This window comes from Nerophis lumbriciformis, linkage group LG31 (genome assembly GCF_033978685.3).
Source record: "Nerophis lumbriciformis linkage group LG31, RoL_Nlum_v2.1, whole genome shotgun sequence".
In the NCBI taxonomy this organism is placed as follows: Eukaryota; Metazoa; Chordata; class Actinopteri; order Syngnathiformes; family Syngnathidae; genus Nerophis; species Nerophis lumbriciformis.
This window is the reverse complement of record NC_084578.2, coordinates 29,396,979-29,469,067: the sequence shown is the minus strand read 5'-3', so window position 1 is coordinate 29,469,067 and position 72,089 is coordinate 29,396,979. Positions and strand designations below refer to the sequence as shown.

General features: G+C 38.5%; 1 protein-coding gene across 2 annotated transcripts; it reads left to right on the top strand.

The window, feature by feature from the left end:
* The first annotated feature begins 25,313 nt into the window (after positions 1 to 25,313).
* arglu1a (arginine and glutamate rich 1a) lies at positions 25,314 to 56,116 on the top strand. 2 transcript variants are annotated; one of them, XM_061926293.2, is made up of 5 exons: positions 25,314 to 25,862; positions 31,103 to 31,150; positions 33,613 to 33,838; positions 40,166 to 40,249; positions 55,106 to 56,116. In XM_061926293.2, the coding sequence occupies exons 1-5, from the start codon at positions 25,534 to 25,536 to the stop codon at positions 55,268 to 55,270; spliced, it is 852 nt and encodes a 283-aa protein (XP_061782277.1). In that variant the 5' UTR covers positions 25,314 to 25,533; the 3' UTR covers positions 55,271 to 56,116. The 2 variants fall into 2 exon arrangements, with proteins under 2 accessions (XP_061782277.1, XP_061782278.1); XM_061926294.2 differs by lacking the exon at positions 31,103 to 31,150 and having other exon boundaries at positions 25,315 to 25,862.
* Positions 56,117 to 72,089: the final 15,973 nt, after the last annotated feature.

The following is a 72,089-nucleotide window of genomic DNA, read 5'->3' as shown; positions in this document are numbered from 1 at the left end:
TGACACCAATGCCTACCTTGGTATTGACACTATTTATATTTTATATTTCGGGCTGGAGGACTAGAGTCTGTCCCTGTGGTGGGTACAGAAGCCTTCATGCGCGTTGTGTTGATATCATTGTAGTACATCACACACCTCTGACCCTTCTGTCCCCTTTAACTACTCTGCTGTTTTTAATCAGTTTGAGCAAGTGACTCTGCGGCAGTTACAAGAGTTAACTCATCATATGAAGCCCTCAGGTTCCCCCCATGATGCTGTCCCTCCTACCTTTTTTAATGAAGTGTTTTCTTGCATAGGGCAGCCTGTTCTTAATATTTTAAATAGCAGTCTGTTTTCTGGAGTAGTTCCTACCAGTTTTAAACACGCCGTGGTTCAACCGCTTTTAAAGAAACCTGGTCTGGACAGTTCAGTTTTAGCCCATTTTAGACCTATTTCTAAGCTGCCTTTCCTCTCAAAGATTTTGGAGAAGATTGTTTTTACCCAGTTAAACACTTTTTTAGAGGACTGTGATATTTTAGAAGTCTTTCAGTCTGGGTTTAAACCCCTCCATAGTACCGAGTCAGCTTTATTAAGGGTTTTTAATGACATCCTTCGAGCAACAGATTTAGGTGATCATGTAATTTTAGTTTTACTGGATCTAACAGCAGCATTTGATACGGTGGACCATAATATTTTAATTAGACGCCTGCAGCATCAAGTGGGCATCTGTGGTACTGCTTTGAGTTGGCTGAAGTCCTATTTGACTAACAGGACCTTCTCTGTGAATGTTGCTGGATCTGAATCCTCCGTTGCTCCCTTGACATGTGGGGTCCCACAAGGCTCAGTTTTGGGACCACTTCTCTTTTCTATTTATTTACTTCCCCTGGGCTCAATCCTAAGAAAGCATGATATTTCTTTTCATTGTTATGCCGATGACACACAAATGTATTTTCCATTAAAGAGAAATCATGCCTCTTCAATACAGCCATTACTTGCCTGTCTTGAGGATATCAAGGCCTGGATGGCCCTACACTTCTTAAATTTTAATGAAAAGAAGACAGAAGTAATAGTGTTTGGACCTAGTGGTACCTGTGAGCTCCCCCCTGTTGACTTTGGCCCTTTGGCTTTGCACGTTAAGCCCATGGTCACCAACCTGGGCTTTCGTATTGACTGTGATTTTAAATTGGACCGTCAGATTGGCACAGTGGTGAAAGCCAGCTTTTTTATTTACGTCAGCTGGCCAAGGTTAAAAACCTTCTTTCTAGGCAACAGTTAGAGACAGTAATCCATGCCTTTATCACATCTCGGCTGGATTACTGTAACTCTTTATATTTTGGAATTAGTCAGTCCTCCCTCTCACGTCTGCAGCTGGTCCAAAATGCAGCTGCCCGACTTTTAACTAACACAAGAAAAAGAGAGCACATTACTCCTGTTTTAGCCTCCCTCCACTGGCTGCCTGTGTCTTTTACAGTCCATTTTAAAATTATCTTACTCGTTTTTAAATCCTTACGTGGTCTTGCCCCACCTTACCTCTCTGAGCTGCTCCATCTGTATGCCCCCACCCGGTCCCTCAGGTCAGCTGATCAGCTGATCCTGGAGGTACCCAAAACAAAGCGCAAGCTCAGAGGGGACAGAGCTTTCTCTGTTGCGGGTCCCAAACTCTGGAACGATCTCCCTCTCCATGTGAGACAGGCCCCTTCTTTGGCTATTTTCAAGACCCTTCTTAAAACCCATTTTTATTCACTGGCTTTTAACCCAGCATGAGACTTTGAACTGTTTTTAGCTTTTAACTTTTTGAACTGTTTTTAACTTTTAAACTGTTTTTATCTAACAAACTGTTCTTAGGGTAATTTATATTTGCTTTTTAATTGTGTATTTTTATTTCTGTTTTAAATGTTATTTTTTAGTCTGTCCTTTGCCTCTATTTCTTTGTGGTGTACAGCCCTTTGTTTTTCAACTGTGCTTGTTTTTAAAGGGCTTTATAAATAAAGTTGGTATGGTATGGTATGGTAAAGATCAAAACGGCTCAGTTCCTGGTTTTGGTCAATCTTTTGGTGTGTCGTCTGTAACAGATTTTTAAAAAATCTCCTCAGATTTAAAAAACATTTTTGTGTAGCAGTCTTAACACAGTTGCAATATGTGTTTAAGGTGAATAAGAACACTTTTTGAGAAGGAAAAATAATAAAGTAAATAAATAAATATTGGACTGAAGTGAGTGATTACTAACCTGACTTTCGCCAGATCCTTGTAGTTCGCTGAGCCCCACACAAGGATCTGGGACTTCTCAATAGGAGATCTTTACAGAAAAATCATTGTATGTTATTGGATAAACCACTTGTCCGTTATCTTGAATGACGTGCTACTTCAACTGCTCACATCCAAATCAAGCCGTGACGCTGATGAGAGCGACGCTGGGAAATCCAAAACAAAACAGCCGACATATCGGATAACGACAGAGCGAAAAGTTGATAAATGCCTTCAAAACCGTTCTCTGTTCATCTTTTAAATAATTAATATTCGACAGACTCGACAAAACAGTTGCAATAGCAGAATCAATGTCAGCACACGACTCCTCGCTGCGTGCCGTCATTGTTGTTTGAATCAAACAGTCGCTTCGGCGCTACATCACATCTATGAAATCCCGCCTGGCGATCCTGATTGGTTCATTATTTTTTGCTATCTTGAAGGAGTTTGCATTGCCCTCGATCCCAGATCCTTGTGTGGAGCTCAGCAAACTACAAGGATCTGGCGAGAGTCAGGTTAACTGATTACTACCATTTGTTTTAATTATATCTGACATGTAAAGTCAATGCAAATGCAAAATGAGTGTCATTGAGTGGTTATATAGGTTTTTTTGGATTATCCATACTAAAATCAGAGATGTTATTTTTGTAAACCATATACTGCAGCTCATACTGTAAATTGTTTGTATTCACAATCAATGTTCCCTCTAAGGTGCGCGCCTGTGCAATTGCGCACTGCTCAAGCGTCCTCTGCGCACGGCAAATCTATGCCACGCACAAAATCAAATAAAAAAATAAGCGCATAACAATTTTCGACACGACACGGACACGACAGAGAAAACTGTTTTCGTCATCATTGTTCAAATATTGTAACGTCTGTCGAGACGCTTTGAGGACATGAATTCCATCGATCACTTTACTGAGCAAAACTCTTTATTGTCGGCCATAAACACATCACCAAAACATTAGTAAAAAAAAAATATATCTAGCAAAACTGGTCATTTTCTGCAGTACAAACCAGACCAAAAGCAACTTTGTTATATCAACAGCAGCCGCTCGCTCTTTATCACTTGCGCCAACACATGCACATATGGCACTTAGCCAGTGATGCGTTTACAGCCACACAAAAAGTCGGACAACTCCAACACCACACATAAAGTGTCATTCCAGGTCATTACACTATGATTTACCAATCAAATGTGTGCTTATTCTAGTGTCATTTATTAGGAATCTTCCATCCATCCATTTTCTACCGCTTATTCCCTTTGGGGTCGCGGGGGGCGCTGGAGCCTATCTCAGCTACAATCGGGCGGAAGGCGGGGTACACCCTGGACGAGTCGCCACCTCATCGCAGGGCCAACACAGACAGACAGACAACATTCACACTCACATTCACACACTAGGGCCAATTTTAGTGTTGCCAATCAACCTATCCCCAGGTGCATGTCTTTGGAGGTGGGAGGAAGCCGGAGTACCCGGAGGGAACCCACGCAGTCACGGGGAGGACATGCAAACTCCACACAGAAAGATCCCGAGCCCGGGATTGAACCCAAGACTACTCAGGACCTTCGTATTGTGAGGCAGATGCACTAACCCCTCTGTCACCGTGCTGCCCTCTTATTAGGAATCTTAATTTATAAATATAAATCATGAAATGCAGTAGTATATATAATAGTATATTAAATAAATACTATTAAAAATATATTTTTTACAAACAAGAAGTTGCAGGAATGTACACATGATCCCCTGCTTACATCTCATTGTGCAACATGTGCATGTTTGATGGGAACTAAATGCAATGTCTGAAAGGGGTACAAATGATTTCCAAAGCAGGACCTCCACCCAGACAAACAATACAAGTACACAGTTCATGAAAAACAATATTTTTTGTTATTGTCATTGTAAGTGGGCCTAAACACTTATATTAGAAAATAACCTCATGAAAATGACTGCTGTCATTTGATTATAATAATAAAAGAATGTTGTCTGTCTATCTGTGTTGGCCCTGTGATGAGGTGGGGACTTGTCCAGGGTGTACCCCGCCTTCCGCCCGAATGCGGCTGAGATAGGCTCAGGCACCCCCCGCGACCCTGAAAGGGACAAGCGGTAGAAAATGGATGAATAGATGGAGATTGAACTTGTTATTTAGTCAGGTTTGGGACAGGTGTGCTGCTGGTGTAGCCACAGTGTGCACGTCTGATGTTGCTCACATGGGCTCCACTGAATGCTCAGGGAGTTTATGCGTTTGCTCACACACATGAAAAATTAGAGGGAACATTGTTCACAATAATTAAATACCCTCATTGAATCAAATCTACTTTTTAATCTAAAAAAAATAAAAATACTAAAATAGATTATGTATCTGAAATCAATGTAAATATCTACAGTGTTTTATTTTTATTTTTTTAACAAAATGTTTTCTTCTTACCAGTTCACTTTATTTTTTAGTAATAATTGAAGTATTGTCCTCTTGAGAACCATTGTCCTCCCCAGTGGACAATTTTGCATCAGTTTTGAGGACGCTGGATATAGCACATATTTTAGTTGTATTTACAATAAGTACCAATCTAAATAATACTTGTTTATTAATTTAAACAAATCCAAATAGTAGTAAATATCTTGAATTCATTTTTTTTTTATGTTATTGACTGACAATATGTTAACAATGTAACAGTCTTTTGAAATGATACTGTATTTAACTTACCATGGCCTCAAAATTAAAGGGGAACATTATCACCAGACCTATGTAAGCGTCAATATATACCATGATGTTGCAGAAAAAAGACCTTTTTTTTTAAACCAATTTCCGAACTCTAAATGGGTGAATTTTGGCGAATTAAACGCCTTTCTAATATTCACGTTGTGACGTCACATCGGGAAGCAATCCGCCATTTTCTCAAACACCGAGTCAAATCAGCTCTGTAATTTTCCGTTTTTTCGACTGTTTTCCGTACCTTGGAGACATCATGCCTCGTCGGTGTGTTGTCTGAGGGTGTAACAACACGAACAGGGACGGATTCAAGTTGCACCAGTGGCCCAAAGATGTGAAAGTGGCAAGAAATTGGACGTTTGTTCCGCACACTTTACCGACGAAAGCATTGCTACGACAGAGATGGCAAGAATGTGTGGATATCCTGCGACACTCAAAGCAGATGCATTTCCAACGATAAAGTCAAAGAAATCTGCCGCCAGACCCCCATTGAATCTGTCGGAGTGTGTGAGCAATTCAGGGACAAAGGACCTCGGTAGCACGGCAAGCAATGGCGGCAGTTTGTTCCCGAAGACGAGCGAGCTAAAGCCCCTGGATGTCTTGGCTCACACCGTCCCTTAAACTGGACAGATCAGCTTTCAGGAAAAGAGCGCGGATGAGGGTATGTCTACAGAATATATTAATTGATGAAAATTGGGCTGTCTGCACTCTCAAAGTGCATGTTGTTACCAAATGTATTTCATATGCTGTAAACCTAGTTCATAGTTGTTAGTTTCCTTTAATGCCAAACAAACACATACCAATCGTTGGTTAGAAGGCGATCGCCGAATTCGTCCTCGCTTTCTCCCGTGTCGCTGGCTGTCGTGTCGTTTTCGTCGGTTTCGCTTGCATATGGTTCAAACCGATATGGCTCAATAGCTTCAGTTTCTTCTTCAATTTCGTTTTCGCTACCTGCCTCCACACTACAACCATCCGTTTCAATACATGCCTAATCTGTTGAATCGCTTAAACCGCTGAAATCCGAGTCTGAATCCGAGCTAATGTCGCTATAGCTTGCTGTTCTTTCCGCCATGTTTGTTTGTGTTGGCTTCACTATGTGACGTCACAGGAAAATGGACGGGTGTTTATAAAGATGGTTAAAATCAGGCACTTTGAAGCTTTTTTTAGGGATATTGCGTGATGGGTAAAATTATTAAAAAAACTTCGAAAAATATAATAAGCCACAGGGAACTGATTTTTAATGGTTTTAACCATTCTGAAATTTTGATAATGTTCCCCTTTAAAGATGTTATCGGCCGATAAATGCTTTAAAAATGTAATATAGGAAATTATCGGTATCGTGTTTTTTTTTTATCGGTATCGTTTTTTTTTGTTTTTTTTTAATTAAATCAACATAAAAAACACAAGATACACTTACAATTAGTGCACCAACCCAAAAAACCTCCCTCCCCCATTTACACTCATTCACACAAAAGGCTTGTTTCTTTCTGTTATTAATATTCTGGTTCCTACATTATATATCAATATATATCAATACAGTCTGCAAGGGATACAGTCCGTAAGCACACATGATTGTGCGTGCTGCTGGTCCACTAACAGCACTAACCTTTAACAGTTAATTTGACTCATTTTCATTAATTACTAGTTTCTATGTAACTGTTTTTATATTGTTTTACTTTCTTTTTTATTCAAGAAAATGTTTTTAATTTATTTATCTTATTTTATTTTATTAATTTTTTTAAAAAAAGTACCTTATCTTCACCATACCTGGTTGTCCAAATTAGGCATAATAATGTGTTAATTCCACAACTGTATATATCAGTATCGGTTGATATCGGTATCGGTATTGGTAATTAAAGAGTTGGACAATATCGGAATATCGGATATCGGCAAAAAGCCATTATCGGACATCCCTACTCAAAATACTTTCCCTCTATACTGTAAATCTTCATCTATGCTTACAGAAAACTACACAGAAAACTACATCTGACAGCTTGCTTCAGGTTTATCAGAAGGGACAAGAACAAACTCAAGGTTTGTTCATAAATTGGCCGGCGAGCAGGTTAGGTTCACAGCATACTTGCCAACCTTGAGACCTCCGATTTATATATATATATATATAAATAAAATAAATACTTGAATTTCAGTGTTCATTTATTTACACATATACACACAGATAACACTCATCTACTTATTGTTGAGTTAAGGGTTGAATTGTCCATCCTTGTTCTATTCTCTGTCACTATTTTTCTAACCATGCTGAACACCCTCTCTGATGATGCATTCTGCTTCGTCTCCTTGTTGTGTGCGCAGTTGTGCACTGCACTCTCTAAAAGCTGTAGATGTTAATGTCACATATGCATGTACAGTAGATGGCAGTATTGTCCTGTTTAAGAGTGTCACAACATTGCTGTTTACGGCAGACGAAAACATGACTGCTGTTGTTGTGTGTTGTTACCGTGCTGCGAGGACGTTAATGAAACTGCCTAACAATAAACCCACATAAGAAACCAAGAACTAGCCCTCGATCATTCTACAGTTATAACGTGATTGAGCAGGCATGCTGTTTGTATTGTGGGAAAGCGGACGTGAAAACAGGCTGTCGACACGTCACTCAGGTCTGCCTGAATTTCGGGAGATTTTCGGGAGAAAATTTGTCCCGGGAGGTTTTCGGGAGAGGCGCTGAATTTCGGGAGTCTCCCGGAAAATCCGGGAGGGTTGGCAAGTATGGTTCACAGGGTCAATTGAATTTGACTTACCTCTTTTTCTGAAACCTCAAATTTCCCTCTTAAGGTTTCACATACTCAAAGTTTTCACTTAATCTGCTGTTAGGATGTTATAGCAAATATACTTAAGAACTTTCAGTTTTGGTTGACCTTGTCGGCGCCAGTGCACCAAAGTGGTAGTGTTTTGCCTGAAGAGACCCGACTTCCCATGAGCACCAGCACAATGCGTCGTAAATCGTTAAAAATGTCTGTCATCGACACACAAACTGACATGATGATACCACAGTTATTCAGTATTACTGATCTTTCCTCAGTAGGCACCTACATATTTTACTCAAAACTTTATATTTGCGATGTGCAGTCATCACATTGTTTTTCTTTAGACCAGGGGTGCTCAATACGTCGATCGCGATCTACCAGTCGATCGCAAAGGTAGTATTGGTAGATCGCATTACATTATTTAAAAAAAAAAAAAAAAAAAAAAATTTTTTTTTTTTTTTTTTTTTTTTTTTTTGTGTGTCCTGTCCAGCTTCTCAGGCAAATCATATAGTTGATGTAGATGCCCATTTCGGCTGTTCAGATTTACTTTACAAAAGAGAAGTGTAGGATACTTCTCTTGTTGCATTATTTGTATTTAACTTTATTAAATGTATTTATATTATCATTTAGTGCAGCCGGGCCGGAGCGGGAGGGGATAGAAAGAGAAAAAAAAAGAAGACAGAGGGGGAAATTGTGGGGACAAGAGGGGGATTAGACAGAGAGACAAAAACAACAACAGCAAACAACAACAACAACAACAATAGAGCAACATCAACAAATAGGACATGTACAAATATGATGGTAAAAGTAATAGCAAATAAGCAGTTAGCGAAAAATAAAAAATAATACAGAAATGACAATGAGCATTATTACACTACAAATGGATCAATACAAATACCAATAGAAATAGCGCTATTGATAATGAACAATACCAATAATTTACCTTTATTATCAACAATGCAGTTGTTTAAATGCAACAATACATATACGTAATGATAACTTGAGATACGAAAGAATGCAGAAAAATGGAAGGGGAGAAAGAGAAGCAACCTACATTAACCTTGTAGATTGTTATAGTCACAATAGGTTAAGCTTTATCAGTGTGCCGTGTGTTACACCCAGTTTACCCTAGGGCAGGGGTGCTCATTACGTCGATCGCGAGCTACCGGTCGATCTCGGAGGGTGTGTCAGTCGATCACCAGCCAGGCATTAAAAAAATAGTCCTAAAAATGAGCGATCATAAATCTTCACAATGACGTCATTTTCGTCACTTGATTGACATTCACGGCACCCGAGGGTCTTCTGAGATGACGCTGGCTGCTGCCAGCTCATTAAAATTACCGACTGGAAGGCGAGAAACACTTTATTTCAACAGACTCTGGCACCGTACCTGTCGTCAAAACTCCAAAGACCGACTGCACAGTTGCACAGTTGCGCTAACAAAATAGGAGTCTCAGAAAGCTGGCGTGCACAAGCTAGCAAGCTACGGAGTTTGCCGACAATGTATTTCTTGTAAAGTGTATACAAAGGAGTACGGAAGCTGGACAAATAAGATGCCAAAAACCAACCACTTTCATGTGGTATTGGACAGAAAGGAGGACTTTTTTTCTCCTCCATTCGAAAATGCGGACCTTATCAGCACCACTGTCTGATTCCAATCAATGCAAGTCATCAGAATCAGGTAATACACCAACTTATATTCTTGTCTTCATGAAAGAAAGGAATCTATATGTGTTAAACATGCTTGTATTATCTTTAACCACCTTTAACTTGTTAACAATATTAACTATATGTATTAAACATTCTTGTATTATCATTAAACACCTTTAATTTTTTAACAATATTAACTATGTGTTAAACATGCTTGTATTATCATTAAACACCTTTAACTTGTTAACAAAAACATATATTTCATAAATAAGTAAATATAAATTATATATATGAATGAGGTAGATCCCCACGACTTGATCAATTGAAAAGTAGCTCGCCTGCAGAAAAAGTGTGAGCACCCCTGCTTTAGACAGTACTTTTGAGTTTGTTGCAGAACTGCAAACCATCACTCTGGTGGCTTTTTATTGCTACCACGCCAATTTTCGATAGCTAACATTAGCATTATCATTTTGATTCAAGCAGGAACAAAGCCAAGGCAGCATGGGTCGAAAATCCCTCCTTGTCTTTGAGCTCACGCCAGCTTTTCAAAGCCGGGCCAATGTTGATCATTGACTGTCCTTTTATCAAGGGAACCTCCCTTTTTCTTATTTTTTTGTCTCCTCAGAAAAAATCTTTTAGTTTATTTGGTTGTTCTGCAGCTTTTGCCATGATAGCACTAATTGCACGTGGGCGTTTGCATCAACTTATGTCTTTGTAACGAATGGGGAAAGGGGAAGCTACCTATGTTGTAAAGCAGTCTGCACATTTGTAGTTTTTTGTGTGGATACAGACCGCTCAGGCCATGACAGAGGTGTCATTCAACTAGTTGTAAGTCGATGTATCAACCCAAAAATTATGAAAATACTTTATGAAGGTTGAAAAGTTACTTAGTGCTGCTTTAAAATCACTTAAATTCATACATTTGTCTTGCTGGTCTATATATTGTTTTGGAGACATTGATGTGTGTTTTGGTATGTCTAATCCAGGGGTGTCAAACTCATTTTAGATCGGGGGCCACATGGGGAAAAATCTACTCCCAAGTGGGCCGGACTGGTAAAATCACGACACGATAACTTAAAAATAAAGACAACTTCAGATTGTATTCTTTGTTTAAAAATAGAACAAGCACACACAGGGTTTTTTTTTTACACTTACATGTTGCGGTTAATAGTATCCTATCTTTATTTGCCGTTATTTATATTTTCTGAATAAATTATGTGATAATGTTCATCATTCAACTCATTAGTGTTAATTTTCAATCTATCAAGATACAAAAATAATATCAACATCAAATTACAGTATGTTATTTATGTAGTTTTCTCATTTTCCTTGACTGGTGCAATAACATCATGTGTTTTTTTGTTTTTTTTTACATATGTAGCATAATCTACAAAGATACAAATAATTGCTATTGCGACATCTAGTGGACACATTTAGAACAGCAGTTTCTTTTTCATTCAAAAATTTCGGCTCATTTTTATACTTAGTTAAAAGTACCAATGATTGTCACACACACACTAGGTATGGTGAAATTTGTCCTCTGCATTTGACCCATCCCCTTGCTCACCCCCTGGGAGGTGAGGGGAGCAGTGGGGAGCAGTGGGCAGCAGCGGCACCGCGCCCGGGAATCATTTTTGGTGATTTAACCCCCAATTGCAACCCTTGATGCTGAGTGCCAAGCAGGGAGGTAATGGGTCCCATTTTTATAGTCTTTGGTATGACTCGGCCGGGGTTTGAACTCAAAACCTACCGATCTCAGGGCGGACACTCAATCAAACTCATCTTGCGGGCCGGATAAAATCTGTTTGTGGGCCTGATCCGGCCCGCGGGCCGTACATTTGACACTCCTTGTCAAATCCTTTGAAAAAATATTTTTTTCCGAATATGTAACCTCAGACTGTCTTAAGAATGGTACAAAGGTCCAATTCTTAAAAAGGAGGAACCATCCTCAGATATTAACATATAAATTAAAATAATACTTTTAATTAGCTAAATATTCTTTTGACAAAAAATTTCCTTCAGTCATAGCTTCATCACTTCTTTTTCCTTGGACTGGCCCCCACCCTCGTGAACACTCTTTGACCTTGCACTCATTGACCCATTGGACTTATGGGCTCTTTTGCTAGAGTGAATAATTCTCACTTTTGCAGATGCTTGCTTCCAGGCCCCGCTCATGATGTTCACACACATAATCAACAATGCTTTTGAGGGAGTGTGACCAGCGCTGTAACATCTACCAGCAACCTGTTTTAATAAATGCTTGTAAATCTTACAGAAGACAGTTTGACTATTCAACTAAAGAACATAGGTAGAGTTTAACACTGCTTTCTAGTCGCTTGCTTATCTGCATGACAAGATTTTCCCACTCTGGAAGCTGTTCCCGTTTCAGAGGTGAAAACATTCTCATTCCCAGTAGATAAGGTGATCTGATCTGTTCTCAAGCACAGCCTGACTTTACTAGCACTACTAACTTTATCACTCATGCATCCTACACATTACAGACTTGAGTTGAGTTGAGTTGAGTTGAGTTTGAGTTTGTTTCAAACATGCATGCATACAACATGATACATCATATTTTCCAGTTTCTCTAGTCAACATGTTCGAAAAGGAGTAGGAAGAAGCATAGTTTATTTAATCTTTTGATTGATTTGATTGAGACTTTTAATAGTGGGTTGCACAGTGAAGTACATATTCTGTACAATTGACCACTAAATGGTAACACCCGAATAAGTTTTTCAACTTGTTTAAGTCGGGGTCCACTATTGATTCATGATACAGATATATACTATCATATATACTATCATCATAATACAGTCATCACACAAGATAATCATCAGGGTGTATACATTGAATTATTTACATTATTTACAATTCGGGGTGTGGGGGGGGGGTTTGGTTGTTATCATCAGTCATCAACAATTGAGAACAGAGAAATGGATATTGAAACAGTGCAGGTCTGACTTGGTAGGATATGTACAGCAAGTAGTGGACATAGAGAGAGAGATCAGAAGGCATAAGAAAAATATCTGCATTTGATTGTTTACATTTGATTATTAACAACAATCCGGGGAGGGTGTTAGTTTAGGGTTGAAGTTGCCTGGAGGTGTACTTTTATTGCGGTTTTGAAGGAGGATAGAGATGCCCTTTCTTTTATACCTGTTGGGAGCGCATTCTACATTGATGTGGCATAGAAAGAGAATGAGTTAAGACCTTTGTTAGATCGGAATCTGGGTTTAACGTGGTTAGTGGAGCTCCCCCTGGTGTTGTGGTAATGGCGGTCATTTACGTTAAAGAAGTAGTTTGACATGTACTTCGGTATCAGGGAGGTGTAGCGGATTTTATAGACTAGACTCAGTGCAAGTTGTTTTACTCTGTCCTCCACTCTGAGCCAGCCCACTTTGGAGAAGTGGGTAGGAGTGAGGTGTGATCTGGGATGGAGGTCTAGAAGTAATCTGACTAGCTTGTTCTGGGATGTTTGGAGTCTAGATTTGAGGGTTTTGGAGGTGCTAGGGTATCAGGAGGTGCATGCGTAATCGAAAAAAAGGGTTGAACGAGAGTTCCCGCCAGAACCCTCATGGTGCTTTTGTTGACCAGAGAGGAGATTCTATAGAGAAATCTCGTTCGTTGGTTGACCTTTTTGATTACCTTGGTTGCCATTTTATCGTGGTTAACGGTGTCAAAGGCCTTCTGAAGGTCCAGCATGACCATGCCGCAGTATTTGCCCGCGTCCACCTCATGTTTGATGTGGTCAGTCAGATAGAGAAGGCATGTGTCAGTGGAGTGGTTAGTTCTGAAGCCGGATTGGAATTTGTACATGAGTTTATTGGTGGCAAGGTAACCATCGACCTGTTCATAAACTATTTTTTCCATTACTTTCGAAATGGAACTGAGAATGGAAACAGGTCGGTAGTTGCCAGGTTCCAATTTGCTTCCTTTTTTAAAGAGGGGAGTTACTCTTGCTATCTTAAAATCTTTTGGTAATTGGCCTTGTGAAATTGAGAGGTTTATTATGTACGTGATGATTGGGGTAATGATGGAGGCAGAGTCCCTGAGGAATCTGGAGGGGATATTGTCAAGGCCGGTGGCCTTGTTTGGGTGGAGCGCGCTCAATTTTTTAAGCACCTCATCAGCTGTGACCATTTCTAATTTGAAATCATTGTTGGATACTCCTAGCTTTCTGTAGAAGGCTTTAATGTGTTCTACACCAAAGCGACCAGAGTGGTGGGACAGCTTGTTGACAAGAGTTGTGGCTATGCTGGTGAAAAATGCGTTAAGTCTGCTTGCTACCTCCCTTTTGTCTGTAATGAGGGAGTCACCCTCCTTGATGTTGATGGTGGTGAGTCTGGTTTTAAGTTTTTGGCTGCAACCGGGAAGCTGGTTGTTGAGAATTTTCCAGCGCTCACGTGGCTTATTAGTGTTTTCCTCTATTTTGTCCTTAATGTAATTTCTTTTAAGGATTTAGTCAGGTTAGTTGACTTATTTCTCAATTTATTGCATTGCTTTTTGAGAGTTGAAAGGAGTGATTTGAGGTTGTTATTATTGGGTTGTTTATCTACTTCTGTTTTACACTTTTGGTGTGCGGAGTATCCTACCCCTTTTCCTTTACATAGCAGTTGCTAAAACTTTTGTTCACTTCCTGTTTTCCATAAGTAAAAACAATAAAAATACATAAATAATAATTGGTGAAGTAAGTTATATTTGATATGGTGAGATAAGTAATATTATCTTGAAAATTAATGGATGGATGAGATAAATTCAGAATGTTTATCACGGTTCTTCTTCTTTGTTCTTTGTAAACACTTTAAGTTTGAAGAGTTTCTTGAAGTGGATCATATTAGTACATTGTTTGATTTCTTTGCTTAATCCATTCCATAATTTAATTCCACACACTGATATACTGAAGGTCTTAAGTGTTGTACGTGCGTACAAATGTTTTCAATTACATTTTTCTCTGAGATTATATTTCTCCTCTTTTGTTGAGAAGAATTGTTGTATATTCTTGGGTATCAGATTATAGTTTGCTTTGTGTATAATTTTAGCTGTTTGCAAATTCACTATGTCGTGGAATTTCAGTATCTTTAATTCCATAAATGAAGGGTTTGTATGTTCTCTATATCCAACATTATGTATTATTCTAACTGATCTTTTTTGTAACACCGTTAATGAATGAACTGTACTTTTGTAGTTATTTCCCCATATTTCTGCACAATAACTCATATATGGTAACACTAGCGAGCAGTAGAGAATATGGAGTAATTTTTGGTCTAGAACATGTTTTGCTTTATTCATTATTGACGTGTTTCTTGCTACTTTATGTTGTATATTTTTTACATGAGATTTCCAGTTTAATTTATCATCAATCATTATACCTAGAATTTTGACTTATTGCACATCACAAGCTTATTGTACATTACAGACCATGCACCTGGCTTTTTTTACACTACTCTTTCTCTACATTTTTTGTCACTATATATCTCTCTTGTGCACATATTTGTACTTTGCACAAAATCTTGTATAGTCTTAGATAGGTGACCAGTATATGTCTTGCTGTAAAGTATGCACCTAGAGTACTTGCTGGATCAGCAAATGTATACTTGTCTATTTGTTGTATGTTTAGAGAGCTAACAACTGCCGAAGACAAATTAATTGCATATGCAAGTATACTTGGCCAAATAAACCTGATTCTGATTCTGATTCTGATGTAGGGACCTTTACTGAAAGAACAATCCATATTTGCCATAACAGTAAAAACACAAATAACTGGAGACATTTTCTCTGGACCCTAAAGTAAAACTGGTATCAATAATGCGATTCAGAGCAGCTATACCAGGGTGTTTTCCTAAACTCTTCAGCAATGTTTCCATCCTCTCACCTCTTCAGCTCATGCTCTGAGGAGATGTAAATGTGTTTTTTATTCAGCGTTCAGTGTGTGTGAGTGTGTGCTCACTTGCTACTCCCCTTACTCAATAGCATTTTACAGCACCACCTCTGGGCTATCAACATGACAATGCGACAATAGTCGGCCTTTTTTAAAGAGATCCTGTGTTTGTTAAGTGTTTCCCCCTGCAGAACAACCACGGGGCAAAATCAGCGGACCTGTCAAGTACCCGTGAAACAGTAGGTCCCAGCTGCAAAGTCCAAATATCCATACGTTTTCTATACCAGTTATCCAGACATAAAACATGATATAAACTTTATGAATGAGACTTCTTTGCTTGTGTCATCACTGATATAAAGATAGATTGGTTCTTTGTTCATCTTGTGCATGCCTTTGTTATAGCAGACACATTTCTACACAGTGCAGTACCAATAAAAACAAACTTAAGAGTAGCAGCGTTTTGGTTCAATAATGATATCTGATATCGGCCCAATATCAGCAAAAAAAAACATGTATTGGATTGCAACTGCTACGATACGAGCAGTCCTGCAGCGTGTTTACTGTATAGCCAGGTAACATCTAAATGTCCTCCAATAAGCACACAAGGTTGGTCTTTTCTATTATTTTAGTCAAGTTATTTACAAAAGGTGGACATGGCAGGCTACAGGCTATTAGGATCTAGAAGCTACACAACGCTAAGCACACAATAGCAGACAAGCTAGACATAAGAAGTGTCTTTAATTGAACAATATTGCAGTTTAAAACAACACATTTTTGTCAATATAAACTAGTACCAAATAATTGTAATTGCATATTAATTACACATACAAAGTCTCCGAGGCAGAAACGTATTAGAAAGTATCCAGTAAAAAACGTGTCCGCATGATCTTAACTCCATTAATTATTGTGGGTTATCCCCAAAAATCCAATTACCAATCCACTTCAATATAAAGACAGCAAAAATCAATTTCAAATAGTTAATAATAAATAGGTCAGTGTTTTCCTACTTACCATTGTTCTCTGTTTAACTCCTTGATTACACTTTTCCAACATTCCGCACTACAAAACAATACAAATATGTATAATTCGTGCTGATCAATATCTGTATCGGCCAGTACTTCAGGCTCCTATATCGGTGTTGTATCGGAGGTGAAAATGTTGTATCTGGACAAGTGTAGTAAAAAAAACACATCCTATATATTTATCATCAATATTATAATGCAGTCAGAGGAATGCTTCAAAGGCAAAACTGTATGCTACTAATAAACAGGTGTTTAGGCAAGGCAAGGCAAGGCAACTTTATTTGTATAGCAAAGACTCAAAGTGCTTCACAGACAACAAAGTGAAATGAAAGAAAATAAAAGCAAAATTAAAATGCAGACAATAAAAATAAAATCAGTGCGCACGTTAAAAGTTAAAAGATTTAGCTGAACGCTAAGGTGAACATAAAAGTTTTCAGTCTAGTTTTAAAAGTAGTCATAGTTGGGGAAAGTCTGACATCTTCAGGAAGTTTATTCCAGCTATTTGTTGCATAGTGACTGAATGATGCTCTCCCTTGATTTGAGTTTACTCTGGGAACCGCTAACAGACTGGTCTCAGAAGATCTTAGTGATCTAGAGGGCTTATATAGTGGGAGCATATCAGTGATATACTTCGGCCCTAGACCATGTAGTGATTTATATGTGAGCAGGAGGATTTTGAAATCAATTCTCTGATGTACAGGGAGCCAATGTAAGGATTTAAGAATTGGTGTAATGTGCTCATATTTTTTGGTCTTTGTTAGAACTCTAGCAGCAGCGTTCTGAACAAGCTGTAGCTGCCGGACAGTTTTTTGGGGAACAAAAACAAATTTGGTCATTCCATTTGTGTCCGCAGGAAATCAAATGTATAAATTAACAACACAATTAATTGTAAAATATGTTTTCATTATGCAAAGATTTGTGTGCACATTGATGTAATTGAATATTCAATCAAATATTATGTAAAACATTAAACAGTAGAAACAGCATTTGTTTCCTGTCCCTGCTTCTTACAATTAGACTTTGTTATCAAAATTATAATCATTTAAAACCTTTATGAATTGTTACTCATTACCCCAACTGTACTTTAAGTTTTTTTTCCAAATAAAACAAATTATTTAAAATTCAAACATTAGTGGTTTCCCTGTGTTTTCACTCAGTCCTGTTACCCTAACACATGACACGGTTTGGAAAATGTGGACTATTCCACAGGAAGTTGAATCATTCACAGGCTCTGCAGGCCATGTGAAGAATAAAATTAAGTTAAATTATTTATTTTCATATATATTCATCATATTTCAAAAATATATTTATTTGTTTATTTAAAAATATATATATTTTGTTCAATCGCAGTAATGTAATCACATTCTATTATCATAAATGTCATGTGGCTATATTTCATCCATGCATCCATTTTCTATTCTGCTTATCCTCTTTAGGGTCACGGACAAGCTGGAACCTATCACAGCTGAGTTCGGGCAAGAGGCAAAAATAAAATGAAGATGCCTAAGATGGACCAATACACAATTTGAGTACAGGTAGTATATGTCATACTTGCCAACCCTCCCGGATTTTCCGGGAGACTCCCGAAATTCAGCGCCTCTCCCGAAAACCTCCCGGGACAAATTTTCTCCCGAAAATCTCCCGAAATTCAGGCGGAGCTGGAGGCCACGCCCCCTCCAGCTCCATGCGGACCTGAGTGACGTGTTGACAACCTGTTCACACGTCCGCTTTCCCACAATTTAAACAGCTAATGATGGAGGGCGAGTTCTTGGTTTCTTATGTGGGTTTATTGTACGGCAGTTTCATTAACGTCCTCCCAGCGCGGTAACAACACACAACAACAGCATTTCGTCTACGTAAAACAGTTCGTCTGCCGTAAACAGCAATGTTGTGACACTTTTAAACAGGACAATACTGCCATCTACTGTACATGCATATGTGACCCACCCATAATGTGTCACATTTTTGTGTTGATTTATTTATTTTATTTTGTGGTTTGAATTCGTTTTTGGAGCTGTCATTCCACATTTATCAGTATTCACATTGGTCAGTAGGGGGCAGTAGGGCGTTTCTTCCCAATTGAATGCTATCACCTGCAGACCGGAAGTGTCTTGTCATTCTGATGAGCGCGACCAGTCTGTGAACAATTGAAACGTCCTGTGTGCTTTTTCTTCCTGTATAACAGGTTAGTTTTGGTGGATCAACTCACTGAATAATATCCATGTGATCTTTATAAGTTTAAGTACACATTCTGATGGTGGAGCCTAACTCTAAAGTGTTTGTGAGTTGTAGTTTGTATTTGTGAATGAATCCAGTGCACAGCTGCAGTAATCAATACAAAATGGCGACTTGAGTACGCAATGTTTATATAGGAACTTCTGATCCTAATTCAGACTCCCAAATTAGAGCTCCCGTTTTCTTATTGATTTTATAATGTATATTTGTATAATGTGTGTGTTCTGAAATAGTGACAGAGAATAGAACAAGGATGGACAATTCAACCCTTAACTCAACAATTAGTAGATGAGTGTTATGTGTGTGTTTATGTGTAAATAAATGCACACTGAAATTCAAGTATTTATTTTATTTATTTATATATATATATATATAAATAAATAATAATTTATTATATATATATATATATATATATATATATATATATATATATGTAATAAAATATATATATATATATATATATATATATATATATATATATATATAGCTAGAATTCACTGAAAGTCAAGTATTTTTTATATATATATATCTTAACCACGCCCCCAACCAGTCATACTTGCCAACCTTGAGACCTCTGATTTCGGGAGGTGGGGGCGTGGTCGGGGGTGGGGCGGGGCGTGGTTGGGGTCGTGGTTAAGAGGGGAAGAGTATATTGACAGCTAGAATTCACCAAGTCAAGTATTTCATATATATATATATATATATATATATATATATATATATATATATATATATATATATATATATATATATTTACATCCTGAAAATATGCAAACAAAACTGTGTTAATTGATACTTCAAACTTGCATAAATTTAACATGAATATAACATAACTTGGCTTCTGAGAGCTTCAAAATGTAATGAATAAAATGCTAAAGTTGTTGATAAACAAGCAATTATTTTAATAATTTAATCCATCCATCTTCTTCCGCTTATCCGAGGTCGGGTCGCGGGGGCAGCAGCCTAAGCAGAGAAGCCCAGACTTCCCTCTCCCCAGCCACTTCGTCCAGCTCTTTCCGGGGGATCCCGAGGCGTAATTAAATATGGTCATTTTAAATGAATTATTATGATAATTTAAAATAAATTATTTCAAATATGTTTATTTTAATGTACCGGTATAATTCTATGGCTAGATGTAATAAGGATTCAGAAAAAATACAAATAAAAATACAATTAATTTTGATGTTTTTAGCAAAATATAGTAAACATTTATTTAGTTTTTTTTTTATTTATTTATTATTTATAAACATAATAATACAATTTATCTCGAGTCTTGATGATTTAGGCGCTGAATTTCGGGAGTCTTCCGGAAAATTCGGGAGAGTTGGCAAATATGGTCTTTGTAGGATTTCAAAACACTGTCGTAGCGTTGCTGGCGATTCAGGTGGGCTGATAAGGTTTGATGTGTTGAAGCACAATGTTTTCCCCCCTCCTCAAGGAATGTTTGCTGAATATTTTGTAAAAAATAGCACGCAAAATGTCTTCCTCTGAAACAGTGAAGAAGTCCCACTCAATCAACGCCTTGCTTGTTTACAGTAAACTCAGGACTCAGGAGACATGTTTACAGCATTAACAGGTAAATAGGAGTGCTTGATTTGTTCACCTTCACCCAGCATTTTTTTTAAATTGGTTATCGAATTTACTGCGGGTTGCCTTGATTCCTCATTCCGACCCGATAATTGTCTGCCTGATATTTATCGTGCACCCCTGGTAATTATTGATAAACTGTGTTTTGTGTTTATTTTGGGAGTTATTTATTATTTATGACATTATTTTTAAGGGGAAAATGGTTTCAGTTTTCATACAATTTGTTTGTTTCAACCTTCTGGAACAGATTACAAATAAAACCCAAGCATCACTCTATGTTGGTCTTGACAGGTCTGGTGCGTACACGACTGTTAGTCGACATAAAAGGCCTTTCATCGCAATTCTCTGATCACAAAATCCTATTACCTCATCAGCAAAAAGTCCCTTTGGACTAAAATTAGACTCTTACATGCTGCAAGAAAATAACAGGACTTTTTAGCGTGATTGGTGTGACCTTGCCTGATTGACTGAACTCTGCTGTTCTTAAATATAGCATGTCTATTTCCAGTGCTGGAGTTTGCCAAAGTGGTTACAATTGCCCTCATTTTGTGTGTGCTCAGTCAATTATTTCTGATTGTATCATTGCTTCTTTTTCTTGTCTCGTCTTCTATGTGTTACTTTTCTTTCTTGTTGTACTGGACAGCAACATTTTAGCCTCGAATGTTGACATTTCTACAGCACAAGCCTAGATGAGTAATAACAAAGCTCATGTACAGAGACAAAACACTGTGTTGCTTTTGTCTCTGTATTGCAACTATATGTAAATATATGTAACGATATACTAATAAAAAATGCCAATGTATGAAATAAAATAGAGTAAACACTTTTTTTAAACAATTAATTCATTATATTGATACACTTAATGTGATTGATTAAACAAAATATAATATACTTGACTGATTTTCATTGACATTTCATTGCTGCTCATCCCAGCTAACATCAGAGACGGTTATACCTTTTCCTTTTGCAGGGGCAGGGGAAATGCAATTGTTTGGTGGTTTGAAATGTAATTACTTTATTCAAATATTCATGGCTAAAATACGACTAGTTTTATTTATCAAAGACATGAATTAAAACTTTTTTTTTTTTCCTCAATCTGCTTTTTTTAAATCCTTGAATGTATTTCAGATACATTCATAAATGAAAATGGCCTATAAAAACCTCCTGAAATTAAGAATCCACGATTAAAATGGGTAGACACTTTTTAGTCATACTGGGCACCAAAAAAGCTGTTAAAAACACACGAGATTGCACAACACACAAACGTTTGTATATATTTATAGTATATATACTATACACCCTCTCTTATGTTTATTGTTACTAATCCCTTTATTCCAATATTTGTGGCTAAAATACGACTAGTTTTATTCATCAAAGACAATAAAGTGATTAGTACCCCGCCTTCTGCCCAAATGCAGTACCCCCCGCGACCCCGAACGGGACAAGCGGTAGGAAATGGATGGATGGATGTCACTGAATGAGATTGTTTGCCCTACTATCTTACAACAAGCCAAGATGGCGACTTGACGAAGACGGGTTTCCAATCATGGACAGCGGCATTCGGTTTGTTTCAGCTGTCCTCGGGATTGCGCAACCTTTCTGAACACAAATAGTAAATAACAGTAATCCATAAAGATTAAAAAAACAACAACAACCATTGGAAATTAAATATATACAAAATATTATACTTATATTATAAATGTATATAACATTAAAAATAAGAGAGGGTGTATACTATATATACTCTAAATATATATTTACACTGCGACTTGTCCAGGGTGTACCCCGCCTTCCACCCGATTGCAGCTGAGATGCACCCCCCGCGAACCCGACAGGGACAAGCGGTAGAAAATGGATGGATGGAACATATAAAATACTTATATTATACACGTATATAACAATAAACATAAGAGAGGGTGTATAGTATATATACTATAAATATATACAACCCTGTTTCCATATGAGTTGGGAAATTGTGTTAGATGTAAGTATAAACGGAATACAATGATTTGCAAATCCTTTTCAACCCATATTCAATTGAATGCACTACAAAGACAAGATATTTGATGTTCAAACTCAGAAACTTTCTTTTTTTTTTGTTGCAAATAATAATTAAGTTAGAATTTCATGGCTGCAACACGTGCCAAAGTAGTTGGGAAAGGGCATGTTCACCACTGTGTTACATGGCCTTTCCTTTTAACAACAATCAGTAAACGTTTGGGAAATGAGGAGACACATTTTTTAAGCTTCTCAGGTGGAATTCTTTCCCATTCTTGCTTGATGTACAGCTTAAGTTGTTCAACAGTCCGGGGGTCTCCGTTGTGGTATTTTAGGCTTCATAATGCGCCACACATTTTCAATGGGAGACAGGTTTGGACTACAGGCAGGTCAGTCTAGTACCCGCACTCTTTTACTATGAAGCCACGTTGATGTAACACATGGCCTGGCATTGTCTTGCTAAAATAAGCAGGGGCGTCCATGGTAACGTTGCTTGGATGGCAACATATGTTGCTCCAAAACCTGTATGTACCTTTCAGCATTAATGGTGCCTTCACAGATGTGTAAGTTACCCATGTCTTGGGCACCAATACACCCCCATACCATCACAGATGCTGGCTCTTCAACTTTGCGCCTATAACAATCCGGATGGTTCTTTTCCTCTTTGGTCCGGAGGACACGACGTCCACAGTTTTCAAAAACAATTTGAAATGTAGACTCGTCAGACCACAGAACACTTTTCCACTTTGTATCAGTCCATCTTAGATGAGCTCAGGCCCAGCGAAGCTGACGGCTTTTCTGGGTGTTGTTGATAAACTGTTTTCGCCTTGCATAGGAGAGTTTTAACTTGCACTTACAGATGTAGCGACCAACTGTAGTTACTGACAGTGGGTTTCTGAAGTGTTCCTGAGCCCATGTGGTGATATCCTTTACACACTGATGTCGCTTGTTGATGCAGTACAGCCTGAGGGATCGAAGGTCACGGGCTTAGCTGCTTACGTGCAGTGATTTCTCCAGATTCTCTGAACCCTTTGATGATATTATGGACCGTAGATGGTGAAATCCCTAAATTCCTTGCAATATCTGGTTGAGAAAGGTTTTTCTTAAACTGTTCAACAATTTGCTCACGCATTTGTTGACAAAGTGGTGACCCTCGCCCCGTCCTTGTTTGTGAATGATTGAGCATTTCATGGAATCTACTATCTACCATCCGGATTGTTATAGGCGCAAAGTTGAAAAGCCAGCATCTGTGATGGTATGGAGGTGTATTAGCAGTGTTGGGACTAATGCGTTACAAAGTAACGCGTTACTGTAACGCCGTTAGTTTCGGCGGTAACTAGTAATCTAACGCGTTATTTTTTTTTATTCAGTAATTTAGTTACCGTTACTACATGATGCGTTACTGCGTTATTTTACGTTACTTTTGATGTAGTATCGGCTAGAAACAGAAGCGCTGCGGTGTCGTTCTTCTGAATCTTCCTCTGTCACAAGCCGGAGAGAAGAAAAGAGGCGCGGTCTATGTGTGTGTGTGTGTGTGTGGGTGTGGGGAGGGGATGACGCACACACGCGGTTTGATATATGAAACAAAAAAAAAAGTTGTTGGCACGTTCAGTCCACACACAGCGTGGTCATGGCGAGCGTAGTAACGGAGGAGCTTGAACGTCCCCGCCATTGAATCGGTGTGTTTATAAGTGCAGACTCGGTTGTGCAAAACAAGGGTTTTAAACACATGCTGAATGTGCTTGAACCACGTTACGACATCCCGTCGCGCACCCACTTCAGCAATAAGATTGTGCCAGATCTTTATGAGCAGGAGAAGAAAAAACTATCCCGAGCATCATCTGTTGCGCTCATGACAGACGGGTGGACGTCCAGCGGAACTATAAGCGCTCACTTCATCACAGCAGACTGGGAGATGAGAAGACACGCCCCCTCTACGAGAGTCACCTTGCGCAGGTACTGACACAAGCAGTGGAGGAATGGAAGATAAAGATATCCCAGTCACACGTGATAATGCCAAAAATCAAATAATTACAGAGAATGAGGCAGGACTGGGACCACAGATAGGTGCTTTGCACATGTAGTGAATTTGGCATCACAGAAGGGAATCTCAGTCAATAGGATGGAGCGCCTCTTTGGGAGGATCAGGAAGGTTTCTTACTTCCACCCAAGCACAACAGCTGCTCATGTGCTTAAGACAAAGCAAGAAATGCTAAAGCTGCCTGCTCATACATGATGTCCCAACGAGGTGGAACTCCACTTATGATATGTGGGAGCAGCAGGCAGCTATATACTCTGCATTGACCCACAACACTCTGAAGACAAATGTCACCCTGTCTGATGATGATGTGAGAGTGGCAGGTGAGGTCCTCCAAAAGTGTTCCATCTCTACTGAGCACTGAAACTTCACCATCTGTGTCAATGATCCTGCCACTGAAAACAAGTATTCTACAATCCATGGCTCCAAGTGTGGAAGACAGCAGCATCACTCCAGATGTCAGGCTTTATGTGATGTGCCTTCTTATGTTGCACTTTAACTTGTTTTTTATTCATGGTCATTGGTCCAAGTTTAAAGAAAGGAGGAATGCCTTTTTATGTTGCACTGTTTTTCATTAATTATGTTAAAAGGAAAATAAAAATGTATGTCAAGTTGATCAACAGATTGTAGTATTCTCCAGTGCAATAACAGTACTGAAATGAAGGCAAAAAGGGCATTAATGGGAGCTTTAAAAAAAAAAGAAGAAAAAAAGAAGTAACTAAATAGTTACTTTTCACAGTAACGCATTACTTTTTGGTGTAAGTAACTGAGTTAGTAACTGAGTTACTTTTGAAATAAAGTAACTAGTAACTGTAACTAGTTACTGGTTTTCAGTAACTAACCCAACACTGTGTATTAGTGCCCAAGTCATGGGTAACTATGAGTTTGAACATCAAATATCTTGTCTTTGTAGTGCATTCAATTAAATATGGGTTGAAAAGGATTTGCAAATCATTGTGTTCCGTTTACATTTACATCTAACACAATTTCCCAACTCATATGGAAACGGGGTTTGTATAACAATAATAAAACATTATAAAATACATTATTTACAAGAAATAACTGACCCTGTTACGTATATTTAATTTCCAATGGTTGTTGTTGTTTTTTTTAATCTCTATGGATTACTGTTATTTACCATTTGTGTTCAGAAAGGTTGCGCAATCCCGAGGACAGCCGAAACAAACCGAGTGCCGCAGTGCATGACGGGAAACCCGTCTTCGTCAAGTCGCCATCTTGGCTTGTTGTAAGCTAGTAGGGCAAACAATCTCGTTCAGTGACAATTTATGCTAAATCATAACTGGTACGTGAGTCCTGGTTCTACTTTTAAGAAATAATAATCATTGAATAAGGAGCCTGTGTGTAGGTAAGATACTGATCACGCACAAGCGACTGATCCTAATAGTTGGTTAAAGAGTGGTCATCATCATGGGCCGCTCTCGAAGCCGAAGCTCATCCCGGTCCAAGCACTCCAAAAGCAGCAAGCACAGCAAGAAGAGGAGCCGCTCGCGATCCAGAGACAGGGAGAGATCTAAAAAAAGGTCCAAGTCAAAAGAAGCGAAGAGGAACCGGCGCCGAAATTCTCGTTCCCGGTCTCGGTCCGCCACAACCTCGGCTCGCCGGGAAAGGGCTCCTCCGTCCCCTCCGGAGCGCATGGATATCTTCGGCCGGACGTTAAGCAAGAGAAATGCCCTCGACGAGAAGCAGAGGAAGGAGGAGGAAGAAAGGAAAGCGGAGATGGAGCGGCAAAGAAAGATGTGAGTATTTCACCGGAGATTAATCAACACTCACATTACACGTAAGCTAACATGCTAAGTTAGCTCTAGCACCTGACAATGTGTGTCCAAAAGGCGACCCCAGGGGTCGTTTTTGTCCCCAAGCTCCTTTATCAGTGGCCCTCGGCATATTGCAGAAATACAATTATTCATTACTAGGGAGGTTTATGAGTAGACATTCCATTAGTTTGCGCTCTCACCTACAATACAAAGCCAATAAGTGATATCTTCGCATATATTGAGCTAAAATCTATGGTGGGTCAAATGGGACAAAATAAACTAAATACATAGTTTTCACGCCCGACTGATTTCCCATGATGCTCCGCGCGATCCGCCATTTTGAAAGGCAAGCGCACCGGTACAACATCAGCAAATTCATATATACGAACCCGTTCACAAACGTATGCATAATGGCCGAGAAACCAGCAAAAAAGAAGTATAAAGAAGGCTTGGACAACCAGACGTTGGAAAGATACAACCAGAAGACACAATGCATAGGCGTTGACCCGTACGAAGTGCCGAAACAAAGTTTCACGTATGACCACAAATGCCTCCCGGCCATAACGTACATAGACATTTTGAACTACCTCGTCAATTACACCAGTGCCTATACAATGGAGGAATTGAGGGCATTCAAGTCTCTGGAGGCATACAACCAGTTTATTAACGGATGGGTCAGCGACGTTAAAAGCATGACTGCAAACGAGAAAGTGCTTGTAGTGGGCAGGGTATGTATATATAACGTACATTAAAACCATGTGTTTAGCGAGGACACGTCGGACTCCTTAGGATAAGGGGAGTCTGCCCAAGCCTGTCCTCTCCCATCCACTTATATTTATTTATATATGTGATAAATTTGTTAATTTATTCAATTTGTTAGTTTTGATAATGCCCAACTGAAGAGTATAAAATATAATTCATACAACAATACATCGTTCTAAAATGTTTAATAAACAGATTGAGACGTAATCCTACCTGTTACAAAGTGATCAGAACATATTTTGGAATGTTGAGATGGCTCCTCTTTCCTGTTGATGCTTGCCAACCACAAGCGTCGTCTCTCCTCGCTGATTTTCCTTGTCTGTTCTCCTTCGTTGTGTCTAATTTTAGGAATACTGAAAAATCCTCGCTGCACTGATCCATCCCGTCGATTTGTACATCCATTCACCCAACAGGAAATAACCATTATGCGCCTTTCACCAGTGTTTGCTCGAAGCTATTGTCAATAATCGTGAAGCGTGTCAACTAGGCCAGGTGTGTTTTGTTTGCCTCCCAAGATGGCGGATGACCCGGGATAACCCGGATGTGTGACGTCACGTAAACACCATGTATACATATTTTAAGTACTTACTTAAGTTAAAGTTAGTTAAAGTACCAATGATTGTCACACACACACTAGGTGTGGTGAAATGTGTCCTCTGCATTTGACCCATCCCCTTGTTCCACCTCCTGGGAGGTGAGGGGAGCAGTGAGCAGCAGCGGTGGCCGCGCTCGGGAATCATTTTGGTGATTTAACCCCCAATTTCAACCCTTGATGCTGAGTGCCAAGCAGGGAGGTAATGGGTCCCATTTTTATAGTCTTTGGTATGACTCGGCCGGGGTTTTGAACTCACGACCTACTTAAATGTGTCATTAAGTATGAGTGGAAATAAATACAACGTGTCATTAGTGTAGAACTACATTTAATTAGTTATTGATTTCATTATTTTACGATTTAGATAATTATTTTAATAATTTCACAAATTAAATATTTATTCAATGATTCCCGGGCGCGGCCACCGCTGCTGCTCACTGCTCCCCTCACCTCCCAGGGGGTGAACATGGGAATGGGTCAAATGCAGAGAGTAATTTCACCACACCTAGTGTGTGCGTGTGACTATCATTGGTACTTTAACTTTAATTATTTCAAGAACCTGTGTGTCAACGCTTCATGTATTTTATTTGTCAAATTCAGCCATCAAAGTCAGTGGGTGGGTCTAACAGGAATCTGGTCCAATGATTGGTTTGGACTGAAGCCTGAAACTTTGGAATCCTTTAAAGGGGAACTGCACTGTTTTTGGAATTGTGCCAATCGTTCACAATCAATATGAAAGACATGATAGCGGATGTATTTTTCTTAATGCATTCTAACTCGTAAATAAATGTAAATAAGTCAGCTCACGATGGAGCCAATGAGAGGTCCTCTATTCTGACCATAAAACCCAATAAATAACCATCCAAAAACAGCCAACAATACTTATTTACATTTCACGACCCTAGTGTGTGAATGTGAGTGTGAATGTTGTCTATCTGTGTTGGCCCTGTGATGAGGTGGCGACTTCTCCAGGGTGTATCCCGCCTTCCGCCCGAATACAGCTGAGATAGGCTCCAGCGACCCCGAAAGGGACAAGAGGTAGAAAATGGATGGATGGACTTGAATATTACTATATTGAATAGTAGTTTGACGAATCAAATCAATTAATTAATTGCTAACACATAGGTTCATGAATCATTGGATCATGAAATAATAAATTAAATCATTAAATATTGTAATAATTGAATATTCTTTTACATTTAACATTTTAATGACAAATTTCATAACACATATATGAATGTAATTCATATATTACACAATTAAAGGAGAACTGCACTTTAAAAAAAAATAAATGTACCTATCGTTCACAATCCTTATGAGAGACAAGACGATGAAAGGTTTTTTTTTGCATTCTAATTTGAAATAATCGGCTCGTTATATTACGGTACTTTAATTTGTTTTCGAGTTAAAAAAACCCAATCATATTTACAAGGTTTGGCGGTAATATAAATGTTGTGGCGGCGCGCTACATTCAACTACCGTATTTTCCGTACTATAAGGCGCACCGGATTATTAGCCGCACCTTCAATGAATTACATATTTCATAACTTTGTCCACCAATAAGCCGCCCCGGACTATAAGCCGCGCCTACGCTGCGCTAAAGGGAATGTCAAAAAAACAGTCAGATAGGTCAGTCAAACTTTAATAATATATTAAAAACCAGCGTTCTAACAACTCTGTTCACTCCCAAAATGTACGCAAATGTGCAATCACAAACATAGTAAAATTCAAAATAGTGCAGAGCAATAGCAACATAATGTTGCTCGAACGTTAATGTCACAACACACAAAATAAACATAGCGCTCACTTTCTGAAGTTATTCTTCATTCGTAAATCCTTCGTCTTCGGTGTCCGAAGTGAAAAGTTGGGCAAATTTACGATCCACTGGCAGATGTTGGCGTCGTCTGGCGCTGCCTCCTCGTCTTAGTGAAGGTGTGTTCGCCTTCTGTCTTCCATTGTTCCCACGCAGTTAGCAGTCTAGCTTCGAATGCCCTGTTGACACCAATATCTAGCGGCTGGAGGTCTTTTGTCAATCCACCCGGAATGACGGCGAGTATTGAATTAAGCGCGTAAGCGTGTCTCTCAATGTGCTGTTATGAGCTAGCAAATATAACAACTACACTACCCAGCATGCAACGATAGTTACGAGCATGCGCGGTAGCCCTGAGAAGCGATGTTGTATGCTGGGAGTTCGAATGTGGTTATGAGCACGCTGTGAGAAAACGTTGAGAACTCAGTTAACACGCCTCGTCTGCATTATTTATAATTAGACAGACAACACACTTAATAGGAGCCATTTTGGGGTCTTTACATAAACACACAAATGGAAATGAAACGTCACATATCCCAGCATGCACCGCGCGCTTCTTCTACGGGGAAAAAAGATGGCGGCTGTTTACCGTAGTTGCGAGACCTAAACTTTATGAAAATGAATCTTAATATTTATCCATATATAAAGCGCACCGGGTTATAAGGCGCACTGTCAGCTTTTGAGAAAGTTTGTGGTTTTTAGGTGCGCCTTATAGTGCGGAAAATACGGTACATTAAGGGGAAACCCTGAGTTGTAATAACAAGCATGGTGGGCTGCATATATCACGATCAATATTATGGTGACTCATTTGATGGACTGTTTGTTCTAGCTGGCCAGGGACTTTTTTATGTTTCATTTTGAGTAAGCACAGCATTTCTGTTGGCATAGCTTGGCTCCAAGTGCCACATTTGCAGCGTCTCGTCACGCCGACTTCACTCTCTCGGCTTCCGTCTGTTTCAACGTTTCACCCTTACTTTGAGCTCGCTACTATAAGCAGCAGTTCATCCTCCGTATATTCAGGTTAAAAAAGATAAGGTTCTGAATCCTCACTTGTCCAAAAATAGTCGTCTTTGTCGTCTGTTACCAAATCTGCCATTATTATAACACCTGCGTTTGTTTCCGGAAGAAGGAACTTATTTGTTGCTGGAAGTCAGAAATGTGCTGCTATGGAAACGGAAATCAATGTGCTGAGGAAATAAGGTCCGGTATTGCTTAAAATTACCAAAATACGGTAAATATTGAACATATTACATATTGTTATGAATGTGTCTGTTACTACATTATATGAATATTTGCACTCTGTATATAAAATGTTGTGAATGCTACGATGGTGACTCCCATTAGCTGCACCTTGCAAGCGTTTTTTATCATCTTTAAAATCCTAACATCGCTCTTAATGATTGTGAACGATGAGCAAAATGTATTTAAAAAAAAGTGCAATTCCCCTTTAAGTAATTGCTTGAATACTTATTCAGTAAATTGTGTCCCATTTGACCATCTTTAAGAATCATCCATTACATTTCATTCAGTATAAAAAGAAGAAGCTCTATTGAATACAGGCTGACAATCGGAAATCAAATTTCAATCACATTATAGTGGCAAAATAGGATTATTTACCCGAATCTTCAATCTTAGTCGGAATATAAGCATTTTGGGTTAGTAAAAATCGTTTACGAATGCTTTTGTTAACACTCAATAAACACAATCGTTTTTCATTAGTAATCAGCCTGTGGTGGGCCAACCACGGCATAGAGTGTCTTGTGATAAATGGCCGAAACACCCAATGATGTCGGGGAACACAACTGAAGATGTGTCGTACTGGTGGCACCATGTGATTATTGCCAAGTTCCACCCCACCCAAGACCGAGTAGTGCGAAAACCACAACAATTTATTTTCCTGAGAAATAATCTAATCTGTTGCAGACTCCCACAAACATGAACACAAAACACATTTTACAAAGAATAGGCATATTTTGCTTGCAGAAAACAATGCAAAATACATATACATGATCAAATGAAATGGATGAATATTTAACATCAATTTTACTTTTATTAAAGACTCTTGTTGGGGAAGACGCCAAGGAACAGAGAGGGAGGAGGGGAGAGGTACCGTTGTATTTTTCTATGAGTTTTTTCTTGAAATCCAGTAGTGTTTTTCCACACAGTACTGATCATTATGGCAAAACAAATTATCACTGTTAATTGTTTCACATCTTCCGTTCTCGATTTATTTTACACTTTTTTTTAAATGTACATTTTTAATCTGCCAGTTTTAAAGCATCTGTACTAAAATCTAAATCAACTTTTTATTATTAACATTCTGATTAAATAACAAAGCCAATAAAAAACAGATGAACATGGAATAGATGAATTAGTAATATTTTGAATTTTTACAATAACACATGTAGAAATATATAAAACAGTTAATGAGTGTTTGTGCAGGAATGCAAGACACAAAATAAACCATGTCTCGTCAGGGATAATAAAAATGTTTTAAAATGTAAGTGTTAGCATTTTCAAATTATGATGCTACATACGCTGCTAACATCATTGCTACTTTCAAATGTGCATCATCATTAATAGCAGTACAGATTAGCTACGTTCCACTAGTAGCAGCTAAACTGCTATTGCTATATCTACCTTTGTAGACTCGGCTCACATCTTAATGCTTTTATGTAGTACTTTTTCAACACTTTGGCCACCCAAACTACCGTCACGCAATCGTCGTCGAGTGAAGACAAATAACATCCACAAGTGGAGCGGTGAAACGTCAACTTGGATTTGGCTGTAGTCGTGAACATTTCCACCATGATTCATCAAGTTAATATGCTCACAGCTGATCAGGACCATGATCAACCTGAAATTGATCACGATTATATAATCGCCGAGCCCCACTCGCAACTTTATTTGGTCCCATAAGGGATTACTTTGCAGTTGTACTCAAAGAAGCACAGATAAACACCAAAGTGTGGGATTCTTTGTTTGGGTACTCGATTCTGCAGAGTGGTTTTCTGACAAATTAAAGTTTGTTTTGCGCAATGTTTGGCCTAGCTGTATGATAACAGACAAAAACAGAGCCATGTTTTGGCTGAAGATTTTTGCCGAAAACAACTAATTGGTGATTGCCCCCAAAGTCCTGATTGTGTAAAGCCCAGTCCCAATACATTGTCCAGTGTGCCATGCATGGTTGCCAATGTTAATATTTATTTATTCTTTATGCATTAAAATTATTAATTGATTTTTATATAACTTAATTACCTTATATAAACTTTAAAAAATATACCGTACTTTTCGGAGTATAAGTCGCTCCGTAGTACAAGTCGCACCGGCCGAAAATGCATAATAAAGAAGGAAAAAAACATATATACGTCGCACTGAAGTATAAGTCGCATTTCTGGGGGAAATGTATTTGATGAAACCCAACACCAAGAATAGACATTTGAAAGGCAATTTAAAATAAAAAAAGAATAGTGAACAACAGGCTGAATAAGTGTGCGTTATATGACGCATAAATAACCAACTGAGAACGTGCCTGGTATGTTAACGTAACGTATTATGGTAAGAGTCATTCAAATGATTCCCGGGCGCGACACCGCTGCTGCCCACTGCTCCCCTCACCTCCCAGGGGGTGAACAAGGGGATGGGTCAAATGCAGAGGACAAATTTCGCCACACCTTATGTGTGTGTGACAATCATTGGTACTTTAACTTTAACTATAACATATAGAACATGCTATACGTTTACCAAACAATCTGTCACTCCTAATCGCTAAATCCCATGAAATCTTATACGTCTAGTCTCTTACGTGAATGAGCTAAATAATATTATTTGATATTTTACGATAATGTGTTAATAATTTCACACATAAGTCGCTCCTGAGTATAAGTCGCACCCCCGTCCAAACTATGAAAAAAACTGTGATTTATAGTCCGAAAAATACGGTATATATTTTTTTTATAAATATATTCAAAATGGAAGAAAAACAAGATGAAGAACTGTAGTGTGACTCGGCTTTTCATTATGTTATTGTTTATTTTATTGCAAGGGTGTCCAAATTTAGGGCTGTATTGAGGAAATTAAACTTATATTCTTGACCTTTCATGTATTTGTTGCGGCCTGCCACGAAAACATTTGGCCCACCACAAACAGGTTTATCGGTTTCCTGTTAGGTGATGGTATGTGTCGTAACTGCTTCTTAAGACAGCTGATGCGCACCTGGTCTGCCAGAGAATAAAAAGACGTAGCAGGCAGGATCAGTGAGGCCAACATACCCACTTTCTTGCTATATTCTCACACCCATCTAGACATTAAAGGTGTGGCATTAAATGTAATTGTATTCAGATTAGGTGTACCAAGTTCCCACACTTTATTAAACATGAAAGAGCAATGTATTTGCACAGTAATCAATTAAATATAAATACTGTGCAATTTTTCATATTTGCCTTGTTTTCACGTAGAGTGAACTGTTTTAAGGCAATTTTCTGAAAGTAGTTTTTCTACTGTGTGATGTGCAACACAAATATGCAGACTTCAAAGAAGCTAATGAATTCAATTCATGTGTTTGTTAGTCGTCAGCAGGAGATAGAGGAAAAACTTATCGAAGAGGAGACAGCGCGCCGAGTGGAGGAGCTGGTGGCCAAGCGTGTGGAAGAAGAGCTGGAGAAGCGTAAGGACGAGATAGAGCGGGAGGTGCTGCGACGCGTTGAGGAGGCAAAGCGCATCATGGAGAGACAGTTGCTGGAGGAGCTGGAAAGGCAGCGGCATGCTGAGTTGGCAGCACAGAAGGCCAGAGAGGTAACACTCGGTCGTTTGGAACGCAGTCCCTCCTTTCCCTCCATCCTTTCCGCATCCTTCTGGTCAACTTCTCCAACTTTATGTGGAGAAGCTGTACTAGGAGGCCTTTATTTCTCAGCCATGGTACAATTCTCACTGCCCTTGGGGCAATCGAACATGGGTTTCCACCAAATAGTACATTAGGCTTTGAGTTGGTAATTTGCTCTTCTGTTGTCAAAGTTTGTTAAGGAAATCTCACTGCTCTGTGCCATTTGACTTTTTGGCTTCCCTAATTAGCCACTATAGACACTCATTCATTACCGTCATTAAATACCTAATTTCCTGTGTGGACAACTTGATTAGAGGGCGTACAGCCCGCTGTTGTGAATGCCTTCTCCAATCTCTGATCAACACTTTCATGAAGTTGACTGTTATAAAAATGACACATGGATTATTTTCAGTTCTTAACACTCTCCTTCTCTTTTTGATTACCATTGTTTAGTAGCAATGAAAGGAAGCCAACAAGCTAAATATTCAACAAGCCTTATGGCTGGTCCTTAAATGGTGCCACCGGAAAACACTGCCCCTTGTGTTTAGACGGAGTATTGCACGACACATGTACAACTCCTTGGTAGAACTTTGAAAGGTTCACAATGGTATCAAAAAGGGACGGGCGGGCGTACCCAGAAGCATAAACCACCCATTGTAAACCCTTTGTGGCAACTTTGATGTCCTATTGGGCGGAATTGGGTTTTTCTCAACTCTAAAGTTGTGTTAGTAAGTATTAGCCTACAAAGTGAAAGCATATACCGTAAACAGAAAAGTGACTTAATTGGACGGAACATTAGGCCAGTGTCATTAAATCCCATTATGGTGTACACAGCCAGCGTCCTCTGCAGTGGAATTTTGTGTTTTGCACAACTAGGGCTATTTTCCCCCCAAGTTCGTAAGTTTGGCAAAATATATACACTGATGAATGTGGGATTAATAAAGTCTACAGAAGATTTATAATGGGGAGTGGACCAAAATCCCAACTTCAAGAGAGCTTGGCGCAGAAAAAGTTATTGGCAAGCACAAAAATTAAGCCAAGTCAAATACTTCCTTTCTGCAATCCAATACAAATTAATTTATTATATTTTAATAATTGTCAGCCGGGGATCAAATCATTTCTTGTGGTGTATACACCAGAACTCCAAAATAAAAAAATATCCCTGCCTAAGTAAAAGGATGTTTGATCTTTCCAAAGATCACAGTTGCTTTGCATCATTCATCATTTACTTTGACCCGGACTGTGAGGATTGTACCATGGTATGAAGAGTCTTTTTTTTATGTTTAAATAAAACACTACTATATTACAATTAGAGGTCCAGTACTTCTAGAGTGAGATACGTACTACAGTACTTGGACTTTTTCAGTAACCCAAAGTACATCTCTCCAGTTAAAATTGTTAACCATACAGTTTCTACACTAAAAGGTCCCTAATGTTACCACTCCTTATGTTCACATTTCCTGTCCCACTACAGACGTATACCGTATTTTTCGGAGTATAAGTCGCACCGGAGTATAAGTCGCACCTGCCGAAAATGCATAATAAAGAAGGAAAAAACATATATAAATCGCACTGGAGCCCGGCCAAACTATGAAAAAAACTGCGACTTATAGTCCGAAAAATACGGTAAATAGACCTGTTTTCTTATGCTTTTCTTTTTTTTTAATGACAAAGCATTTAGCCCCTTTTCCATCAAGTATCCAGAAACATTTAGTTTTGGTAATTGGAGTTCTTGGCACTTAAAGGTTCCTGGGGGTCATTGTTGTTGTTTTTTTCGTTCGCACAGAAATATACCACCACAAATGACCTACATCAGGTTATATTGCGTATTCCTGACCGACAGTACTGCTCTTTTGCAGTTATTTACCTCGATGTCTGTTATTGCTTGAGACCTGTGCTCGCTTACAACAGCCTCGGCGGGTTGTGTCTGAAAGTGCATTATAGAAAACAAACGTCATATTTTTACTTACTTTATGCGTCAGTATACAAGATTAGCCCTTAGCAAATGGCTAACTTTGCTGCAAGTTGATCCTTAACGAGCAAAACATTAGCACGATATAATGGTAACGTTGCAGCATTTAAAGTTACAGTAACAAAGTATCTATTCACATTTAGTCAATTAGTCGTCCACTTCTTACAGAACGTTATTATATCGCAAATTAAACAGAGCCTAAACCCATACTTTTTTGTGTGGTACTGTTTTGTAACGCAACGTACAAATGTTAAAGGTGCCACATGTAGTAATGTGGCCAGAAATGGTACTGCAATCACGGTCAAAATTCTGTAGTCCCCTCCCACTTTCCATGACTGAGGTTGCCAGATACGCAGCCAAATCCGAATCTTACTCCAAGGAACTTCAAATGGCAATCGACGAGTCCAACGCTGTAGGTTTGTCTTGTTTATGCTTCTTGCAAGATGGTTTACTAAGTAATTATGCCACATTTGACTAATGTCGATTAGCCAAATGTATTTGTAAAGTCACGCAGCAATATTTTAGTCGGCAGTCGGGACAGATTGTTGACATTACCCTGCTAAAATGTCTAGTTTGACCGCACGGACCACCATCGAAATATGTTATGTATAATAATATATTCTATATCACATAGGCCTACTTTGATGGCATGCCAAAGCCAACAGTAAAAGTTTCGCCACATTTCGTTCAGCAAAACTCCATGTTGCATCCAACCTGACGCACTGCATTCTCTTCCATTTACGCACATCTTTCAGTGCAGAGTGCGATTCTATGAGCCAACCCACGTTACGCATAAACCACGTTACGCATAAATCATATTGCCTACTACCATGTCAATACACAAAGTAGAAAATTGTTATATGTACTGCATTGTATTGTGCCAAGCAAATACCACCTCATATGTGCCTGATGCACATACAGTACCAGAAACCGCAATTAGCCGTGCTAATGTTAGAACGCATTTCCTCAGCGTATCAGCATATTGAGAACAACACTACCCATAATCAACATAGGTTTTATTTCTCGAAAATATATTTTGCCCTATCAGTTGGATGACACATCGACATACAGGCAAACAGGCATATATTTCCCCCGTTAGCCTATATGTTGATGTGTCATTGACCGGGCTAGCATGCTAAGCATTCGTTGCACAGACATACTAGTTTCGTTAGACAAGATCATAGACTGTATTGGACAATCATTTCGCCACACCTACTGTGTGTGTGACAATCATTGGTACTTTAACTTCTTTTTTTTTATATAGTTTACATACGAAATGTCCATTTCCATTTATTAAAAGTAATAAGAAAACGTAAATGCCTTACTTAACTATCAAGGATGAAATTAGCAAGTTTGGCGTCAGATGAAAAAAATCTTCTCCGCCTTCAATCGTCTCCATCTTTCAAAGGCATCCCCAACACAAATCCTTGTTTTGTTCCTGGCTTTGTCATGAATAAGTTGAGAATCTAAACGAGGCCTTTTAGATTCACTAAGGTCTGACATGTTTAGTAACTTTACCAGTGGCAGTAGCTAGACGAAGGTGGCGGTGCGTAACTGGCAACCTGGATGTGACACACCCACGGACTTTCTAATTGGTCAAAGGGTGGAGGGCGGGGCATCGAAATGAAAACAATAACAAGATTTCGGGGCTGTAAATCTAATTTTGAAATGAACATATCCCGGCTGAACTACCATTATCAGTTATAGAGGTGTTCGAAAACAACATGATTTATTAATGCCTTTTAACATATCAGAGCCTTCTAATGATGACTTGACATGAAATTTCTACATATGGCACCATAGAGCCCTTTTCCACTGTGGCGGTTTTACGACTTTCTATTGTAAAGGCACCACAGAGGTGCCGAACTGTGGATGTAATTTTTTTATTTTTTTGGTGTTCACACCACGCCGCAAGTTTGCTTGGCTGATTTCTGAACGGTTTACATAATGAAGTGCTGGAGGTGTTGCCTCAAGTAGGTACTCACATGTTATCTTTATTTACAGCTTTTTTGTTGTAAATATAAGCGATAAATGTCATATTGCCATCCACTTAAACTACGTTTGCACTGCAGGCCAAAGTGACGCAAATCCAATTTTTTTTAAATGTAATATTTTTCCAGCTGACTTTAGTTTACAAGTAAAATGTTATCTTTTATCAGACTCCAATATAAACGCGCACAGACACCGATGTGGCCCCGACGTAACTTGCATGTGCAGTTAGATAAAGTGAAAACAAAGGAAGTTGACCAGATGCCATAAATGAACAAGGAAGTCACTATGACATAAGAAAACATGGACGCCAAAGAGCAGCCTTTTGGTGGGTTTGTGCTGTGGCTGTTGTGTACAGGAACTAGGCAGACGATGGAAAACAACTGCAGAGGAGGAAGAAGGAAATTGCAAATTGCATTCCTGCGCACACGAATGACGTAGCTCGACCAAAGATGACGTAAAAGTTCAGGTCGCATTGCGGTTGAGACTGCAGTCACATTTGGAAAGATTAGATTCCAAACGGAGTCTGGCTAGCGCCTGATGTGGCCCAAATCTGATGCGAATATAAATTCCAGATTTGAAGCACTTTAAGATATATAAACATCCGATCTGTGTCACTTTAGGGCAAATAAATCTAATTTGGTGTCCAGTGTAAGCAGGGCCTTAGAACTACAACTAATGATTTTTTTTATTAGTCAGCGATTAATTTTTTGGTTAGTTGACTTCGTAAACGATTATTAATTATGATCTGCCGTACACGTTTGAGTTTGACCATGAGCCAGCCACTTCATTTTAAGTCATTTCTAAAACCTTACACACACTAATAGCTGTGTTTTTGGAGGACCGGGGGTTTGGCTGGTCGTTTGCCAAATTCGGAATATAGAGAATGTTCAAAACAATGCTGTAGTTTAACTGCTCTTCAGATAATTCCTTGTTTTTAATTAATTAATAATTTGACCTAATAAACGTAATTGAATTGCGCAGCTGATGCTAATCTCCCTTTTGTTATTTTCTGATGGGATGGCCATGTGACGTAACGCTACCAAGGACAATAGAAAGTCAAACTGGTGTCTGTCCAACTGAACTAAATCTCCATCAGGACCAAGTTCACTACAGTGGAAAAGAGGTACTAAAGGTTACAAGAACGACCAATTTTAGTCGAAATTTAAATGGCAAAACACGCACAATTCCTTTGGAAAAGGGGCTTTTTGTTCTGTTATGGTTATCTTTACCACCAATTCCAAGTAACAATCCTTTTTCACCTTTAGATAAGACAAACAAATGTATAGCAGAAATGTTGCTATGACATGATTAGCTATCTTAGGTTTTGACATGTTTGTTTACATGAACTATTTTACACAGACAAGCTCACGTGGAAATGTACTATGTGTCTCACTCATGACTTCCTTCTTCTATAGGGCTGTTTGTAAAGATTGATATTGTTATTTTGTAACCACCTTCCTAACTAGCACTTGACCTGAGCTGGCCTGCAGCCTTTCAGCTCAACTGTGACTTGTGTCCTGTTCTGTAAGTGTTACCGTGGTCCGGGTCTCCTCGAACACACACAAACACCACTTTTGTGCTGTACTCTCTCCTTCACTCTGCTGTCATCTGGGGCTGTGACACTGCACAGAAACCTATAAACTAAACATGAGTGTGAGCTGTGGCTGCAGGCTAAGCAGTGCAGAAATCAGTTATAAAGAGGAATGCCGCAGGTGCGGTCTGGCAGAGTTCCCCCATACCTACCTACACACCCACCCCAGGAGCGCTTCTCTCTCTGCAGGGGCCACAGTCCGGACGAGACAGTAAATATTCAACTGTTTTATGCTGAACGCTTTCACCAGTTGTGTAGGTACACAGGCAAGGAACATGCGTAGGTATACATGCATCGGTGAGCCAAAACTATTCCCTATTTTATTTGTATCTTGTTATTATTGCTTAGGACAGATATTGTAAATATTTCTAGATTGTCTGTCACTGATATGTTTTTTGAGTGCGATGAGTGGGTTCCCCCTACACCCTTGTGTGAACTAGCTAATTATTTCACAATACTACAAAATGCCCCAAATGTGGTTACGCTTTTCTGGAACAACTATAGCGTGGGGGCTGGGGAGAGGTGTCCGCACTCTGTATTACAAACAATTTGAGCTGACTACAAAGCGTGCCACAGTGTGGTGTTGTGCAAGAGAACAAACTTCTCTGGTGTACGAAGTCAACTGAGTGTGCGTCTTGGTGGTGAGTGCGTGTGACAATGGACAGCATGTGAAAGTATGTGCACAAAGTATAGTGCACCTGTAGCCTGTTTGTGCGCTAACATGACACCGTGTCTCCCATCCAGGAAGAAGAAAAATCTAAGCGAGAGGAACTGGAAAAAATCTTGGAGGAGAATAACCGTAAAATCGCCGAGGCTCAGGTCAAGCTGGTATGTCCCCCACTATACTTTTGTTTACTTTTACTTTTGATGTCCTGATCACATGCATTGATGAACTCTTTAACTTATAACTTGCCACTTAAACATCCACACAAGGTCATTAAATCAAATATTGATTGTTCTTCACCTGTATGTCACCTTATTCGACCTAAAAGAAAACAGTTGAGCTCAGTGTTTCTCAAATTGTGGAGTGTTGTGGTGACGTGTCAGGGTAGTCGCATCGCGAGCTGCAGGGGAGATTTTAATTACTTTTGTGGACACTAGGGCTGGGCGATATGGACCAAAACTGATACCCCAGTATTTGTAGACCAAATATATACCGGTAACGGTATTTTGAACAAAACGTGCTAAGTGTTTAGTTTAAACTCAATGCCACATTACTATTACTATCAGTGTTCTGAAAATTACCGTATTTTCCGCACCATAAGGCGCCCTGGGTTAAAAGCCGCGCCTTCAATGAACGGCATATTTCAAAACTTTGTCCACCTATAAGCCGCCCGGTGTTGTAAGCCGCATCTAACTGCGCTAAAGGAATGTCAAAAAAAAAAGTCGGATAGGTCAGTCAAACTTTAATAATATATTAAAAACCAGCGTTCTAACAACTCTGTTCACTCCCAAAATGTACGCAAATGTGCAATCACAAACATAGTAAAATTCAAAATAGTGCAGAGCAATAGCAACATAATGTTGCTCGAACGTTAATGTCACAACACACAAAATAAACATAACGCTCACTTTCTGAAGTTATTCTTCATTCATAAATCCCTCGAATTATTCTCCTTCGTTGTCCGAATTGAAAAGTTGGGCGAATGTGGGATCCAAAATGTCGTCTGGCGCTGTCTCCCTGCCTCCCTGTCTTGGTGAACGTCACGTGTGTTCGCCTTCTGTCATCCACTGTTCCCACGCAGTTAGCAGTCTAGCTTCGAATGCCCTGTTGACACCAATATCTAGCGGCTGGAGGTCTTTTGTCAATCCACCCGGAATGACGGCGAGTATTGAATTAAGCGCGTAAGCGTGTCTCTTAATGTGATGTTATGAGCTAGCAAATATAACAACTACACTACCCAGCATGCAACGATAGTGACGAGCATGCGCGGTAGCCCTGAGAAGCGTTGTTGTATGCTGGGAGTTAGAATGTGGTTATGAGCACGCTGTGAGTAAACGTTGAGAACTCAGTTAACACGCCTCGTCTGCGTTATTTATAATTAGACAGACAACACACTTAATAGGAGCCATTTTGGGGTCTTTACATAAACACACAAATGGAAATGAAACGTCACATATCCCAGCATGCACCGCGCGCTTCTTCTACGGGGAAAAAAGATGGCGGCTGTTTACCGAAGTTGCGAGACCGAAACTTTATGAAAATGAATCTTAATATTTATCCATATATAAAGCGCACCGGGTTATAAGGCGCACTGTCAGCTTTTGAGAAAATTTGTGGTTTTTAGGTGCGCCTTATAGTGCGGAAAATACGGTACTTTTAAACAGTAATTTATTATAGTTACTTGTTACTTAACCAAAAAAGTAATTAGATTACTAATGGAATTACTTAATTACACTTAATAAGTGTAATCAATTACCAGAGGTGGGACCAAGTCATTGTTTTGCAAGTCACAAGTAAGTCTCAAGTCTTTGCCCTCAAGTCCGAGTCAAGTCCCGAGTCAAGACAGGCAAGCCCCGAGTCAAGTCCAAAGTCAAGACTGGAAAGTCTCAAGTCAAGTCCTAAGTCCTGCATTTTGAGTTTCGAGTCCTTTCAAGTCCTTTTAACCACAGACTAATATATTAACACAGATTGTGTATGCTTTTCAAACGCTGTATTTATTTATTAAAACAAGTGCATTTTAAATTGCAGGAAAGAAAATTGTGCTGACATTGCACTTTATAATAGCACTATTAACCAGTCATTTTAAACATTAACTCATTCCTTTACAGAACAAACACATTGAAAAATAAAGTGCAAATGTACTTATTTGTACAAAAGTGTTAACATTTAAAAAACATGACATATACGTGAACATAACAAAAAAGTTGTACTTTTTATATGTCAGGGCCCTATGCTGCATTGCATTTGCAAAAGACCAAATTAGCCAAGAGTCTGTCAGTCATTTGTGCACGATGGGGGTTAGTATGATGCCACCATGGCTGAAAACTCGCTCCACCGGAGCACTGGAGGCAGGCACTGCCAAGACTCTCATGGCCACTCGGAACAGTGAAGGAAGAGTCTTCATGTTCAATGCCCAGAACAAAAGGGGGGAGAGAGTTGTTTTGGGTTGGTGCACTACTTGTAAGTGTATCTTGTGTTTTTTATGTTGATTTAATTAAAAAAAGAAAGAAAAAAAAAAATTATTTCTTGTGCGGCCCGATACCAATCGATCCACGGACCAGTACCGGGCCGCGGCCCGGTGGTTGGGGACCACTGAGGTAAACAAACAACAGTATGTCAGAAAGCTAGCTAAAATGGTACACATATTCATAATATAGTATACATTTTAACTGACCTTTATTTTACTATTTTTGTCTTTTTTTAGGTGGCTAAAATACGCGGTGCTGCTGACCGCCGTCTAACGTTACGTGTGATATATTGACTAACGTAACCCTGCTTAAAAAAAATCACTGAACAAAAAGTATGAATAAGGTAGTGAACTGCAACAGATTCCCGTGTTTGCAATAACGTTATAACGTTAGCAGTGAGTTTACAGCCTCACTGATTTAACTACACAGCAAATAAAAGTCACGTTACTTAGCCAATAAACGTTATCTTACATTCAAAACTTACCGTTCTTTGTGCAACTTCAAATGCCGGACGAAGTTGGAAGTTGTTGCCTCTCCATCAGTAATTTTCGAACCGCATGTGTTGCATACTGCAAATCGTTTTGTGTTGACCACCTCGTAATTTTTATACCCAAACAAAATTATTTTAGGTATCATTTTTTGTTCACTGGCGTGTGGTTTGGACATGGTTGTCCTGCAATTTGATTGGATGAATGCTGTGTGATGAAAACAAAGTAGATCTAATTTGATTGGCTGTTGTACTGAGACCACACCAGCTGACACACGCAACGCTGATAGACAAGTACACAATGAAAAATACGGAGCGCTCCCGAATAACTTTTTCATCTTTGGGTTTTGGGGAAAGTAGCAAGTCATGTCAAGTCATGACAATTCAAAAGGCTCAAGTCCAAGTGAAGTCACAAGTCATTGATGTTAAGTCGAGTTGCAAGTCTTTTTACATTTTGTCAAGTCGAGTCTAAAGTCATCAAATTCATGACTCGAGTCTGACTCGAGTCCAAGTCATGTGACTCGAGTCCACACCTCTGTTAATTACTAGAGAAAGTAAATAATGCATTACTAAAAAAACTTTAAATATGTCATATGCAGTTGAGAGAAATGATTGTGTGTGTGCCTTTAAAAGGCTGTGTCTGTTGCCAAGTGACGTGTGACTTCAGTCAGGATTTCAGCTGAACTGTATTTGTTAGCTTTAGCATTTAGCAGCGGCAGTTTGTCGGCTCTAACGGCTGTTCTGTTGAATCTTTTCACCGGCTTGTGTTACCCTTGGTTTCATAAAGAGGAGCCGTCGCCCGCAAGGTGCCGGCGCTAAGGTGCGGGCACGTCGCCTGTGCGCGAAGGCGACTGTGGCGGTGGGTCGTGTCGGCAATGCACGGTAGTGACTTTGTGCACGCACCATACCGTTCCGTAGCTATGGTGCCTGCCGGGCCCCCCGGCGGCGGTGTGCTGCATTAGTCCCAAACGGCCGTAACAAAGGCACATCAAAAGATTGCAGTATGTTGGTAATGCCTCATATATCTCTTTCTAAAATATACAGGTATTAACTGTAATACCAGTATACCGCCCAGCCCTAGTGTACACTCTAGTACTCATGTTAAAACGATACACACGTCTGCAGCTAGGTGGCAGCAGTGCTTAATCTAAACAACAGGCTCCCTGTTCTGAACACATCGCAAGAGAGCTAACACAGCAAGAGATTGCGAGGTTTGTGACAGGGATAAAAAGAAAAATGGAATTAGGACTGCACAAATTTGAATTTAAAAAACCTAATTGCAATTTTCTGCCAAAAATGACAATTACCCGTCGATTTGCGATTTTTTAAAATTGTATTCATTTTAATTTAAAAAAATGCTAAAATGTTAGTGGAACCTCAATTTGGGAACTTAATTGGTTCATGAACATGGTTCGAAAACATGAAAAGTTCATGTAGGGAAGCAAAGCACCCCATAAGAAACTACCGTATTTTCCGCACCATAAGGCGCCCTGGGTTATAAGCCGCGCCTTCAATGAACGGCATATTTCAAAACTTTGTCCACCTATAAGCCACCCCGTGTTGTAAGCCGCATCTAACTGCGCTAAAGGAATGTCAAAAAAACAGTCAGATAGGTCAGTCAAACTTTAATAATATATTAAAAACCAGCGTTCTAACAACTCTGTTCACTCCCAAAATGTACGCAAATGTGCAATCACAAACATAGTAAAATTCAAAATAGTGCAGAGCAATAGCAACATAATGTTGCTCGAACGTTAATGTCACAACACACAAAATAAACATAACGCTCACTTTCTGAAGTTATTCTTCATTCATAAATCCCTCGAATTCTTCTCCTTCGGTGTCCGAATTGAAAAGTTGGGCGAATGTGGGATCCAAAATGGCCGGCTCCGTCTCGTCGAAGTAATCGGAGTCAGTGTCGCTGTTGTCCAGCAGTTCTGTGAATCCTGCCTTCCGGAAAGCTCGGACCACAGTTGTGACCGAAATATCTGCCCAGGCATTTACGATCCACTGGCAGATAGTGGCGTATGTCGTCTGGCGCTGTCTCCCTGTCTTGGTGAACGTCACGTGTGTTCGCCTTCTGTCATCCACTGTTCCCACGCAGTTAGCAGTCTAGCTTCGAATGCCCTGTTGACACCAATATCTAGCGGCTGGAGGTCTTTTGTCAATACACCATGAATGACGGCGAGTATTGAATTAAGCGCGTAAGCGTGTCTCTTAATGTGATGTTATGAGCTAGCAAATATAACAACTACACTACCCAGCATGCAACGATAGTGACGAGCATGTGCGGTAGCCCTGAGAAGCGTTGTTGTATGCTGGCAGTTAGAATGTGGTTATGAGCACGCTGTGAGTAAACGTTGAGAACTCAGTTAACACGCCTCGTCTGCATTATTTATAATTAGACAGACAACACACTTAATAGGAGCCATTTTGGGGTCTTTACATAAACACACAAATGGAAATGAAACGTCACATATCCCAGCATGCACCGCGCGCTTCTTCTTCTTCTACGGGGAAAAAAGATGGCGGCTGTTTACCGTAGTTGCGAGACCGAAACTTTATGAAAATTAATATTAATATTAACCCATATATAAGGCGCACCGGATTATAAGGCGCACTGTCAGCTTTTGAGAAAATTTGTGGTTTTTAGGTGCGCCTTATAGTGCGGAAAATACGGTATGTAAACATGATTAATTAGTTCTAGCCTCGACAAAAGTCCCTATTTTATAAAAAAGAAATACACACACTATACACATTATAGTGTGTGTGTGTGTGTGTGTGTGTGTGTGTGTGTGTGTGCATATATATATATATATATATCTCAAACGAACATACTTAGGGGGTAATGGCTCAACAATCTCTTTTTTATTCAAACGACACATGTCATAGGTGCAAACACACACACACACAAGTCTCGTTGGTGCTTGTCAGCACATTAACAAACATGTTTCTATAATAAAAAACAAAAAAGGATCATCCTTTTTACCTTGTCTCGGTGAATATTTTAGGCAATTTTGAACAGCCTGGAAGTTTCGAAGTGGCCTCACCTTAGTCACTGCTTGCGTTAGCACAAGCTAGCAGTGTGATGCGATCCTTTATCGACGTGTGTCCCGGTAGTGCATCTTTAAAAAAAAAAATGAAGCCCGGTCTCATCACAATTAAAAACTTGCTGTCGTAGAAATCCCTCTTTGCCGATAAAATCCTCGAAGTGCTTGATAAACTCCTCCACAACAAGTTTGTCGGAAGCTAGCAGCCTCACCATGATGCACCACCTTATGAGTGCTGGCGTCCTCTTTTTAAACTTTTCCAACCACCCACGGCTCTCCTTTTGTTATGTACGTACGTGCTGGCTCCAGCATGGTCACCTCTGCACATCAAGTCGCCTTATAAGTGGCGACTTGATGCCAGCTGCTTCTAATTTTTCCACAGGAGCAACTAGGGCTGGGCCGATAAAACGATATCAACATACACTGTGTTCCAAATTAATATACAAATTGGATTTAAGAGTCAAAAACTTCTATTAGTTTTTGTTTTTCCATTTAACTCATGGATGGTATTGTGTCTCAAGGCTCTGTAGATCATTGACATCAATCTCAGACACCTGTGATAAATAGTCTCCCATGTAAACCCTATCAAAGGAATACTGCTTAAAAGTGATGTTCCACATTATTAAGCAGGCCACAGGTTTCAAGGGATATGGGGAAGAAAAACAATCTCTCTGCTGCTGAAAAGTGTAAGATAGTACACTGCCTTGCTCAGGGTATGAAAACATTGGATATTTCCAAAAAACTTATGCGAGATCATCGAATTGTATAGAAGTTTGTTGCTAATTCAGAGCACAGGCGAGTTTGTGCAGATAAAGGCAAAATAAAAAAAAGTCTCTGCCAGACAACTTCATCGAATTAAAAGAGAAACTGCTAAAAGGCCATTGCAAAGCAGCAAAGAGGTATTTGAATCCGCTGGTACCTCTGGAGTCCACAATGAGTCAACAATGTTCACCAAGGCTTGAGACGGCTGCAAGGGGGCCGGGGGGGATCATGGGGAGAGAGCTGGTAGGTCCCTTTACTGAGGGTGTGAAAATGACCTCTGCAAAGTATGTACAGTTTCTGACTGACCACTTTCTTCCATGGTACAAAAAGAACAACAAAAAATAATCTTCATGCATGACAATGCCCCATCTCGTGCTGCAAAGAACACCACTGAGTCACTGGCTGCTATGGGCATAAGAGGAGAGAAATTGATGGTGTGGCCACCATCCTCTCCTGACCTCAACCCTATTGAGAACCTCTGGAGCATTATCAAGCAAAAGATCTATGAGGGTGGGAGACGGTTCGTATCCAAGCAGCAGCTCTGGGACGCTATTCTAACATCCTGCAAATAAATTAAAGCTGAAACTGTCCAAGAACTTACAAGTCCAATGGATGCAAGGCTTATGAAAGTGATATCAAGCAAGGGGTCCTATATTAACATGTGTCTCAGCCGGTTTAATCAAAAGTTATTTCAATCAAAACTATTTTAATTTATATGGTCTTATAATGCTACAAATTCAACATGTGACCATTTTGAGTTCTTTACAGCTTATAAAATGCATACCTGCCAACTACTCCGGTTTTCCCGTAATTAGTACGGTTTTCATCAACCTATTGCGGGTTACGGTTGCAGTGATAAAAAATACGTTTTTTCATTAATTAAAAAAAAAAAAATTTTTTAAATGCGCGAGGCTATTTATAGCACCGCTGCCAAGCACGAGGCACCTGTTGCCATTGTTTCCAAACGAGCGAACGATCATGGAATCAGCCGGAGAAACATCGCAAACGAGTCTTAAACCGAAAAGAAAACTGCAGTCATTCCGTGAAGAATATTCAAAAGCCTATCGGGGAATAATTATCCGTTCCAAAAAGGGTGAAAACTACGCGAATTGCACCTTGTGCAGACAAGATTTTTCGATCGGACACGGAGGTATTAGCGATGTAAAAGACCACGTTGGGACAAAAAAAACACAAGTCTAATGCCGTTGCTAGCGATACAAGTGGAAAACTTTCAACGTTTTTCGGATTTTAGCCACAAAAAGGTAATGACACCAATGTTATCTATTGGAATTGTTTAGTACTGTTATACTGTTAAAAGTGTTTATACTATGTATGCTTTCAAGTCCAAGTTGAAGAAATCTTGTTAAATGTTGACAGCATAACTACCAAAATACAGAAGTATGTCCTTAATATTTTTGCAGTGCTATTTCTGTTGAAAAGTTAAAATGATTACATTAGAGATGTGATGTGCCACTTTTCAAGTGTCTGATGGCTTAAATTAATTTTCATTAATTTTTCATATTTTGAATTCTTTTGAAAGGCTTACAAAAAAACTACATTTGAATTGTAATTCCATGCTATTGACAGGACTATTAATTTTAATGAAGTTAGCTTACCATGTTTACAGTATGATAATTGTGATGGAAATGTGAATTTTAGGCACAGAATATTTTATACAATTGAACAAGGCAGTAGATTATACAAGCTTGGACAGAAAGTTAATAATGACACCAATTTTTTTTTTAATGGAATTGTTTAGTACTGTTTTACCATTTGTTTACTGTAAAAAGTGTTTATACTGTTTATACTTTCAATTAACAAATTGAAGTCTTGTGAAAGGTTGACAGGATAACTGGCATTAACTGTCAAAATAATTTCAAACTATTGAAGTTAGCTTACAGAATAAACATGTCAATCAACCCATATGATTTTTGCTGTAATATTTTTGTTTTGAAAAGTCACTGTGCCTGATAGAAAAGTGATGGTTTTAGCAACATTTTAACCTGTCTGAATGCTAATAATCATTTTGCGTCGGGGGGCGAAGCCTGAACCCCCCACCAGGACTTTGTCCTGGACCTACCGGGGCCTGCGGCCCCTGGACCCTGGCTACTAGGTTTTTCTGATTTCAAAAGTTGGCAGGTATGAAAATGTCTTCAAACGCTGTTGTGCTTAATAATTTGGAACAGTGGACTTTGAGTTATTGTATTTATTTATTGTAAAAATACTGTTATCATTTCGAGATTTGTTCAATGAAATTTTAATTAAACTCGTAAAGGCTGATGACTTGAAAATTATACTGACTGACATTCGCATCAATTATTGATGACAATTTGAGTAAAATGTACTTTGCATAATAATTTGGAACACAGTGTACTGTATATCGCGATAGACATGTAATCGATATCAGTATAAAATGCGTTCAATAAAAATGTCGATACTTTAATATTTTTGGGTCGGAATAAACCTGAAATAATGAAGCATGGTTGGTTGCATGAACTTGCACTTGCGGTTTGGTGAAGTAGCAAAACAGGAAGGGTCAGTGAACAATAGGAGGGACATGCCTACATACAATCAGGTAAAAGAATCAACTTTCAACTTTGGTTGAGCTGTCTCGCTGTTGATTCTCTGCCCGGAGTGAGAAGAGATATTAAAAATGAGTGCTGCAGAGAGGGAAGAAATTGTCGATAAAATAGGACAAGTCACCTCGACAATATCGCAATTTTTTGGACTTTTCCCAACAGACCGTAGTCCTTTTTCTTTTCAACACACATCCGTTCCTTATTCAGATGTACGGAAAATACAGGTAGGAACGAAAGTGCAGGACTGTATTGATAAAATAAATAAGATATAACAAATGTACTAAAGTTAAAGTTAAAGTTAAAGTACCAATGATTGTCACACACACACTAGGTGTGGCGAAATTATTCTCTGCATTTGACCCATCACCCTTGATCACCCCCTGGGAGGTGAGGGGAGCAGTGGGCAGCAGCGGTGGCTGCGCCCAGGAATCATTTTGGTGATTTAACCCCCAATTCCAACCCTTGATGCTGAGTGCCAAGCAGGGAGGTAATGGGTCCCATTTTTATAGTCTTTGGTATGACTCGGCCGGGATTTGAACTCCCAACCTACCGATCTCAGGACGGACACTCTAACCACTAGGCCACTGAGTAGGTCTGAGTAGTACTACTTTAACATAATAATTTTGTCCAATCATAATTACTACATAACATTCATTCATTTCCATAGTTAAATAAGAATACAATTAAAATGTTACACAGACCATGTAACGTCCTGGCACCAAACCTGCAAAATATTGTTGTTCTCAGATTTCTCTGTTTACATTTTCACACTTTGCACTATTTTGTTAAACTTTGCATCTTAATTTAGAGAGGTTGTTATTAAATGTTTGTGGCTTTACAATTTTTTTTACATTGATTAAGTGTTTTCCATGGTTGCTTACATTTTCTCTCCTTTCTGTCATGATGGCCGGAGGGCATTATAATCAGAATAAGGTTACATTTAAAATACACATTTCAACATTTAATCTATTTTTCTCTTGGTCCATATTTTCCATAGGTCAGAAAAAATATCAGTAATTATTGTGTCGACCAATATTATTGAAAACTTGATCACAATATATCGACTAGCCCTACGAGTAACAGCTTTTCGACCTCGTTTTGCACTTTCTCGTTGTCCGTGCAAAGATATTTAACCTCTATGGAAAGATCAGCAACCATATACACATTCTTTTTTTTTTAATAATTGTTGCAATTATGGACTTGTTTCTTCTAATTTGTGAGCCAATCCATGTGCTAATATGTAAACTAGTGGACGATGGTAGCCCCGCCTCCTCAAAATGGCCGTGCCCGCATGTACAGGAAGTGATGTCGTCAAAATAGCAGCCCTCATAGGGCTTCCAGCGTTGCACAAAATAAATGAATGAAGAATTCGGAAGCTGGGAAATTGTTCGCACACTGAGACATATTTGGCTCAATCTAAAGGTTCGTAGATCATAAAGGTCGCAGATTGAGGCGTTCTTAAATAGGGGTTCCACTGTACTTTTAGACTGTCAATCAACATATTCTTCTTTTAGGTTGCCACACTATAGAACAATATGCAATAATCTGCTTTCAAAAATATTTGGGTTTTACGTGTACAACACCCAGGTTTGCTTACACCGTCCTTGGCTGCTTGTCGTATCTTCATCGTCATCCACCTGAACGAAGTTGACAGGCCTTGTACCGCTGTCACTGGAGAAATTCCTTCAGCCATTTTAAACTGTCACTTTACTTTTTTTTTTGCAGCTAATACAATGCAAGTAGTATTTAATAGCACACTGGCTGCATTGACTGCAGTGCACACAAACTTGCTGTTTACTGTATCCACTTGTGATTGGCCAGCGGGTCAAGGAAGCCAGGCTTGACCATTCAGATTCAAAGACAAAACAAGAAAGAAAAAAACTCAGCCTCTTGCAATTAGGTTATTGTAGTAATTAGAACCGTAATGTCGATTAATTGTGCAGCGCTATAAGGACTCGGAGCTGTCGTAACTCACATAATGTGTTGTACAGATTAATAGATGTATATAATCAAGTTCTCAATGCTAATTACATTTACAGGGTTTGCTGAAAATGTTGTGCCCCAGGGGGGTCATAATTGGGGAGCACTGCTGTGCACAATATAGTCAATCAACTTATTTGCATGCAAACGTACTCGACAATTTGCAGTTCTCAAAAATTGCAATGGAAAGTTGTGATTGTTGTGTGTGTTAATTGTTGTGATAACCTTAAAGGACATTGCTATAGAAATGACAGTTTGCACTTTCCAGGTGTACACTGACTGCTCCAAGTTATATATCCAAGCTTCATTTCTAATATTGGACCACAAAAAGATGTACTGTTGCAAAAATGGTTTAATGGTGTACTCACTTTTGTGGGATTCTCTCTCTATATATATATATAATATATATATTATATATATATATATATATATATATATATATATATATATATATATATATATATATATTTATATATATATATATATATATATATCAGTGACGTGCGGTGAGGCACTGACTTCATCACAGTCAGATTTACAAACATTTGAACCCTAAAGAGTATCACCCGCCTCACCTGCCTCCAGTGACCGCACGTCACTGATACACACACACATATATATATATATATATATATATACACACACACACATGTGTATATATATATATATATATATATATATATATATATATATATATATATATATATATATATATACACACATATGTATGTGTGTGTGTATGTATGTATGTATATATATATATATATATATATATATATATATATATATATATATATATATATATATATGTATATGTGTGTGTGTGTGTGTGTGTATATATATATATATGTATATGTACACATATGTGTGTGTATCTTATTTTATTTTATTAATATTTAAAAAAAGGACCTTTTCTTCACCATACCTGGTTGTCTAAATTAGGCATAATAATGTGTTAATTCCACGACTGTATACATCAGTATCAGTTGATATCGGTATCGGTTGATATCGGTATCGGTAATTAAAGAGTTGGACAATATCGGATATCGGCAAAAAGCCGATTTCTAAGTGGGAGAACTTGCAAAATAGCAGGATGTTCAAATACTTATGTTCTTCATTGTATATACATATATGTGTGTGTGTGTATGTATATATATATATATATAAATGTATATGTATGTATGTATGTACATATACAGTATATATATATATATATATATACATACACACACACACATATGTATGTGTATATATATATATATTAGGGCTGGGCGATATATCGATATATCGCGTGTTTGTCTCTGTGCAATATAGAAAATGACTATATCGTGATATCGAGTATACGTTCTCACGCAGTTGCTTTTAGCTGCGGGTATTACACTACAGGCTCTCCTCGCTCTTTCCTGTCTCTCCTTCTCACAGACAGCAAGCGCACCTTCTTGCACACGACATACTGTCGCGTCATATGTCACATACGTATACGCCCTCCCCGAGCAGAGAGGTAGCAGCATGGCTAACGTTAGCTGTGATGCTAGCGCAGTGGGGCGAGCGGTGATACAAGAGAAAGAAGGTGCGAATCTGGTAACAAATGGAGGAATAATTAATTCCCAAGAAAAACAGCAGGGGGGTCCATCGTCTGGCGGTGGTTTGGCTTCAATCACCAAAATGATTCCCGGGCGCAGCCACCGCTGCTGCCCACTGCTCCCCTCACCTCCCAGGGGGTGATCAAGGGTGATGGGTCAAATGCAGAGAATAATTTCGCCACACCTAGTGTGTGTGTGACAATCATTGGTACTTTAACTTTAACTTAAGTGGGAATATGTCGAACAGACAACCGTAATTTGTCAAGTGTGGGGCAAAAGCGTTACTATAAAAAGTAGCATTACTGTTGTAACAAACAGTTCAGGGTGTCCCAAGTTACCGGAGTGTGTTAGATAAGGAGGAGTTTTGTCCCTCCAGAGTTGTTGCCATAGGGCTGTGACGTAGGGTGTGTGTGGTTGTGGAAGGAGGTGTGTGACGTTGACATTAAAGAAGCGGTGGCTACCGAACCTGCTCTAATGTCTCCCGTTTATTATTTTATTAGATAAGTACACTGTATAAGCAAACCCAGGACACTCGGCTACACAGCTAATATGTAGCATCATTTGAAAAGTCACCCGCTAGACAATGAAGAGTGCTTACTCCGCACGTCAATATCTCCGTTTGGTGCCACACGTCCACACCATCAAAATGCCGAGGCAAATATTTCCAGATCAACACTGTACAAAAAAAATAATGATTTTTTTAGTTGTGATTTCCTTCTCTGCATGAAAGTTTAAAAGTAGCATATATTAATGCAGTATGAAGAATAATGTTTTAATGTAGACACATAGAATCATCATACTGCTGTGATTATATGCATCAAGTGTTCATTCAAGGCTAAGGCAAAAATATCGATATATATATCGTGTATCGCGATATGGCCTTAGAATATCGCGATATTAACAAAAGGCCATATCGCCCAGCCCTAAAATATATATATATATATATATATATATATATATATATATATATATATATATATATATATATATATATGACGATTGGGCCTATAGGTGTCGCTCTATTCTGCCTATAATGCGCTTAAACATCTAAACATTTCTATCAAGATTTTATATACACGCTGTAAGTATATATGTAGTGTACTAACCGGCACATTCATAGTAACATGTAATATTTAATATTTACGCATTTTGATCATTTTAAGCATACGCTGGCGCATTCATTTTACAAACGCGACACAACATTCACTTTTTTCTTCAACAACATCACTGATTACTACTAACTGCAGACTTCATGAGAGACAACAAACATAATAAAACATCACTTACTGTGCAATGTCTGCTGTCACTGGGATGCTGACTGTTATAATGTTGATTTTTAATTTAGATGAAGAATGACTCATTATCCACTCCTTTTTGGGTCTTTTTTGCCATTCACGGGTCTAAATTGACTGTCAGAGTTGACCATCTGGTCAGATTATGTCCTCATCCTTTTACCATACAGGTGAGGAGGATGATTTATAATCCAGAATACATTTTAGGGAGCTCTGAGGCGAGGAAGCGGCTCACCAACTGATAACGTCAATACAGCAGCATAATTAGCTCTCTGTGACAAGGCGCTGCTAAAATAGGTCCTTAACGTTTGCGCTTTTAATAATAATATCACAAATACTTAATTAATATTCAGGTGAAAAAATGAAAATGGAGTATTGTTGGTGGTTTTTGGATGTTGTTTAGAGGGCTATATTGACTCCATATAAGCAGACTTTGATTTACGAGTTAGAATGCATTAAAAATGTGCCCTTGTCTCACATGAATTATAGACAACATTCCCCCCCAGAAATGCAGTTCCCCTTTAAGGGGGGTTGATAAACTTTTGACAAGGTTTAATTTAGGATGAAAATAAAGCATATTTTTTTGGACTTGTTGAAATCCCGTGCTTTTTGGGGTTTGGGTTACAAAAAACACTTAAAAAAACACTGATTACAAATTCATAAAATGTTATTGAAAAAAAATAAGCCCTAAAATGTTGCAACATTTTTTGAAAATGCTGCTGTGATATTTTATGCCACATTATTGACATTAAAAGCCTGCAAAATGCTATTTTGTTAAGTTGCTTGTTTATAACTTTCGCACTCCTGTTTTCTCGCCAGGCGGAAGACCAGTTGCGCATTGTGGAGGAGCAGAGAAAAATTCACGAGGAGCGCATGAAACTGGAGCAAGACCGACAGAAGCAGCAAAAAGAGGAGCAGAAAATGATCCTGGGCAAAGGCAAGTCCAGACCCAAGCTCTCCTTCTCGCTCAAGGCCACAGAGTGAAGGCCTTCTCCCCAGCGTCATCAAATCCTCCAAACTCGCCTGCTCTTCGTTTTTGGAAGTGCTGACAGCGTGCGAGGAGAAGTGGGTGGAACATGAACTTGGAGAGGAGAAAGACCTGAATGGACCTCACTCCATCTCTGTGCTTTGGTTCTTTTTATTTCATTTTTAGGGAACCTTTGCTGTAGAATGCTCGAACATGTCCGCTCCTTGTAAGTCTTAATTAACTTTGTCTGATAAACGCTCCTCCGGTCCACATAGATGTCAACGAGCCCTGAAGAGGATCATGAAGCCAAACTTGCTTTTCCTCTTATTTGCTTTCAATTCAAGGGTGCCTTGAAAAGCACGCTTAAGTTCTGTTAAGATGATGGCATCATGGCATCCATTTACCCACAAACCCCTGCTGTCATGTTTGTGGACGATGGACTCATTCCCCTATCTTGTTCCAACTTTCTCACACTGTACATTTTTGTTTTGTAGTTTTTTTTATGATTTCCACAAGCACACAACAGGTCACCGTGACAACGACAAAGGTGTTATTTCATCAACTTCTGTGGTGATCTGTGTACGTTTTTTTTATTTTGTAGCCTTGTCACTGCAAACTAGCATGATGAGGTGCATCCCTTGGTAAGTCTGGAAGGGTAGTGGATAACCAAATTCAGGTAAGATATAATTTGATGTGTGTCTGTGTGTGCGTGCATGTGTATTTGTATGTGTGTGTGTGATTGTGTGATTGAGAGAAAGAGAGAGAGTGCACGACATGTTGGCTTCAAATTAATTCATTAACTTCATGTAATTTTCCTCAATTGTCAAGAAATGAACAATAAACCTGTTGGACATCTTCATTGACAGAGCTGTTTTTGTCATGTATTTGCCCATTTTTCTATTAAACCTTTGTGGGGAAGGCTATCTTTCACATTTAAACCAATACATATATATGATATAGACATAATATAATATATCTATATATATAATATACTGTACATATATTATGTAAATATTACGTATACATGTTATATTTTATATAGCTATATTTAAGTCTATTTATACCTGCATTGTCCTTTCCATCATTGTAACTGAGCTACTGTGTGAAACAATTTCCCTTGTGGATCATTAAAGTTTGTCTAAGTCTAAATCTATTTCACTTTATGTGCGCTAATATTGGTCTGTTAAGTAATACAATCACATTGATGAGCAGCAGAACGCCTTCTAAGACAAACCAAACAGTCAATTTGCAATCAATTGAAGGCCCTGAGAGAACTTATTTGCTTAATCCATTCCATCATTTAATTTGACTTGCTATAGGTTTTAAGTGTTGTACGTGCATACAAATGTTTTAAATAACATTTTTCTCTAAGGTTGTATTGCTCCTCTTGTTGAGAAGAATTATTGTACATTCTTGGGTAGAAGAAGGTTAGAAGAAAAAAAACTAGCTAAAGGAGAGTAAAAAGTAGGTCAAAGGAAAGTAAAAAGTTGTTAAAAAGTACATTTAAAAAAACAGGTAAAAGGAAAAAAAGTTAAGAAATTAGTTAAAATTTGGTAAGAGTAGGAAAAAAGAAAATTTAAAAAATAGGCAAACGACAGTAAAATAAAAAGGCAAGTAGGTAAAAATATGGTAAAAAGAAGATGAAAAGTATGTCAACAAAGGTAAAATTAGGTAAAAAGTAGTTAAAGGAAAGTAATAGAAGGTAAAAAGTAGGTAAATGTAGGCAAAAATATAAGTCAAAAGTTGTTAAAAGAAGGTGAACAATAAAGTAAACATTTGGTAAAAGAAGTTAAAGTAAAATAAATATGTAAAAGTAAGTCAAAGGAAAGTAAAAAGTAGGAACAAGAATGTTAAAGAAGGCAAAAAGAAGATTAAAAGTGGGTAAAATATGGCAAAAGTAGGTTCAAAGAAAGTAAAACATTCAATAAAAAGAAGTTAAGACAAGGTAAAAAAAAAGAAGATAAAACATGTAAAACCATACCAACAGGTGTAATTTAATTCATTATAAATGAAGACATATGTGATAATATTAGTCTGTTAAATAATACAATCACATTGTTTGTTCAACATTTAACACATAACTCTGCTGTCCAGTGGTTTTCTTACACTTCGGAGTCTCAAGGAAGTAGTCTTTGCCATTAAGTCCAATGTCGCAGTCTTGCCGTTTGTTATATTGGAGGTATTGCACTTATTACACACCAGCTGTTTGATTATAGCGTGCGTCTTAGTTGTAGTTTTCATTAGGACCAGAGGCGGGAGCACATTACACCAGTTTTAAGGTCGCTGCATTGGCTCCCCGTCCGCTTCAGGGTCGATTTTAAAGTTGTATTATTAGTTTTTAATGATGCTTTTACCGTATCTACCCTCGCGGATCCTAAGGTCTTCTGGCACTGGCCTTTTATCTTTACCAAATATTAGAACAAAGAGCCACAGTGAGGCGACATTTAGCCACCTGTGGAACATCTTTCCAGACAGCCTCAGGACTGCAGAGACATTTTGCAAAAAAGGTTAAAAACACCTTTTTAATCAGGTTTTTTCATTTTCATCTTAAACTCTTGTTTTTTAATTATTTTATTGTGTTTTATATTGTAATTATTAATACTAATATTATTCTCTCCATGTTATGTTTTTGTTAACTTACTAGTATAATATTTATATTTTATTTTTAAATTTATTTGATCAAACATTTTACACTACTTATTTTTAGATGGTGTTAATTTTTGTTATTCTCCAGTGCCTCAAAGGTGGCGTTTTTCCTCAAATCCTGACTGCCACGTTTCATTTGTAAGACAATTTGTTATATTTTTGCTTTGTTATTGTCAATAATGTTGTGTGTTCATGTGTGTTTTATTTATATATATATATATATATATATATATATATATATATATATATATATTTTTTTTTTTGTGTACAGCACTTTTGTGCTTGCCACTTGCCGGTGTATGAAAAGTGTCATGCAAATAAAGATTGATTTGATTACCAAATGCGTTGAAATCGGCAAGTAAAATCGCTAGTGCTAATCCGTAGCATGCATATGGCGTAGCCAAGGTAAATTAGCCTTGTGTTAGCACATTTTGAAAAGTGGAGTCTTACTTTTGAGCGCTTTCTATCAAGCATGCTTGCTTTGTTTGCATGGAAAATTGCAACATTACCTGGGGCAGTGGTTCTCAAACTTTTTTCACCAAGTACCACCTCAGAAAACACTGGCTCTCCAAGTACCACCATAATGACCAACATTTAAATACAGTTGTGTAGTAGGCTTAAGTTGGGGGTCAGCAACCCACGGCTCTTTAGCGCCGCCCTAGTGGCTCCCTGGACCTCTTTCAGAGATGTGTGAAAATGAAAAAAGATATGGTTTAGATATTGTTTCTGTAGGAGCACAAACCTTCCTAATTGTTAGAAACTGTTTTTATTAAACATGCTTCACTGATGAGATTATTTGGCAAGCACCGTTTTGTCCTACTAATTTCAGCGATCCTTGAACTCATCATAGTTTATTTACATGTACAACTTTCTCCGATGCTGCCACAGAAAGACTTGTTTTATGCCACTCATTCTTTGTCTCATTTTGTCCATCAAACGTTTTATGCTGGGTGTGAATGCACAAAGGTGAGCTTTGTTGATTTTATTGATTTGCTGGAGTGCTTACCAGACATATTTGGTCAATGCTTGACTGCAAGCTAATCAACGCTAACATGCTATTTAGACTAGCTGTATATACATATTGCATCATTATGCCTCATTTGTAGGTATATTTGAGCTCATTTAATTTCCTTTACTTATGTCCTCTGTGTATTTAATTTATATTTGCATGTCTCATGACACATTATCTGTATGTTATATTGGCTGCATTTCTCATAGTTGTTTGTGTGCCATGTTGTTCCAGACCACAGCAAACATTACCTAGCTTGCCAAAGATTGTAATAAATCGTTTCCTATAACCTGGACACACACATCTATACCTTTGGCCATTAAAAGCCAGTCATTTCCAGAAGTTATCTCATCCTAGTGATGTCCAATGTTGCCAAAATGTTTAGAATAAAAATAAAAATACATTTCTGTCAATGAAGATTTGCGTCAGCCTGCGATAAATAGTCAATTTGATAGTAGGCTAATATAGACACTTAAATCATGTGTTGCCTTCATTATAAGACTTATATAAAGCTTTTAATTTTTTGCGGCTCCAGGCAGATTTTTTTTTTGTATTTGTGGTTCAATATGGTTCTTTCAACATATGTATTCTAAGTATTCATTAAAAACCAGGAAGAGTTTTTATTTAATAAGTATATTTAATATTTTTCTCTACGGTAACATTACACAAAATTTGAACAGTAACACTGTTTTTTTTATACAGGAAAGTAAAACACTGTAGTTTAATAACGAATCAAATAAATTACTACAAACCATGTTTCCGTATGAGTTGGGAAATTGTGTTAGATGTAAATATAAACGGAATGCAATGATTTGCAAATCCTTTTCAACCCATATTCAATTGAATGCACTACAAAGACAAGATATTTGATGTTCAAACTCATAAACTTTATTTATTTTTTTGTAAATAATAATTAACTTAGAATTTCATGGCTGCAACACATGCCCAAGTAGTTGGGAAAGGGCATGTTCACCACTGTGTTACATGGCCTTTCCTTTTAACAACACTCAGTAAACGTTTGGGAACTGAGGAGACACATTTTTTAAGCTTCTCAGGTGGAATTCTTTCCCATTCTTGCTTGATGTACAGCTTAAGTTGTTCAACAGTCCGGGGGTCTCCGTTGTGGTATTTTAGGCTTCATAATGCGCCACACATTTTCAATGGGAGACAGGTCTGGACTACAGGCAGGCCAGTCTAGTACCCGCACTCTTTTACTATGAAGCCACGTTGATGTAACACGTGGTTTGGCATTGTCTTGCTGAAATAAGCAGGGGCGTCCATGGTAACGTTGCTTGGATGGCAACATATGTTGCTCCAAAACCTGTATGTACCTTTCAGCATTAATGGCGCCTTCACAGATGTGTAAGTTACCCGTGTCTTGGGGACTAATACACCCCCATACCATCACAGATGCTGGCTTTTCAACTTTGCGCCTATAACAATCCGGATGGTTCTTTTCCTCTTTGGTCCGGAGGACACGACGTCCACAGTTTCCAAAAACAATTTGAAATGTGGACTCGTCAGACCACAGAACACTTTTCCACTTTGTATCAGTCCATCTTAGATGAACTCAGGCCCACGAAGTCGACGGCGTTTCTGGGTGTTGTTGATAAACGGTTTTCGCCTCGTTTTAACTTGCACTTACAGATGTAGCGACCAACTGTAGTTACTGACAGTGTTCCTGAGTCCATGTGGTGATATCCTTTACACAATGATGTCGCTTGTTGATGCAGTACAGCCTGAGGGATCGAAGGTCACGGGCTTAGCTGCTTACGTGCAGTGATTTCTCCAGATTCTCTGAACTCTTTGATGATATTACGGACCGTAGATGGTGAAATCCCTAAATTCCTTGCAATAGCTGGTTGAGAAAGGTTTTTCTTAAACTGTTCAACAATTTGCTCACACATTTGTTGGCAAAGTGGTGACCCTCGCCCCATCCTTGTTTGTGAATGACTGAGCATTTCATGGAATCTACTTTTATACCCAATCATGGCACCCACCTGTTCCCAATTTGCCTGTTCACCTGTGGGATGTTCCAAATAAGTGTTTGATGAGCATTCCTCAACTTTATCAGTATTTATTGCCACCTTTCCCAACTTCTTTGTCACGTGTTGCTGGCATCAAATTCTAAAGTTAATGATTATTTGCAAAAAAAAAAAAAATTGTTATCAGTTTGAACATCAAATATGTTGTCTTTGTAGCATATTCAACTGAATATGGGTTGAAAATGATTTGCAAATCATTGTATTCCGTTTGTATTTACATCTAACACAATTTCCCAACTCATATGGAAACAGGGTTTGTAAGACATTATATGTTGTACCACTAAATGAAGCCCACAGTTTGAGAATCACTGACCTAAAGGCAGTCTGCCACGAATACGCCTGTTTACTTGCCGAGTGTTTAGAACTGGTTTCTGGGTCTGCAACCGGACGTGACGTCATGTGTAAGGTATCGGATGATTGTAACATTTTATTTGACCTGCATTAGTAGTATTGATACCTATAAAAGTACCAAATTTGGTACCCACCAGTGCACATTTTTCCAGGAACTTGAATGCGCATGGTGGTATCAGTCTGATACCGAGTGAACACTGAGCCAATATTTTCAATACCGATACTTGACATTTTTTCCAGATCATTGATTGGCAACACTAAACTGGCCCTAGTGTGGAAATGTTGTCTATCTGTGATGAGGTGGCAACTTGTCCAGGATGTACTCAGCCTTCCGCCCGAATTCAGCTGGGATAGGCTCCAGCACCCCTGCCGTCCCGAGAGAGACAAGCGGTAGAAAATGGATGGATGGATGAATTTCTTAAATATTTTATATTTAAAAAACAAATCCAAATAAAGACAATTTCAAATGTAACTAGACGAGGCAATTCTTGAAGGAATTGTGTGTGAATGCTCCAATGCTGAAGTTGAACTGAAATGCTGATAGAATGTAGTATGAATGTAAGAATAGTTTGAAGGTTGGAATGCTTTGAATGTTGAAGAGTTTGAATTTACAGGAAAACCGGAATTTGGTTTGGAACTTGGGAAAGGGTTAGTTGGATGAGTGGGATGTGTTGATGATTTGAACAGGTTAAAAAATGTGCGAAGTGTGGAAGTTTAAAGGGGAACCTTAACATTTGACAACCAAACAATTACACAAAGCGACTCAGTAAAGAATCTGGGTATTATCTTCCACCCAACTCTCTCCTTTGAGTCACACATTAAGAGTGTTACTAAAACGGCCTTCTTTCATCTCCGTAATATCGCTAAAATTCGTTCCATTTTGTCCACTAGCGACGCTGAGATCATTATTCATGCGTTCGTTACGTCTCGTCTTGATTACTGTAACGTATTATTTTCAGGTCTCCCTATGTCTAGCATTAAAAGATTACAGTTGGTACAAAATGCGGCTGCTAGACTTTTGACAAGAACAAGAAAGTTTGATCATATTACGCCTATACTGGCTCACCTGCACTGGCTTCCTGTGCACTTAAGATGCGACTTTAAGGTTTTACTACTTACGTATAAAATACTACACGGTCTAGCTCCAGCCTATCTTACCGATTGTATTGTACCATATGTCCCGGCAAGAAATCTGCGTTCAAAGAACTCCGGCTTATTAGTGATTCCCAGAGCCCAAAAAAAGTCTGCGGGCTGTAGAGCGTTTTCTATTCGGGCTCCAGCACTATGGAATGCCCTCCCGGTAACAGTTAGAGATGCTACCTCAGTAGAAACATTTAAGTCCCATCTCAAAACTCATTTGTATACTCTAGCCTTTGAATAGCCCCCCTTTTTTAGACCAGTTGATCTGCCGTTTCTTTTCTTTTCTCCTCTGTTCCCCCCTATCCCTTGTGGAAGGGGAGACACACAGATCCGGTGGCCATGGATGGGGTGCTGGCTGTCCGGGGTCGGGACCCGGGGTGAACCGCTCGCCTGTATATCGGTTGGGAACATCTCTGCGCTGCTGACCCGTCTCCGCTCGGGATGGTTTCCTGCTGACCCCACTGTGGACTGGACTCTTACTGTTATGCTGGATCCACTATGGACTGGACTCTCACAATATTATGTCAGACCCACTCGACATCCATTGCATTCGGTCTCCCTAGAGGGGGGAGGTTACCCACATATGCGGTCCTCTCCAAGGTTTCTCATAGTCATTCACATCGACGTCCCACTGGGGTGAGTTTTTCCTTGCCCTTATGTGGGCTATACCGAGGATGTCGTTGTGGCTTGTGCAGCCCTTTGAGACACTTGTGATTTAGGGCTATATAAATAAACATTGATTGATTGATTGATTGAACATTATCACAATTTCAGAATGGTTAAAACCATTAAAAATCAGTTCCCAGTGGCTTATTATATTATATACCCATCACGCAATATCCCTAAAAAAAAGCTTTAAAGTGCCTGATTTTAACCATCGTTATATACACCCGTCCATTTTCCTGTGACGTCACATAGTGATGCCAACACAAACAAACATGGCGGATAGAACAGCAAGCTATAGCGACATTATCTCGGATTCAGACTCGGATTTCAGCGGCTTAAGCGATTCAACAGATTACGCATGTATTGAAACGGATGGTTGTAGTGTGGAGGCAGGTAGCCAAAACGAAATTGAAGAAGAAACTGAATCTATTGAGCCATATCGGTTTGAACCGTATGCAAGCGAAACCGACGAAAACGACACAACAGCCAGCGACACGGGAGAAAGCGAGGACGAATTCGGCGATCGCTTTCCAACCAACGATTGGTATGTGTTTGTTTGGCATTAAAGGAAACTAACAACTATGAACTAGGTTTACAGCATATGAAATACATTTGGCAACAACATGCACTTTGAGAGTGCAGACAGCCCAATTTTCATCAATTAATATATTCTGTAGACATACCCTCATCCGCGCTCTTTTCCTGAAAGCTGATCTGTCCAGTTTTGGAGTTGATGTAAGCAGGCCAGGGAAGCTAGGGTCGATATTCTTCTCTTGATCATCTTCGGTGGCATAAGGGACGGTGTGAGCCAAGACATCCAGGGGGTTTAGCTCGCTCGTCTGCTGGAACAAACTGCCGCCATTGCTTGCCGTGCTACCGAGGTCCTTTGTCCCTGAATTGCTCACACACTCCGGCAGATTCAATGGGGGTCTGGCGGCAGATTTCTTTGACTTTATCGTTGGAAATGCATCTGCTTTGAGTGTCGCAGGATATCCACACATTCTTGCCATCTCTGTCGTAGCATAGCTTTCGTCGGTAAAGTGTGCGGAACAAACGTCCAATTTCTTGCCACTTTCGCATCTTTGGGCCACTGGTGCAACTTGAATCCGTCCCTGTTCGTGTTGTTACACCCTCAGACAACACACCGACGAGGCATGATGTCTCCAAGGTACGGAAAACAGTCGAAAAAACGGAAAATAACAGAGCTGATTTGACTCGGTGTTTGAGAAAATGGCGGATTGCTTCCCGATGTGATGTCACGTTGTGACGTCATCGCTCCGAGAGCGAATATTAGAAAGGCGTTTAATTCGCCAAAATTTACCCATTTAGAGTTCGGAAATCGGTTAAAAAAATATATGGTCTTTTTTCTGCAACATCAAGGTACCGTATTTTCCGCACTATAAGGCGCACCGGATTATTAGCCGCACCTTCAATGAATTACATATTTCATAACTTTGTCCACCAATAAGCCGCCCCGGATTATAAGCCGCGCCTACGCTGCGCTAAAGGGAATGTCAAAAAAACAGTCAGATAGTTCAGTCAAACTTTAATAATATATTGAAAACCAGCGTTCTAACAACTCTGTCCCAAAATGTACAAATGTGCAATCACAAACATAGTAAAATTCAAAATGGTGTAGAGCAATAGCAACATAATGTTGCTCGAACGTTAATGTCACAACACACAAAATAAACATAGCGCTCACCTTCTGAAGTTATTCTTCATTCGTAAATCCTTCGAATTCTTCGTCTTCGGTGTCCGAATTGAAAAGTTGCGCAAGCGTGGGATCCAAAATGGCCGGTTCCGTCTCGTCGAAGTCATCGGAGTCAGTGTCGCTGTTGTTGTCCAGTAGTTCTGTGAATCCTGCCTTCCGGAAAGCTCGGACCACAGTTGTGACCGAAATATCTGCCCAGGCATTTACGATCCACTGGCAAATGTTGGCGTATGTCGTCCGGCGCTGTCTGCCCGTCTTAGTGAAGGTGTGTTCGCCTTCGGAGCTGTGTGAAAAAAGCCACCCGGCCTCTTCGCGTAAACTTCCCTTAACCACTCGCTCATCTTTTCTTCATCCATCCATCCCTTCGAGTTAGCTTTTATGATGACGCCGGCTGGAAAGGTCTCTTTTGGCAAGGTCTTCCTTTTGAATATCACCATGGGAGGAAGTTAGCATGGCAAGCTAGAACCACAGTGAAGGATGACTTCTCATTCCCTGTGGTGCGAATATTCACCGTACGTGCTCCCGTTCCACAGTGCGGTTCACAGGAATATCAGTTGCTGTGAAATACGGTAGTAATCCGTGTGCGGATGGAGAGATTGCGTCTTTTTATGAACCGGATCCTTGTCGCTTAGTAGGAGCCATTTTGTGGTCTTTACAGATGTAAACAGGAAATGAAACGTACGGTGATATCCGCGCGTTTTTTCTTCTTCTTCCGGGGGCGGGTGGTTGCTTACAGTAGAAGAAGAAGCGCTTCCTGTTCTATGGGGGCGGGTGCTTTCCTTGGCGGTTGCTTGCGTAGAAGAAGAAGCGCTTCCTGTTCTACCGGGAAAAAAGATGGCGGCTGTTTACCGAAGTTGCGAGATCGAAACTTTATGAAAATGAATCGTAATAAAGCGCACCGGGTTATAAGGCGCACTGTCAGCTTTTGAGAAAATGTGTGGTTTTTAGGTGCGCCTTATAGTGCGGAAAATACGGTATATATTGACGCTTACATAGGTCTGGTGATAATGTTCCCCTTTGACAAATGGATGATTCATTTTGAATAGGGAAAATGAATTCTTGGAAATCCGGGAATTGTTTTTAATTGTTGAAAGAGAGCACACAATTTCGAACATGCTGAATATTTTGGAGTTGGAACGGTATGAATCGGCTGAAAAACGTGGGCATTGTGGAACTTTGAAGAATGTCCCATTGGTTTAAATGGGGATTTCCCCAAAATTTGGGAATTTTGGTAAAAGCAGGATTTTTTTTTTTAAATGGTAAAAAACCTGAATTAGTTGAAATGGTTGGTGTTGAAACTTTTCAAATGGGTCAAGAAATGTTGAAGTAGTAACATGTTGAATTGAGAAATCGTATTACGGAATTACGGAACGTGAATTTTTCCTTTTCAAAAAACAACTTTGTTTTCTGTCCTAATTAAGAGGAATGTTTTGATGGTGGAACGGTTGAAGTGGGTTGAAAAATGTGGGAGGAGTAGCGGCCAGATTAAAGGGTGGAAATAGGGCTTTGGAAAACCAGGAATTCTGGAAAATCCTGGATTTTTTTTTTTGACTTGGAAAAATGGTAGTTTGAATTTCCAGAATGGTGGAATGTGTTGAAGGTGGAATGGTTTGAATCGGTTGAAAAATGTGGAAATAGAGGAAGTTTGAAAAATGGTCAATTCATTTTGAATGGGAAAAATGTCCAGGAAAACCTGGACTTATGGGAAATCTGGGAATTTTTGGAATTTGTCAAGAGAAAGCCCGCGATTACCGAATAGGCTGAACAGTTTGAAGTTCGTACAGATTTTGAATAGATTATTTTGGTGTAGAAAACTATATGTGTAAATGCTCAATGACAGTACAACCATATAACAATGTAACGCTATCAACAAAATCATAAAAATTGTCCATATCATAAGAATTTTTGGAGCAAAAATGTTGAATAAAAGCACAAATTATTTGCTGTCATTCAAAGCCTTCCCGTGTCCAACAACTTCTTCCCTGAGTTTTTAATCAACATAAATACATATTGACATATATTAATATCAGCAAACAAACAAAAACATTTGTAAAAAAACAATTAAAAAAATATCAACCTCATAACACCTCTATTTATGCTGATATCAATGTGTTGTAGATATCTGTATCCATCCACCCACATGTCAGACATCCAGTCAAGTAAGGTGTAATGAAAATGTAAAAAAGATATAATGTTTACATGAAATAAATCTGTCAAATGAACTGTGTTATCAATGAATTTTCTGTAAGACGCCATTCTGTTTTGTAAAATTTTGTTAAGTAAAAATTGCTGAACTTGCACATTTCCTGATATAAGAAGGCAGAAACCTGAGCTGAGTCTGCACCAGCTGGGCCTACCATCTGATTGCGCATTCTTTCATAAACTGGGCTGGACAAGTATTTTACAACATTTTAATTGCAGATTCCTAAACATTCTTGTCATGTAGATGATCTTCGACTGCTGTTCTTTGCACTAAGTCCTTACGAACATTTCTATTTGTTTTTCTCTATTATACGGTTTTCAACAAAAAAAATCGCCCCAGTTTTCGTACATTGTCTTGGTTATCGTACGGACAAACATTGCGCGTAACAAACTAGTCCCTCTGCCCGCGTGTCATTGCGCAGAATGTAGCGACCTGCTGACTCAGTATCTGTACTTTTTTAAAATTGAGTACGCCTGCAAAATAATCCACCATGGGGCCAAAGAAAGTAGCAAGTGCCAGCACTTTGATAAAGTTGTTGTTGAATTCAAGAAAGCAAAGTAGGAAGAAAAGTCATCCTAGATGGTTATTTGCCCTTTTTGCCAACAAAAGTGTTCAATAAAGGTAAAAAGTGTTTATTATACATTTCATTTACCATAATACTTCACATTGTTTCATGTAAGTAAAACTTTTCTTCCTATAAATACTTTTTGTTGTCTGGAACAGTTTTGTTGGATTTACATAATTTCTCACAGTATGTAAAAAAAATATTTGGTTTTTTACACAGTTAACTTTGTTGCCATGCAATCAAGAAAAAAACTAATTCAATGACATAAAAATCATATACTAAATAAAGTTGACTACATACAAAATAGAGGTCAGTAACACTATTCAAAGTTTGTTTATTCTATTTTAATCAATACATTTCTTGATGTAGGACAAAATCATTTTTTCCAATGACAAATATAATAGTAGATATGATGAGTTTTTAAAATAAATGTTTTGTAATCTAGAATGTAAAACTAATTCAACAAATATAGTGTTGGTTTATGTAATAACAGGAACAAATATAATAATCATCAAAAATATTTAATCAAAAATAAGTGGACAGACAAATCATAATTTATTATTTAATTAATACACTTTTTTTAAATTTTATATTGTAGGCTATTACAATATTTTCAGTTGAGAAATATTTAACGGGTGACTTTTAAACACGTTTGCTAATCTATGATTTTAAAAACATTCTGGTTAATGTGATTTTTTTGTAGATGGCCTGCAGTGTTTTTTCATTTGTACATTTATCGAAACTTTTTGGAATATCCTTTTTTTTTAAATTGTTAAATAGTATTTTTTCTTCCTATTTTTTTCTGTGTGGCGTTATGTTTTCTGGTCATTTGTTGTTTTTAATGTTATTTGTAAATAACAGGAGCCCGCAGGCTCTAAAGGCAACTTACCGTAGTCTGGCACCAGGAGAGTTGCAGTAAAAGTGTTTCCTGTGTAAATTCAATAAAGTCGTCTTACTGTCGCTTCATTTAACGCCTCAGTGAATAAAGGTCACAGGTCAAACAAGCAAAGCAAGCAATAAACATTTTCCCTGCTGTTGCATCATCACTTTAGCAGCCAACCAATCACACGCAATCCACAACCTGATCAAATAAAGTCATTAATGAGTGACAAGTCTTCACACGCCAAAGAGGATTAATTAGCGTGTGTGTGTGTGTGTGTGTGTGTGTGTGTGGGTGTGTGGGTGTGTGTGTGTGTGAAAGACAAAGAGTCAAATTAAAGGCCATACGTGAAAATGTAATGTTTGCACAAAGTCTATCTTCCTCTGGAGAAACGTTATTGTTGAATAAAATACTAATAAAGAGTTACTAAATGTACTTTTCAAAACAGGCAAAAATAGACAAAGTATCAAATGTATCAGTTTAATCAGGATGGGAGAAAAGTACATTTTAGAATCCATGTCCTGACATAAGAAGGCAGCAACCTGAGCTGAATCTGCACCAGCTGGACCTGCGCTCTGATTGCGCAATCGTTCATAAACTGGGCTGGACAAGTTTGATTCCAAACATTTTTATGGCAGATTCCTAAACATTCTTGTCATGTAGATGACCTTTGACTGCTGTTCTTTGCTGCAAGTCTTTACAAACATTTATTCCCCCCCCCGTATGATTCGCTTTGCGACAAATTTTTTAAATTCATTTTATTAAAACTACTTATTATAACTTTATTACAATTCTAAAAGATATATACATTATCAAACTGTATTTTTCATTAATGTCATCATTTATAATTAATTAAATGTTGGTACGGTTTTAACATGTTTCATCTTCTTTTTTTTTTACCTTATCTTAACTTCTTTTTATTGACTGTTTTACTTTCTTTGAACCTACTTTTGCCATATTTGACCTACTTTTAATCTTCTTTTTGCCTTCTTTAACATTCTTGTTCCTACTTTTTAACTTCTTTTACCAACTTTTTACTTACTTTTACCTATTTATTTTACTTTAACTTACTGCACCAACTTTTTAGTTTATTTTTTTACCTTCTTTTAACAACTTTTGACTTATATTTTTGTCTACATTAACCTACTTTTTACCTTCTATTTAATTTCTTTTAACTCGTTTTTTACCTTTTACCTTTGTTGACATTTTTTTTTATCTTCTTTGACCTTCTTTTTGCTTTTTTTTCACCATATTTTAACATTTTTTTTTACCTTCTTGCCTTTTTTTACTTTCTTTTGCCAATTTTTTTAATTTTATTTTTTACTGACCTTTACCAAATTTGAACTAATTTCTTAACTTCTTTTTTTCTTCTTGTACCTGTTTTTTTATTTAGTTTTTACCTTCTTTTAACAACTTTTCACTTTCTTTTGACCTTCTTTTTACTTTCCTTTCACTAGTTTTGACCTTTTTTTAACAACTTTTTTCCTCCTACTTTCTTCTACCTAACTGCTATCCAAGAATGTACAATAATTCTCCTCAACAAAAGAGGAGAAATACAACCTTAGAGAAAAATTTAACTAAAACTTTGTATGCACGTACAACACTTAAAACCTATAGCAAGTAGAATGAAATGATGGAACCGATTAAGCAAAGAAGTTCTCTCAGGGCCTTCAGTCGATTGCAACTGGACTGTTTGGTTTGTCTTGGAAGACGTTTCACCGCTCATCCTAGTAGGCTTCATCAGATTGGTCAGATCTAGTCTAGCGGGCGGTGCCAAAACCCCAAATAATTTGACCAATATAAGTCTATGAGCACAAATCACTCGGATGAGAGGTGAAACGTCTTCCAAGACAAAGCAAACAGTCCAGTTGTGATCGATTGAATGACCTGGATGAATGACAGCATTGATAGACATAAACAAAGAAGTCAAACCCAGTACTAATATGATCCAGTTTAAGAAACTGTTCCAACTCAAAGTGTTTACAAAGTCAAAGAAAAATCCTGATAAATATTTTAAACCTTGTAGAAAAATGAGATAATCTTATTCATCTCATTATGTGAATCCTAACTTTTTTTAAACAATTTATTCATGATACATTTATTGAGTATATATTTTGTTTGTGTTACAATTTAGTACAGGAAGTGAACAAACAAATGTGTTAGAAATTGCTATGAGATTGAAAAAGAGTAGGATTGAATAGATGTGCTTCTTTTTGCTCCTTTTTGGACATGTTGTAATGAAAACTGGAAATACGTGATATACCACATTGTAACTGTTACAAATAAACGTATACCATAGCCTTAACCATATATTCTTGCCTTCAGAATTCGAGGTATAATTTAATAAGTCAAAACATCTTTTTTTTTTTTAAAGAGAAAGGAAAAAAAACTTTTTCTTCTTGTCAACTTTCACAAATGTATCTTCAATCTAACACAGTATTATAATATGCTTTTTTTAATTCATAGCACCAATTTAGTATAAAGTATTAAAAAAATCATGTTTACACATCATTAAGCAGTTTTTTCTAATTCACAATTAAATAACAGCTAAAATATAAATAACATGTTTAAAACTAAAAAGAAAAAATCAAATTCAATCCAATCCAATACAAAAACAACATTCTTAGTCCCTGATGTGATGTAAATGAAATACAATGTTTTAAATATGACATTTTTATAATTAAATGTATGATTTTTTTGTTCATGGCAAAAACACAATTTTATAAAACATGTACGGCAATACAATGTCAGTGTGTATTCCAACATATTTTCTTCTATATAATTTCAGTTTAATACATCCATCCATCTATTTTCTACCTCTTGTCCCTTCTTACTTGCATTCGGGCGGAAGGTGGGGTACACCCTGGACAAGTCGCCACCTCATCACAGGGCCAACACAGATAGACAGACAACATTCACACACTAGGGCCAATTTAGTGTTGCCAATCAACCTATCCCCAGGTGCGTGTCTCTGGAGGTGGGAGGAAGCAGAGGTGTGGACTCAAGTCACATGACTTGGACTCGAGTCAGACTCGAGTCATGAATTTGATGACTTTAGACTGGACTTGACAAAATGTAAAAAGACTTGCAACTCGACTTAGACTTTAACATCAATGACTTGTGACTTCACTTGGACTTGAGCCTTTTGAATTGACATGACTTGACATGACTTGCTACTTTCCCCAAAACCCAAAGATGAAAAAGTTATTCGGGAGCGCTCCGTATTTTTCATTGTGTACTTGTCTATCAGCGTTGCGTGTGTCAGCTGGTGTGCTCTCAGTACAACAGCCAATCAAATTAGATCTACTTTGTTTTCATCACACAGCATTCATCCAATCAAATTGCAGGAAGAAGACATGTCCAAACCACACGCCAGTGAACAAAAAATGATACCTATAATAATTTTGTTTGGGTATAAAAATTACGAGGTGGTCAACACAAAACGGTTTGCAGTATGCAACACATGCGGTTCGAAAATGACTGATGGAGAGGCAACAACTTCCAACTTCGTCCGGCATTTGAAGTTGCACAAAGAACGGTAAGTTTTGAATGTAAGATAACGTTTATTGGCTAAGTAACGTGACTTTTATTGGCTGTGTAGTTAAATCAGTGAGGCT

Bases quoted from the DNA above. Each gene is read 5' to 3' on its own strand.
- arglu1a (XM_061926293.2), top strand. From the start codon at position 25,534: ATGGGCCGCTCTCGAAGCCGAAGCTCATCCCGGTCCAAGCACTCCAAA. The intron at 25,863-31,102 runs GTGAGTATTTCA...CTTTTATTAAAG, and splicing joins ATGGAGCGGCAAAGAAAGAT to ACTCTTGTTGGGGAAGACGC. The intron at 31,151-33,612 runs GTACCGTTGTAT...TGTGTTTGTTAG, and splicing joins AGAGAGGGAGGAGGGGAGAG to TCGTCAGCAGGAGATAGAGG.